The sequence below is a fragment of the Cajanus cajan genome, chromosome 9, assembly GCF_000230855.2.
Source record: "Cajanus cajan strain Asha chromosome 9, NIPB_CcT2T_4, whole genome shotgun sequence".
Taxonomy (NCBI): Eukaryota; Viridiplantae; Streptophyta; class Magnoliopsida; order Fabales; family Fabaceae; genus Cajanus; species Cajanus cajan.
In genome coordinates this window covers 16,221,575-16,293,663 of record NC_138525.1, presented here as the reverse complement: position 1 = coordinate 16,293,663, position 72,089 = coordinate 16,221,575, and the positions used below count along the sequence as shown (strand labels likewise).

Here is a 72,089-nt window from a genome sequence, read left to right as displayed (position 1 = left end):
GTTTTAATAGGTGAGACTGAGAGATATAAATACCATATGTGATGGAAAAGGTACAATTCTCTGTCGTACGTGGGTGTGTGTGTGAGAGAGATCTCAGCGTGTTATTGTTATGTTATAGTACATGATGAGCATTTATCTTGCTCAAATATGGGATAAAAATATTATGAAGGGACTTTTTATTATAATATTACAAAATAAATAAATAAATTTATCAAAATATAATACTTTGAAATATATTTATTAAAATGTTATATTTATTATTCTTATTAAAAAGTTAATTTCTCACCAATTAATTTTTCACATTAATTTTTTATTTTTTAATTTTTATTATTTTTACATTGAGAAATTGATTAGTTAATAACCAATTTCTCAATTACATTTTTTAAATAATTTCATTTTTCTGTAATATTTTTTTTAATAATATATATTTTTATTTAATTCATTAACTTAAAAATTAGTTAATATATAAATAAAATTATAATTTTATTCTATAGCTTAAAAATCTTACAATAAGAGATTACAAATAAATTTAAATATATAATTTTATTACGTAATATAAATTAAACAGCACACATATAATATCAAACGACGAATTCTAAAAGATAAGTTACATTTTATATATATATATATATATATAAAAAAAAAATATAATATAATATAATATAATATAATATAGATAAATAAGGTTCATACATATTTTTAGAATTGAATCTATACAATGCACCGCTCATAAGTTAAAATAAAAATATAAATAAATAATTTTTATATATATTTTCAAAATTAAATTTATAGACAATAATTAGTGATGTGATGTTTACTAGTACTACATGTGCTGGAATTTAATAAAAAAGATATGCATTTTCTAATATAAGAAACACTTAATTTAAGAGAAAAATAATCAATTAGATAATTTATGGTTAACCATATGAAATATGGTGTAATTATGTAAATTAAAAAATATATATATATATATATATATTTTTTCAACCCTAATTTTACTCACTATAATATATTAAAAATATTTGTGTTTATTTTTTATTTTCTTCTAATAAGTTATCACAAGATTTATTAATTATCATTAAAAGTACCACATTTATAATAGAAGCAAATATACTATTGAAAATAAAAAATTATTTATATTAACTAATTTTTAAGCTAATAAATTAAATAAAAATATATATTATATAAAATAATAATATTGTAAAATAATTAAATTACAAAAAAAAACTCCAATTGATAATCAGTTTTTAGTTAACCAATTTCTCAATATGAAAAACCTAAGTCAGGAATTGGTTGGCAGAGAATCAATTTCTCAATATGTTTAGTAAATTTAACATTTTTGTAAATATATTTCAAGGTATGGTATTTTGGGATTTTTTTTAATATAATAACAAGAGTTAATCACCTATACACTACTAGTGTAAAGTTTTTTTCACTGGCAACCAATTATATATTTTACCTACAACTATATTTAACTGTCACTATAAGAGCTACCTACAATTTACAATATGCGTGGGTAAAAGTCATTGACTTAAATTTACACTCCCTACTATAGGTAAACACCATTAAATTGTACTTACATGTATGACTGTAGGTAAAAGTCATTAACTTATTCTTGCATGCTCTGACTATAGGTAAAAGTATTTTTTATTTTATTTATATATAATAAATAAATATATATATATATATATATATATATATATATATATATATATATATATAATATCTCTTATAGAGAATATGTGTACTCTATATGAAGTGTAATTCAAATTTGATTATTATCTTGTATACAAAAAATGATATTAAAGTATAAAAAAAAGTCAAATTTCATTAACTGATATATTTAATTTAATATTTTTTCTTGCTAAATTTCATTAAATAATAAAAACTATATATACAAAACATAAAAAAAGGAAAAGATAAGTAGATGACTTATTCACATACTAGTCTAATATGGAGATTCTATATCAATGTCAACAACCAGTAATTGTTAGTACATAAGTACTGAACCCTGTAAAATAAAAATTATAATTGATTGATTTCCAGGCCCAACTAATGAATTTAGGAGCTTAATGACTAAAGGGGGGAAAACTATTCATAAACACACAATCAGGAAAATGTAAGATTTGTACTTTAACTTAAGACAATAAGCCAGCCATCTTCCAAAATGTGGGAACTGAAATTTAGATTAGTACATGAGTAATGAGGATTTCAATATGCACTCATCACTATATAATAACTAGAAAACAATGTGTAATTTGATCACAAACTTCTTTAAGTTTTAACTTAGTATTTAGTACTGCAGTAATAATCATGAGTCCAACATATCACTCAAAATGATAATATTAAAACACCAAATTCAGGTTTTGAAAAAGATTTAAAAATTAACCGTTTTCAAGAAGTTTAAAAAATTATAGAGATGCAAGAAATAAAAGAGATTAGACAACAAAATATTGCTCTAACATCTAACAATATAATAGGAAAGAAAACTATAGATAGGGAAGAATAAGGATTAACTAATTTTGGAAACAATTTTTTTAGCCATCATATAAATATATCATGCATCAGCCACTATCAAGATTGCATGCAACACCAGAGCTACGAATCAATGATGCAGTATTGAATTATTGTGCCTGGTGCTAAAGCTATACATAATTAGAAAAATTCAACTTAATCAATTATTCACTACATTAAAACGAAGGTATCATTACATGTAAGCACACTTTGATTCTCTTTTCTTATATGTAGAATAAAAAAAACCTCCTCTCATAATAGGTATGAGGTAAACTACCTGCAAATTTGCCTCCGTAAATAATTTCTCCACCTGTGCCTGTAAATCAGTCAAATATTGTTCCTCAGAAGTCTTTGTAAAGGATATAGGAGTCAAAGATTATATAAAGTAAGCAACAGAAACAAAAAAACATACTGTTACCCCTAGAAAAATCGCCACCCTGTTAGGACACAAAAACAAAAATTGGTGAATTATCATATATTGAATAAATGAACTTCCTTAGAAAATCTGAGAAATAAATGATGATTTCTTTTTTATCTTAGAATATTTTAGAGTGCCCTAGAAGATCATCTCTTAAGACTTATTCTTCTTTTATATTCTATGATCTGTTTCCTTATTTAATTTAAGTTAATTAGGATACTTATTTTGCATTATTAATCACTGTAGCTGCACAAGGCCTTATTTTGCATTAGTATTAATTTTGAAATTTTACTGTGTACATAAAACATATTATACCCCAAAATAGATCAACTGGTTATAAAGAACCCCATCACAACATGAAGATGAATAACAACTTTCAATATTTCAAGTCAACCATATAGTTATGCCATTAAAATAGAAGTGGATTAGTTAGGCATGCATTAAATAGGCAACTCTACAGAGTATGACAGTTCATCATCAGTAAGTTCAATAACTTGAGGAAATCTAAAACGGTTAAATCCCCTAAACAACTCTTTTCACAATATCAGTTTGAGTCAATGCTTTAAATGAAGGGTAGGCTAATTTACTGAAAACCCAGAACTTACTTTGTCCATTGTGTAAATATAATGCTCCCATAAATGGGTACAAAGCCAAGCTCCACCCATTGGCCATATAGCCCAAACGGGCTGATCTTGATATGGTGATGTTTTAGCCCATATGTCTGAAACATGATGTGTAACCCAGCCATTTGCTTCATAGTTCACCTGTACGCAAGATCAAATGAAAATCTAGATAGAACAATAAAATTCATGATATTCTCTCTAGAACTATATATAAGCAAAAAAATGCTTAAACTTTTGGGACTAAAATATACACAAACTTCAAACAAGTCAATTTTATTTAATATTTTTAATCCAAAAATATCTTGAAGACAATAATGAGAGTACTATCTAAGATAAATATGATTAAGATATTTTAGAAAATGTAGCGTATATTTTATATGAAATCGTAAAAATCAAATACATTTAACTTTCTTAATTTGTGTGTAATTGGTATTCTTTACTTACATATAAGTATAGAGGGAGTAGTATGCCAGACTATATTTTCTTTTGCGCTTTGCTATAGATATGCTGGTATGGGGGGCTCGCTACAAAGTTTCTTTTAGGCAATAGCTTACAAGCATAAAGGATCTCTTTCTTAAATAGAATGACAAGAAAAATATGAAAGAAAGAGGGAAAAGAACAAAATACCTTTGCGGTTTTATTTCCATTGACTGACAAAGAGGAGATGAAATCAAATAAGGGCTCTTGACACTCGTGTAGGTTGCAAGAAAGGGATGGCCAATAATTCATTTGAAGATTAATGTTCAAGTGAGAAGCAGCCCTGGATGACATAAAAAAAAATAGACAAATTACAATACATGATTTGCCATTATTTCACTTAAGATAAGCTAGGTGGGATCATCCGCTGATTTGCCATTATTTCATCTTGAACAGAGTCATCAAGCTGTTGCACATCATAGTTTCATAAGAACAATACATGATTACTTGGGTGGAAACTGTCTTATGTTTAAGCATCCAACAAAAGTAACAAAATTATTTACCTTCATGTGAGACAAAGAAGAATCAGAGGCATTGACTGCAGAGGAATTAAAGGAAACAAACACAACGCACCTTACAATTCTAAAATCCACTTCTTGGTGCTTTTTGTGAACATCAAGTTACGAAATAAATTACCTTTTTCTCGTTAGGGAAAACGTGCTTGATGGCCTTTCTGACCTCTTAAACAGAGGAAACATCTACGCCTCTCGGAACGTTGATTCCGTCTTTGTTCATCAATTCGGCGCCCTGGTTTCCATAATCAACGCTCGTCAATCAACTGAATCAAAAGATTTTCGACAAATAAACATCCACGGTTCCACAAAATATACATTCAAGGAAATCCAGATTTGTCATCCACAAAAATGATTTATTATTACTATTATTGAAAAGAAATACACCAACGGAAGAGCGAAATGAATCAACAGATTCCGTAGAAATTGGAATCGATTCGTAAATTGCAATGATAAGAACAAGAGCGGGGAACGCAGAGAGACCTGGTACTCATGGATGTTGAGGCGGCGGAGCTTCTTGTGCTGCCACTTTCCGGCACGGAGAGGGACGAGAGACGAGCTTGTTGAGCAATCCTCTCACCATAGTTGTTGGGGATTTGGAGATCGGAGAGTGACGCTATCTGAATGAATTTCGAATCGATTCTACGGTGCAAACCTCTCTCTGCCTTTAAACTCCTTCAATTCGACGTTCAAACACTACGCAGCCTAAGGCAGGAGCGAAGACCAGACCCTAGAAACACTCCTGCAATGGGAAGCGGTGCGGGCGTCGTCAGGGCTTAACTTTTCACCTCTCTTGAGGATCTTGACTTGGCCCATGACGAGGCTCGCGCCAGTGCCTGAGCGATCGTTATCATAGAGCTTCCGCCGACGAGCGTGAGAAGGATTGGGGCTAGGGTTAGGCTTTCTTTGTATGGAAGATGAATAGAGGGGCATTGTGACCTTGAAGACAATCGTGGGATTATTTTGTAGGGTCAAGATAACCCCTAGAATTACAACTTTTTTTGGCGGTTTATTAAAACCGCTAGAAACAAATCGCTACTAATTGACTAATTTTTCTTAGTAATAAGTCTTTGAAGTCTTTTACCTACATTGACAATCTATTGGTAAAAGAACTTTAAGTTGTATTGAGTTTTACCTACACCAAATAAAAGTAGGTATAGATTTTTGAGTTATACCTACATTAAAGATTTGTAGGTAAATTTTTTTTTATAGTTTTACCTACACTAATTCAGGTTTATAGGTAAAAGTGTCTGTAGGCATAGGTTATTTTTTTTGTAGTGTTATTCCTATACTAGTGCAAAATGTACTTAGTCTTTAGATTTGACAGCTTTTTATTACCAAAGTTAATACCACATATAAATGGCTCCATGATAAGGAATGTGATGAGGGATTTGTTGGTTGGACGTGGATCTGAAAGATGCAGTTACTGACAAATATACAATTCTTCTTATGGTGGGTCTACCATCTTGCATTACTAGTATATAATGTTATCGTGAATAGAGTGAGAAATACTTTTGTTTTTTGTCCATGTCGCCTATTAGTGCCAAAAACTTTATTGCATTATTTGTTTACATGCCTACACGTGAAAACCTTTTGGTCTATATGTGGCTATGCTTAGCTACAAGTCCTGATTGAGTCTGATTGGTCTTGCCTTACATGACTGCGAGAATTTATTAGTCTACATGGAAGCTTGATTCCCATAATCATGTGGTAGTGCACTCGGAATAGGCTAGTGCTCGAACGAAAGGAATGGTCATGCATGGAAGTGTATCACAAGGTAGTCTATTTAAGATATAACACAAAGCACGCTTTCAATTGGTGTCTCTCCTAGCCTACACACAACATTTTGGTGGCACGAACCTTTCCTCACTACTAGAAAGTTACTATTTAACGTCGTCAATTCTACATCGGTTCAGGTAAAATCAATGTAGAAATTAAATGCGGTCATATTTACATTGGTTATGACTGGAACCGATGTAAATATTGAGTGTACTACATCGTTTTTAGTAAAATCTATGTAGTATTGAATACGCGGTGACAATTTTGTAAATAATTATAATAAATCTACATCGGTTCACCTAGTAACTGATGTAATATTGAGAAGCTGACATACATGAACCCTCGTCTCCTCTTATCCAAACCCTAACCTCATTCTTCTTCCCCCTCGCTCTCACTACTACCGCAGGCCAAGTTCGCGGAGGAGGTCGACCAGGAAGCGGAGAGAGCTCTTGAAGAGCGCCTCATCGCCAATCCCGATGACGACAACAACCTGAAAATCGCTGAGGAGATGGGCACCGTGAAGCACCTGGGCGAGGGCGCGAACGACGGCTACAACTTGAAAATCGCGGCTTCGACGGTCCTAGACGGCGTGCACCTCGGCGACAGCATCGCCATTAACGGCACGTGTCTAACAGCGACGGAGTTCGACCTGAAAGTTTCGGACTCTTCGGTGGGGCTGGCGCCGGAGACGCTGCGGAAGACGTCGCTGTCAGAGCTGTCGGTGGGGTCGGCGGTGAACTTGGAGAGGGTAGTGACGCCAGCGAGCCGCATGGGGGAGCACTTCGTGCAGGGTCACGTGGACGGCACGAGGGTGATTGTGTCGATGGTGCCGAAAAAGGAGTCGCTTTGGGTGAAGGTTAGGGCTAAAAAGGGGATTTTGAAGTACGTTGTGCCTAAGGGGTTTATCGCTGTGGATGGGACTAGTTTGACTGTGGTGGATGTGTTTGATGACGAGGGGTGTTTCAATTTCATGTTGGTGGCTTACACTCAACAGCATGTGGTGATTCCTCTCAAGAAGGTTGGGGATAAGGTAAACCTTGAGATGGATATTCTCGGCAAGTATGTGGAGAGGCTTCTTGGTAGTGGTTTTGTTTCCTCTTATGCTTCGTGTGGAGGCCTTCCACGACCTCGTGATGGCGACTTCAAAGTCCAACATGAGCGTTGTCGAGGAGAGTGGAGGAGGTGCTTGAGGCGTGTAAGAAGCAAAATAGGGATTCCTAATCTACATCGGTTTTGAGAATCGATGTAGAAATCTATATATTTTTTACATTGCTCTATTCTACATCGGTTTTAGAACCGATGTAGATGGCTTCACGGGAACGATATAAAAAACGTATGTTGTAGTAGTGCCTCCTCAGGATTTTGTTGCACTCAATGTAGATGGCAACATACAAGGAGATACTAAAACGGTTGGGTTTTGAGGACTTGGTCGTGATTGATAAGGTAGATATCTATTTGGCTTTCATGAGAAAGCAATTTGGGTGAATATCCTATATGCAAAGATCATGCCTTTGTTGCAAGGATTATAGTTGTGTTGGAGCTTAGGATTCAAAAGGTTTATTACTTTTTACATTCATTGTGGGTAGTAAACATGGTAAAAGATGAGGTTGTGACCTATCATCGATTTGCAAATGAAATTGTCTTTATAAGCAACTGTTGGCTAAAGATTGGGTGTGCACTGTGAGACATGTGTTCTGTGTGAGACCCTACCCTTAGCTGACCACACTCCCCCTCCCAACTCTCACTCTAACTCTCCCTTTCACTCTCTTTTCTTCCTCCATTCTCATTTGGGCTGATTTCACTTTGGTTTCTTGGATTCAAGGTGGTAGTGTGGAGTGATTAAGGTTGCTAGCTGAACATTTGGGGGTTCCTCTTCTTCTCCGACTCTTCTCTCTTCTCCGTTCATCAATCGTCTCTTCCCGGAAGCTGGGATTTCTTTACCAAGGTAAGGGAAGTTAGTATTTTAGCTGCGTTTTTGGCTGGAAAATGGGTTTAAGAACTCAGCTGACTGCTGGTGTTTGATTGTGTTTGGCTGAGTTGCTGGAAAAATTGGGGTTTTGGGGTTTTATGGTTTTGAGTCAAAATTTGGGATTTTCTTTAATCTGTGGTTGCATGCGCATAAAGCTGGTACTTTCGAGCTCCTTGATGAAAATGTGGCACTTTGAACTGTTTGCATGTGAGTTTTCTGTGAAATTTTGCAGGTTTTTGGAAATTTTTCGAACTTGGGAGAGTTACTGATGAGTTCGCGCTGGGCGCTGTTCTTCGCGCCGGGCGCGCGACCACCAGAAGACTCTGTTTAGGCAAGCCCGCCGGGCGCAAGGCTGTGTGCGCTGGGCGAGCTTGCAAATGGGAGTCTCTGGTTGGCCCGCGTCGGGCGTGACTCGAGCTGCGCTAGGCGCGATATCAAGAGTAACATGTTTTCGGGATACTTGGACCGCGCTAGGCGCACTTTTGGACTCGCTGGGCGCGGAGGCTCCTTGGGAGTCTCTGCCAAGAGCACGCCGGGCGCAATTGCGAATTGCGCTAGGCGCGAGACCTTGGTAGGTCTCTGCCTTTCCCACGCTGGGCGCGGGTTAGGCCCCGCTGAGCGCACGAGACTCCTTGAGTCTCTGCCAGGCAGGCGCTGAGCGCAATTTGGAATTGCGCCAGGCGCGGGAGAGCCTTGGTGCTCTCGGGTTGAGTCTCGCTGGGCGCGAGTACTCCTGCGCTGGGCGCGCTGGTCCTGGTGCTCTCGGGTCAAGCCGCGCTGGGCGCGACCTCGAGTGCGCCGGGCGCGCAAGGAGATGACGATCTATATGATGTTGGCTGTTGAGTTGTGTTGAAATTGTTAATCAATGATGTTATATGCTGAACCAAGTTGAATTTGATGAATATGCTGTGATGACTAGGGGGGATAAAGCAGAGATAAATATGTTAGTTGTATTAGAGGTGTATTGTTGAGCTGGAATCAATGGATTAATAAGAGAAATTATATAGTATAGCGAAATTATAGACTGTTGGACTGAATTGTAGAAAATAATAATTTTGTTGAATTGCTGTGCTGTGTTATGCTGTGTTGTGTTGTGCTGTGCTGTGCTGAGCTATGCTGAGTTGGGTGATATTATAGCCGCTAAGTCGGTGCTGTTGTTAGCCACACATGTGGTGCTGATTCTAATCGCTAGGGCGGTGCTGTTGTTGCCGCTTTGCGGTGCCGTTATAGCCACTAGAGTGGTGCTGATGTTGCTGCTAAGCAGTGCTGATATTGTCGCATTGCGGTGCTGATATTGTTGAGTGGTATAAGTTGTACAAGTGTGCTGATAACTGTATCTGTTGTTATTTATATTGATATTTATATAATTGTATGTTGAATTTTAATTTCACTAGCTTACCCTTTTGTTGTTTTCCATGTTATTGGACTGCAATGATCATACTATGTATGGGAGTAGGGCAGGAATAGGTGGGCGTCTTGTCGTGAGTCTCCGGCGGACCTTGCAGCTGTTTTGCTTAGTGATGTTGTTTTGCTTGTGGCTACTTGGGATAGTAGCATTTGGTTGTAATTTTCTTTGGTACACTTTAACTCTAGTCAGACTGGAACCTTGTATATTTATATATTCTAGATCCTATATTTATATACTTGTTCTATCTGTCTGGTGTTTCTAGTGTGCTATGCCGAGTGTAGTGACCAGCCGGGTCGTTACACTTTAGTGGTATCAGAGCAGGTCGAGTCTAGTGGACACTCTTTGGGGGTGGTCCCTTTAGGCTTTTTGCTGTGTTAGCTCTGTGCTGTGATGTTTTGTTGTGATGTCTGCTGTGTTGAAATTGCTGTGATGATTTGCTGTGCTATTGATTTTTGTGTGGTTTAGTTGTTGTTTACTAAAGAAGCTGTTACTTTTGTAGACGATGACTCGGACCAACGAGCAGATAGCCCGTGCCATTGAGATGATGGCCATGGCTATGCAACAGCAAAATGCCTATTTTGCTAGGATGGAGGCAGAGAGAGCTGCAGCTGGTGCAGCAAGACCTGTAGGGTCACAAGAAAGTCGGGATCTTGCTGAGTTCCGGAAGTGTAATCCTCCACAGTTTGCAGGGGATGCAGATCCAGAGGTAGCTGATCGCTGGATCCGTGAGTTAGAGAAGATTTTTACTGTCCTGGGATGTCCTCCAGAGAGGAAGTTAGCATATGCTGTGTATATGCTTGTTGGGGAGGCTGAACATTGGTGGAGAGGCACCTATCAGATGCTTGCCGCTAGAGGAGTCACAGTTGATTGGGAGTGCTTACGGACAATGTTTATGGAGAAGTACTTTCTGGAAAGCGTGAGGCATGCCAAGGAGGCAGAGTTTATGCGAATGCACCAGGGAGGGATGACAGTTTCTGAGTATGCGATGAAATTCGAGCACCTGGCTCGTTTTTATTCGCAAGGTATAGCTGAGGCCTGGAAATGCAGAAAATTTGCTGATGGATTGAGATATGAGTTGAGGAGGGTGGTGGTGCCTATGGCCATCACTGAGTTCCCGGCCTTAGTGGAGAAGGCGAAGGTGGTGGAGCGGTTGGAAGGTGGTAACCGTGCCGTGAGGACTGCTGGGGGGCCATCTGGGTCCAAGAAGGGTGAGAGTCAGAGGAAGCCGTATGACAGGCCCCAGTCTCAGCAAGGGGGTTCTGTTGTTCGGCAATCTTCCAGTGCTGCTAGTGGAGGTAGACAGAGTGGAGGTGCCACTCTGAGATGTTTCAGGTGTGCTGGGCCCCACTTTGTCATGAACTGCCCGCACACGGAGAGCTGTTGCTTCAGATGTCATCAGATGGGCCACGAGTCAGCCAACTGCCCTGCTAGGGGCAGACCAGAGAGGAGTGCTCCGAGGGGTGATGTGCAGAGAGCTGATACTCAGAAGAGTAGTGCACAGAGAGCTGATACTCAGAGGGGTGACAGACCCACTACTGCTGGTAGAGTATTTGCCTTGACAGGTGCTGAGGCCTCGACTTTTTCTGATCTCGTGAAGGGGAAGGGCAAAGCTGCTGGTAAGGATGTGATGATTCTCTTTGACTCTGGTGCTTCCCATTCTTTTATATCCTATGCATGTGCTGCTGTGTTGGGTGTACCTGTGTGTGATTTGGGGTTGGGACTGCTAGTGTCTACGCCCGCTTCTGCTTCTGTGATTGCTTCTGAATTGTGTGTGGGTTGCCTGGTTGTGGTGAATGAGAAGAAGTACAAGGTGAACCTAATTTGTTTACCTTTGGTGGATATTGACATAATCTTGGGAATGAATTGGTTGTTTGCCAATCGCATTCTAATAGACTGTGCCAATAGGCGGTTGATCTTTCCTCAGGAGGAGGATGAGCTGTTGATCTCAGCTGGCCAGGCTGAGTCATTATTGAGAGATGGAGCAGAGTGCTGTCTTCTGCTTGCTGCTATGAGTGTGGAGACCGAGAGGGTCTTAGCTGATATCGATGTAGTGAAGGAGTATGCCGAGGTGTTCCCTGATGAGGTGCCTGGGTTGCCTCCTGTTAGGGAGATGGAGTTCAACATTGACTTGGTTCCAGGTGCGGGACCAGTGTCAGTAGCTCCCTATAGGATGGCTCCTGCTAAGCTGGTTGAGCTAAAGGGTCAATTGGAGGACTTGTTGGAAAAGCAGTTGGTGCGGCCGAGTGTTTCGCCGTGGGGTGCTCCTGTGTTGTTGGTAAAGAAGAAGGATGGGAGTAGTCGACTGTGTGTGGATTATCGGCAGCTGAACAAATTGACCATTAAGAACAAATATCCACTTCCCCGGATAGATGACTTAATGGATCAACTGAGGGGCATGTCGGTGTTTTCTAAGATTGACTTGAGGTCAGGATATCACCAAATTAGGGTGAAAGAGAGTGACATACCGAAGACCGCTTTCAGGACTAGGTATGGCCACTATGAATATGTTGTGATGTCGTTCGGTGTGACCAACGCCCCCGCAGTGTTCATGGACTACATGAACAGGACCTTCCGGCCGTTTTTGGATAAATTCGTGGTAGTGTTTATTGACGATATCTTGATCTATTCGAAAACCCCGGAGGAGCATGGAGAGCACTTGAGGACAGTGTTAGAGATCTTGAAAGCAAAGCAGCTGTATGCTAAGCTTTCAAAATGCGAGTTCTGGTTGGGGGAGGTGAAGTTCTTGGGCCACGTGATTTCAGCTGAGGGGATTGCTGTTGATCCGGCTAAGGTGGAGTTGGTGTTGCAGTGGGAGCGCCCGAGGACTGTCATGGATATACGGAGCTTTGTGGGCTTAGCGGGTTACTATCGGAGGTTCATTGAAGGGTTCTCTAAGATAGTAGCGCCTCTGACCCAGCTAACTAGGAAGGAGCAGCCATTCATTTGGACTGATGCATGTGAGCAAAGTTTTGTTGAGCTGAAAAGAAGGCTAACCACTTCTCCTGTGCTGGTGTTGCCGGATTCTGGTGAGCCTTTTGACGTGTACTGTGATGCTTCTCATCAGGGTCTGGGGTGTGTGTTGATGCAAAACGGGAGAGTGGTGGCATATGCTTCAAGGCAACTGAAGATTCATGAGAGGAACTATCCCACTCATGACTTAGAGTTAGTAGCTGTGGTGTTTGCCTTGAAGATCTGGAGGCATTACTTATATGGTGCTCGGTTCAGTGTCTTCAGTGATCACAAGAGTCTAAAGTACTTGTTTGATCAGAAGGAGCTGAACATGAGGCAGAGGCGGTGGATAGAGTTTCTGAAGGATTATGATTTTCAGTTGATGTATCATCCGGGCAAGGCCAATGTGGTGGCAGATGCACTAAGTAGGAAATCCATCCACATATCGGGTATGATGCTTAGAGAGCTGGAGCTGGTCGAGGAGTTCAGAGATTTGAATCTCTGTGTGGAGTTAGCTCAGGATCACATTAGTTGTGGGGCAGTTACCATAACTAATGAGTTCTTGAGGCAGGTTGGACTCAAACAGTTGCAGGATGAGGAGTTGGTGAGACTTCTTGGTTTGCTGGGTACCGAGAAAGCTGCTGGTTTTGAGCTGGGAGAAGATGGGATCTTGAGGTTCAGAGGCAGGATTTGCCTACCTCAGGATGCTGAGCTGAGGAGAGCTGTATTGGAAGAAGGCCACAAAAGTAGACTTAGTATACACCCGGGTATGACTAAGATGTACCAAGACCTCAGGAAGAATTTCTGGTGGTCTGGAATGAAGAGGGAGATCCCGGAGTATGTGGCGGCCTGTCTGACCTGTCAGAAGGCAAAGGTAGAACATCAGAAGCCGAGTGGGTTGATGCAACAGATAGAGATTCCGGAATGGAAGTGGGATAATATCACTATGGATTTTGTTGTTGGGTTGCCTAGGTCAGCTAGGAATAGTGATGCTATCTGGGTAATTGTTGATCGGTTGACCAAGTGTGCACATTTCTTGCCTATTAACATCAAGTGGTCCTTGGAGAAGCTGACTCAGTTGTATGTAAAGGAGCTAGTACGGTTGCACGGGGTACCTTCTAGTATTATCTCCGACCGAGATCCAAGGTTCACTTCCCGATTTTGGCAGAGTCTACATCGGGCCTTAGGCACGAAGCTGAAGCTGAGTTCTGCTTATCATCCGCAGACGGATGGTCAGTCAGAGAAGACAATCCAGTCCTTGGAGGATCTGCTGAGGGCCTGTGTGTTAGACCATTTGGGTAGCTGGGAGGAGGTCCTACCGCTGGTGGAGTTTACTTATAACAACAGCTTTCATGCTAGCATTGGGATGACACCATATGAAGCCTTGTACGGCAGAAGATGTAGGACTCCTCTGTGCTGGTATCAGGATGGTGAGTTTGTGGTTGTGGGACCGGAGCTGATCCTACAGACTACTGAAAAGGTGAAGATGATCCAGGAGAAAATGAAAACTGCTCAGAGTAGGCAGAAATCTTATGCTGACAGGAGGCGTAAGCCTTTGGAGTTTGCCGAAGGGGAACATGTATTTCTAAAGGTGACTCCGACCTCGGGTGTGGGAAGAGCGCTGAAGGCTCGGAAGTTAACACCGAGATTTGTGGGTCCCTATTAGATTATACAGCGTGTAGGTCCAGTTGCTTATCGGTTGGCCTTGCCACCTTCCCTTTCAAACCTACACGATGTGTTTCATGTATCCCAACTGAGGAAGTATGTGCATGATCCAAGTCATGTGGTGGAGCTGGATGATGTACAAGTGAAGCCGAACTTGACATTTGAGAAGTTGCCAGTAGCTGTGGTGGATCATAAGCTGAAGGAGCCGAGGGGCAAGTCCATTGTTCTGGTGAAAGTATTATGGGATGCAGTTACTGGTGAGGCTACTTGGGAGGTTGAGCAGCAGTGTCGGGAGCGTTACCCGTTTCTATTTCCAAGTAAGTCTGTTTTCAGGGACGAAAACTCTTGTTGTTGGGGAGATTGTGAGACCCTACCCTTAGCTGACCACACTCCCCCTCCCAACTCTCACTCTAACTCTCCCTTTCACTCTCTTTTCTTCCTCCATTCTCATTTGGGCTGATTTCACTTTGGTTTCTTGGATTCAAGGTGGTAGTGTGGAGTGATTAAGGTTGCTAGCTGAACATTTAGGGGTTCCTCTTCTTCTCCGACTCTTCTCTCTTCTCCGTTCATCAATCGTCTCTTCCCGGAAGCTGGGATTTCTTTACTGAGGTAAGGGAAGTTAGTATTTTAGCTGCGTTTTTGGCTGGAAAATGGGTTTAAGAACTCAGCTGACTGCTGGTGTTTGATTGTGTTTGGCTGAGTTGTTGGAAAAATTGGGGTTTTGGGGTTTTATGGTTTTGAGTCAAAATTTGGGATTTTCTTTGATCTGTGGTTGCATGCGCATAAAGCTGGTACTTTCGAGCTCCTTGATGAAAATGTGGTACTTTGAACCGTTTGCATGTGAGTTTTCTGTGAAATTTTGCAGGTTTTTGGAAATTTTTCGAACTTGGGAGAGTTACTGATGAGTTCGCGCTGGGCGCTATTCTTCGCGCCGGGCGCGCGACCACCAGGAGACTCTGTTTAGGCAAGCCGCCGGGCGCAAGGCTGTGTGCGCTGGGCGAGCTTGCAAATGGGAGTCTCTGGTTGGCCCGCGCCGGGCGTGACTCGAGCTGCGCTGGGCGCGATATCAAGAGTAACATGTTTTCGGGATACTTGGACCGCGCTAGGCGCACTTTTGGACTCGCTGGGCGCGGAGGCTCCTTGGGAGTCTCTGCCAAGAGCACGCCGGGCGCAATTGCGAATTGCGCTGGGCGCAAGACCTTGGTAGGTTTCTGCCTTCCCCACGCTGGGCACGGGTTAGGCCCCGCTGAGCGCACGAGACTCCTTGAGTCTCTGCCAGGCAGGCACTGGGCGCAATTTGGAATTGCGCCAGGCGCGGGAGAGCCTTGGTGCTCTCGGGTTGAGTCTCGCTGGGCGCGAGTACTCCTGCGCTGGGCGCGCTGGTCCTGGTGCTCTCGGGTCAAGCCGCGCTGGGCACGACCTCGAGTGCGCCGGGCGCGCAAGGAGATGATGATCTATATGATGTTGGCTGTTGAGTTGTGCCGAAATTGTTAATCAATGATGTTATATGCTGAACCAAGTTGAATTTGATGAATATGCTGTGATGACTAGGGGGGATAAAGCATAGATAAATATGTTAGTTGTATTAGAGGTGTATTGTTGAGCTGGAATCAATGGATTAATAAGAGAAATTATATAGTATAGCGAAATTATAGACTGTTGGGCTGAATTGTAGAAAATAATAATTTTGTTGAATTGCTGTGCTGTGTTATGCTGTGTTGTGCTGTGCTGTGCTGTGCTGTGATGAGCTATGCTGAGTTGGGTGATATTATAGCCGCTAAGTCGGTGCTGTTGTTAGCCACACATGTGGTGCTGATTCTAACCGCTAGGGCGGTGCTGTTGTTGCCACTTTGCGGTGCCGTTATAGCCACTAGAGTGGTGCTGATGTTGCTGCTAAGCAGTGCTGATATTGCCGCATTGCGGTGCTGATATTGTTGAGTGGTATAAGTTGTACAAGTGTGCTGATAACTGTATCTGTTGTTATTTATATTGATATTTATATAATTGTATGTTGAATTTTAATTTCACTAGCTTACCCTTTTGTTGTTTTCCATGTTATTGGATTGCAATGATCATACTATGTGTGGGAGCAGGGCAGGAATAGGTGGGCGTCTTGTGGTGAGTCTCCGGCGGACCTTGCAGCTGTTTTGCTTAGTGATGTTGTTTTGCTTGTGGCTACTTGGGATAATAGCATTTGGTTGTAATTTTCTTTGGTACACTTTAACTCTAGTCAGACTAGAACCTTGTATATTTATATATTCTAGATCCTATATTTATATACTTGTTCTATCTGTCTGGTATTTCTAGTGTGTTATGCTGGATGTAGTGACCAGCCGAGTCGTTACATTCTGCGAAGGGAACCAATGTGTAGAATTGTAAGTTAAGATTGCCTCTTCTTCGACCACTCAATTAGAAGTGTTATTTGAGATACCAAATTATCTTAGGAATAATTTAATAGCAAGTGTTAAGGGGCTACATTTCCTAGGAAAATATAGTTTTTGTTTGTTGGTTTTTATTGCTCTAGCTTTTTCTTTTCTCAAATGTAAAAAAGAAAAATATTTTTAGTGTTGATGTTTTAAAACTGAAATTAAGTTTACTTTAATATTTTATATCAATACTTAATATAATTATCAAAATTGGGTAATCGAAAGTATTTGTAATCTTTATTTATCTTTATAAAAAAATCAAAATTAGTTGATACAAGTCGCAAAAATTTGTATCTCTTAATCAAGTTTCACAAAAGTTCAATTTCTGATATTAGGTAAATATTTTGTTAGATTAACCCATTGAATTGAATTTTGTTTTCAAGCTAAAAAAATTTTAGATTATAGTAGAGTTTGACAAATCAAATAAATTAAATATCTTCAATACAAATTAAACTCATTATTTTTTTATCTTTTAAGTTATATATAAAATTATTAAAAAATAAAGTTGCTCAGCCTATTAAATTATATAATTATTTTTGAAATAATTTAATTTTCACAGTTATTTCAAACACATTTTAGACTATTAACTTTCCTTTTTTATTCTTATCCTCACTAATTTATTTAAAGTTTCATTTTTCTTCAAATAACTAAATATACTATTTTATATTTAGGAATTAATTTATTATATTATTTTATATTTATCAACTAATTTATTAAAAAATCTTATCGCACATTTTTAAATCAATCACTACTTACAACTGTTTAAAACACATTTTAAGCTATTATTTTTTTTATTCTTATCTTCACTAATTTGTTTAAAATTTTATTTTTCTTTAAATAACTATATATATCCTTTTATGTTATGTTATATTTATCAATTAATTTATTATATTATTTTATATTTGTCAACTAATTTATTAAAAAATCTTACACCACACATTTTTAAATCAATCGCTACTTAAAAACATAGTTAATCAACTTTTCAACTTTAGAAATTTTCGCCATTAAAAGACGAAAAATTATAGACTCATAAGACCACTTCCATTCTTGCTAGGGACGAAAAATTATAGACTCATACCCGTCCCCGTCCCTGCGAGTCAAATCCATCCCCGTCCCCGTCCCCGTACCCGCTGGGTATGTGGTTTTCATCCCCATTCCTGTCCCCGTCGGGTATCGGGTATACCCGTACCCGTACCTGTACCCGTACCCGTCAATTTTTTTATTTTTTGTAAAAAAAATAATATTTTTAAATTATTTTTTTATTATATTATAATTATAATTAAATTATTTTTCTATCTCATATTATAATAAATAATCACACATAAAAAATATTAATTTTTTTTAATATAATTAAATTAAAAGTGAGTATTAAATTAAAAATAGAAACGGGGACGGGTACGGGTACGGGTACGGGTACGGGGCGGGTAAGTACATACCGTACCCGTTCCCGTACCCGATTTAATATATCGGGTTTTACCCGTACCGTACCCGGTCAAACCAGGTATTCCCCGTCAAAATCGGGACGGGTTCGGGTATTACCCGCGGGTACGAGTATATTTGCCATCCCTAATTCTTACATCATCGTTTCACATTTTATATAGGTCCCATCTTAATACATCACTTATTTTTACATTTGATAATTTAACTCTCTTTGTCTATTCAACATTTATCTTTGTTGCATTTTTACTATTACATATTATTTATTTTCTTATCTCATAAATACATTTATTTATTATAAATATTATACTATATTGTTAAAATATGTTTATTGAGCCCCACTAACATGTTAAAACCAAGACTTGATAAGATTGTCTTAAAAAAATTGTCTCTAACGATTATAACCTATCAAGAACAAATTTTACTTAGATCTTTCTTTTAAGATCTTAACCTTGCAGAAGCTTTAAGTATATAAAAAATAATATAAAGTTATAAAAGTAATATGAAAAAACTTATTTCATTAATCTCTGATCCTTGAAAAAAATTATCAGTTAGGTTGAAATAAAAAAGAAAACTCAAATAAGGATTTAAATAACCTTTTATTAATTTCCCAGAAATCTTAACAACTAATTACAATTTCAGGTCAAAATAAGTAATTTTTATTCTTGGGTATAAAACAAGCAAGGAATTATAAGTGACATCATGTTCTTAATTATAATACAAGTTCAACAAGAGTAAACTGTAAAAAAAAAACAGTAAACTTAACAACTACCCCGTAATATTAAAAAAAAAGCAACTCAGAATTAACCACACGCGTTCGGAATAGATAAAGAGCGTGATTTCGAACTTTACTTTTATTAAAGTCTGATATAATTTTTTAAAAATACTATAGACGCATAAAGTAATAATAAATAAAAATTTCCGGAAAACATAAAAAAAATATTAAAACTCAACCACTCCACCAAATATTTTTTCTTCTTCTTCTTCTCTTCTGTGTCTTCCTATTCCTTTCACTGTCAGTGTTTCTTCTTCCCCATTTCAGAGAGAGAGAGAAGCAGAAAGCTGAAACCGTTTGCGACGACGTCGTTCCACGAATTGAAACCTCTTTGAATCATTCTACGCTCTCTCTCCAGAAACCGAGGTTCCGTTTTCTCTTCTATCGTTGAACATTGTTCTCCACTTTAAATCGAAACCACTCTTACAGTTAGAGGCGAGAGGTTAGGTCGTTCTCTCTTCAAAGCGTTTCCGAAATGCATCGGAGCGAACCGTTTCTTCTGTGCGCTCCGAAGCCGATCGAGGAGTCGCCGACGCCGGCGGCGGCGGCTTGATGGAATCGGCGCCGACCGTGTTTCAGTGTTCGCCATTCCATGGAGTTCATGGTTCGGTGTTGTAGTTCGTGCGCGCTGTCCAGATTCCGTTGCAACTATCGATTCGCCGTCGTTGTTTTCGAGGTGAACTCTGCTACTTCGCGAGTTTCTGATTATTTTTTATCCGTTTAATTTGTTTTTCGTTGATTTCTTTTAGTTCAATGTTGTTCTAGCGTTTAGGGCTTAGGCTTTTGTAAGTGACCTGCTGAACTATGCTGAGGATCTAGTTTGGAGCTGGAGAATGTGAGGGGAATTTCACAAGATAATTGATGTTTGAACATTATATTTTCGGACGTGAAATATGCTTTTTATGCAATAATTAATGATATATACGTTTTTTTACGTTTTTGAAGATTTTGTTATCTGTAAGAATATTTTCATGATTTGGACGAGCGTTAATGAGGTAAAAAAAAGGAGAGAAAGAAAAAACAGATGAAGATTTAAGGCGTGTTTGATTTCTATTTTTAAAAACTCGTTAGTTTTCAAAATGTAATAAACAAGGTTGTTCAAACGGGTGGAGGGTGGTGCAAGACACAAATTAGAGCGTGGAATTGAAGGAGAGGCTGAGGAGGATGAAAAATAAAAGAATAATTTGTTAAAACATCTTTCAATTGTTTTTGTATTTTAGTTTTTTAAGAACTTGTTTTGGAAACAAATTTAATTAACTTAATAAATGATGGATGAGAAATTGATTGCTAAGTAGTATTGAATTGTTTTGGAAACAGTTTTTAAAACAAAAAAAAAGTGAGAAGAGAACCGACTATGTCCTTGGTAGCTTCATAGTAAGTTTTGTTGAGCTTATGGGTTCAAATTTGGAAGATTCTACATTGATAAACTCTTCGTTTCATAATGTATGTTCAATATAATGCATTTAAGAGTGTATACAGTATAGTTGCTCAAGTTGAAAATCCTTCCTTCAGATTGTATTGATATTGGCATGGTTGGAAATCAATAACGCAAAGCCCCAAGAACATCAATTTCAACGGGGAGGCTTGGAAGGGAGGATTGAGAACATTGCTTCACACTCCTGTATACATGACCAGATACTTGAACAGAGAAAGCAACCTGGTCGCAAGGTGTATTCAGTTACCCCGCAGGTTTACAAGCCTGGTCTCTTGAAACCCCTCCAGCATAAAGGCAGGGCTTTACTTGGTGTATCAACGTCATCGGAGCCTCAAGGGAACAAAAAGCAACCTATTAGGATATATCTAAATTATGATGCTGTTGGTCACTCCCCTGACAGGGATTGTCAAAAAATTGGTGATATTGTCAAGGTCAGTGTTTAAAATGAATGAAAATAAAAAAGGATTTAGTGTTAACATTGTTTCTCATTCACATATACTCGGTACAGTTAATCATTAATTTTCTATGAGCAGCTAGGGGAGCCACCCATTACTTCTCTTCCTGGTTTGCCTTCTTGTAATCCTCTTGCTGATCCTCCTGTCTTTGGTGATTGTTGGTATAACTGCACTTCTGAAGATATCTCAGGAGAGGACAAAAAACATCGCCTTCGTAAGGTTTGTTGAGATTGCACTTTTCTCTCCTTTTAATTATATGATTTGTTTCACTAGGTTGATAGTTAATGAAGGTGCTACTTGGTGCCATAAAGAATTAAAGATCTGTCTATGTATGGAGTTCAGAGAAGGGCCAAATCCACTCTGTGGGTCTATACCCTATAGTAGGCAGCCTACCTTGCATTTGGAAGAGGATGGTTCCATGGCTTGCACCTTGATTTCCGGTTCACAGCATCAACTCCAAATGTTACCACGAGGCTTCCCTTTATTAAGCCTATGATGTTATGTGATTCTGTCTTTTTTGGAAGCTTTCTATTTATTGTTGGGCATGGTGTTAGCACTATAATATTAGTTATAGTATTACTATTTACATGAAGCTTACGCCAAGGCACCCCTTTATTAGTTAGGCCTATGATCTTATGTGATTGTGTCTCTTTTGGCAGCTTTCTTTTTATTGTTGGGCATGGTGTTAGCACTATAATAATAGTTACAGTATTACTATTTGCATAAAGATTGGATAGAGATATTTATCATTGGTAGAAACTTATTTTAGGCATTAGGTCAGACAGCTGACTGGTTTTGGAGAGCCTTGTCTGTTGAGCCTGTCAAGGGGAACTTGCGATTAAGTGGATACTCTGCATGTGGACAAGATGGAGGTGTGCCACTTCCTCATGAATATGTTGAAGGTATGATTCATTTGTTGAAAATGTAGTTCTTATGCATTAACTGTACATATGAATTTATGATGATCTCTTTGTTCACCTTTCCCAGAGGGAGTCTCTGATGCTGACTTAGTTCTCTTGGTGACTACAAGACCTACAACTGGGAATACACTTGCTTGGGCTGTGGCATGTGAACGGGACCAATGGGGCCGTGCTATAGCTGGTAGACTATCCTATAAATGTGTTGGTTTAAATGGTGGTCTCTTTCTTGCATTTGGGGTGCTTTGGAACTGAAAAAGTGCCCTTTTGTGTGCGTGTGTGCAGGACATGTTAATGTTGCTCCTCGTCATTTGACAGCTGAGGCCGAAACTTTGCTTTCAGCTACTCTAATACATGAGGTTAATTTGGTTTTTCTATATAGAAGAGATGAGATTGGAAACATGGTTGGCAATTTTGTGGTTCTTATGATTATATTTGATACTTTTCAGGTTATGCATGTTCTTGGCTTTGATCCTCATGCCTTTGCTCATTTTAGAGATGAAAGGAAAAGACGCCGTAGTAAGGTATTTGTTGTTTTTGTGTTGTAAGATTGTTTTTTGTTACAATGGAACAGTGTTTTCCAGATATATAAACCATTGCTTTTTGAGCATACTTTCCTCCATGTTTGTTGATTTGATTTTTACAAGGAGTAACTTAATCATGACAACTTTTCCCTTCTTTAGATAGATACTTGTTTATGCTCTCTTTATTATAATTTTATAATAGTTTACTTTGTTAGACATGAAATTTGGAAGACGTGATTGTTTCAGTATGTATTGGTAGGGACAAATTTTCACAGTTCTGGTGTTTTATACGTTATACAATATTTTTATGTCTTTAAAATAAGTTGAGGAACTTCAATGAATGCAGGACTGTTTAGCAGAACTTTGCAAATATTTGTGGCATTTAACTTTAGTTTTAGAACCATTCTCTATTTTTCTTTTTGATATATATGTTAAAAAACCTTTTTCTTTTTAAGCACTCTTTTCCATTTCAGGCATTTACTTGGTCACATTTAGGAAGCTCACATTCACTACTTGTCTTTGCAGGTTACTGAACAAGTTATGGATGAAAAGATTGGGCGGATGGTAACACGTGTGGTGCTTCCACGTGTAGTCATGCATTCTCGGCACCATTACGCGGTAATTACTAGGGAACATATTCTCTATAATTTTAATGTCATTTTTTCTGTTTTTATTTTCAATGTGATCTTCAGTAGAAGATTCAACGAATGACTGATGAGCGGTTTATTGGCAGTCGTTCTCAGGAAATTTTACTGGTTTAGAGCTGGAAGATGGTGGTGGGCGTGGCACATCAGGTTTTTAATTTCTTCATTTTTTCTTTCTTGATATAAATGTCTTCCTTCTTGTTTATGTTTTTCCCACTGGAATCTATTACCTTGGTAAACTGTTTTTGCAATTCCTGAAGCAGGCCAAACTTGAATTTCATTTAGAACATTTTTTTTGTTTATTTAAATTTCCAATCCATCATCCCTCCTAGCCGCCCTTTTGTTTGTAAGAATAAATTAATCCTGTTACAGTGCTCAAGTCCACCTAATATTAGTAGTAAGACTTGCAAGTCCTGAAATTGCAGTATCAATTTATAAAAATGCTCTCAAATGATACGAGTTTTATGGTTTAAAATTTATATATTATATGCAAAATGAAATATTGAAATATTTTCACCCTCTTGGTAAGATTATAAATACAAATAAAGCATTAGCTTTCAATTCTGTTTCTTTATAATTTATCCCAAAAGTCACTTGAAATAATCAAACAAAAACTTTTCCTTAGAAACTACCATGCATGATGTTTAAGTGCTTATGCTATCAACCAACAAATCAGCCAATCCAAGTTTGGTGATTTTCTTACAGGGTCTCACTGGGAGAAGAGACTTCTGATGAATGAGATCATGACTGGTTCTGTGGATACAAGATCTGTAGTTTCAAAAATGACTCTAGCTCTCTTAGAAGATAGCGGATGGTACAAAGCCAATTATAGCATGGCAGACCAACTTGATTGGGGTCGCAACCAGGGTACTGAGTTTGTTACCTCCCCTTGCAATCTCTGGAAGGGAGCCTATCATTGCAACTCAACACAGTTTTCAGGCTGTACATATAACAGAGAGGCAGAGGGTTACTGCCCAATTCTAACCTACAGTGGAGACCTTCCTCAGTGGGCCCAGTATTTTCCTCAAGCTAATAAAGGTATGTATTTTCATGTATTCTTTTCTACCATTTAAGGCAATGCTAATTGTTGGATATCTTATATTGACTAATGATATGACTTTAATAGTGTATATAAGTGGGCAACAATGCTCACTTTATAAGCCAGTTTTATAGGGTTAAGTTAGACTTAAATTCAACATTCTAAGACTAATCAAATGCCTTTCATCTGACAATGCTTGGGCCAGATTATTTCTTTATTAATGCTAGACTGTGCTAGACTTCCAATTAGAAACATTTATAATAGGACAAATAATGGGAAGTTCAGAGTGGGTAAAAGGTCTAATGGGCAGTTGATGATGTTACAGAGTTAGAAGTTACTGATGTAAAACAATTAGTTCATATAAATAGGAATGGGGAGTTGTAGAGGCAGGAGGGAATTTAGTTAGAAGTGGAATTGAAAGGAGAGCCAAGGACTCTCAAATGTCCTCTTGGAGTGCTCGAGGGAAAGAACTCTTGGATTACATATCTTGTTTACACCACTTGAATATTAAGATGGTTTTGGAAAAGTGTTTTTCACACTTTCTTCATTACTTGATTGAGTATATAAAAACATACAATATAGGCTGAAAAGGCTAAGAGCCTAGGACTGCTCATCAGACATACAAAAAGAAGATAATATAAAATACAAAAGCTTCCCTAATAAGCTATTCTAACACTCCCCCTCAAGCTGAAGCATACAGATTGTATGCACCAAGCTTGGAACATAAGAACTGAATGCGAGGCCCCCTCAATGATTTAGTCATAACATCTGCAAGTTGTTCATTGGATGTGACAAATTTGGTAACAATTTCCTTAGATAGCAACTTCTCTCTAACAAAATGACAGTCAACTTCTATATGTTTAGTTCTCTCATGAAATACTGGATTGGAGGCAATGTGGAGTGCAGCTTGATTATCACAATACAACTTCATTGGATGACCTTCACAAAACTTTAACTCTTGAAGAAGTTGCTTAATCCACATAAGTTCACAAGTAATTAAGGCCATAGCACGGTATTCAGCCTCAGCACTGGATCGAGCAACAACATTTTGCTTCTTACTCTTCCAAGATATGAGATTTCCACCTAGGAACACACAGTAGCCAGTAGTAGAGCGTCGGTCTATAGGACAACCAGCCCAATCAGCATCACAATAGCCAGAAATTTGGCTGTCTCCTTTGTCCTCATACAATAATCCTTGTCCTGGTGCCTTTTTGATATATCTAAGGATACGTAAAATAGCATTCCAATGATCAATATGAGGGGCCTGCATGAATTGACTAACAATCCCTACTGGAAAAGAAAGATCAGGTCTTGTGATTGTGAGATAAATAAGCTTCCCAACCAATCTTCTATATCTCTCTGGGTCTGTGAACAGTTCACCTTGATCAGCCATCAACTTTTGGTTAGGATCCATAGGACTATCAATGGGCTTGCAATCCAACATGCCAGTTTCCTTCAAGATATCAATAGCATATTTTCTTTGTGAAATCACAATGCCTTCCTTTGATTGAGCAACCTCAATACCCAAAAAATATCTCAGATGCCCAAGGTCTTTGGTCTGGAACTGACTAAACAAATGTTTCTTCAATTGAGAGATTGTAGTTGCATCATTCCCTGTAATCACTATGTCATCAACATAAACAATCAAATAAACACATCTCCCAGGTGAAGTGTGACAATAGAACACTGAATGATCTGCTTCACTCCTTTTCAACCCAAAATTCTGCACCACATGACTAAATTTTCCGAACCAAGCCCGAGGAGATTGTTTGAGACCATAAAGGGATCTTCGCAATCTGCAAACTAAACCAGACTCCCCCTGAGCAACAAACCCAGGAGGTTGCTCCATGTAAATTTCCTCCTCCAACTCCCCATGAAGAAACGCATTTTTAATATCTAATTGGTGGAGAGGCCAATGCCGAATAGCTGCCATAGCAAGGAAGAGACGAACTGTAGGGATTTTGGCCACAGGAGAAAAGGTATCACCATAATCTAGGCCATAAATTTGAGTATATCCCTTGGCCACCAATCGGGCTTTGAGTCGATCAACTGTACCATCAGGCCCAACTTTAATGGCATAGACCCATCTACAACCAACTGGTTGTTTACCAGGAGGAAGTGGAACTAACTCCCAGGTGCCACTATGTTCAAGAGCTTGCATTTCAGCAATCATAGCTTGTCGCCATCCAGGATGATCAAGTGCCTCATGGACATTTTTAGGAATGGTTAAAGGAGATATAGAGGAGATAAAAGAACAATATAAAGGAGATAATCGATGATAACTCAAAAAATTGTATATAGGATGAGGGTTCCGAGTCGAACGAATACCTTTGCGAAGGGCAATTGGCCAGCTTGAACTATCATCATTCGGACCCGTAGTAGGGGAACTTGATGGTGAAGGAGATGAAATTGGTGGTTCTTCAGGTATTGTCAAATCAATTTGTCGAGTTCGACGCTGATAGGTGAGAAGAGGAATGAAGTAACGGGAATGGGTCTATTTGTGGACAAGGTGGGTTGAGTGACCTCTTGATTAGGGGCTAAAGGTTGAAGTGGTATGGATAGATGGGAAGATACAGGTAGAACCTGTTGGATTGACACAGAATCATTTGTAGAGGATAGGAAGAAAGGAGTGTGTTCAAAAAAGGTAACATCAGCAGACATGTAAAATTTTTTGGTCTTTGGAGAATAACACTTGTACCCTTTCTGGAGACGAGAATAGCCTAGGAAAACACATTTGATAGCCCTAGCCGATAGCTTATCCAAACCAGGAGAGACATCATGGACAAAGCATGTACACCCAAAGACTCGAGGTGAGACATGAAACAAGGGTTCCTTTGGAAAGATAATCGAGTAAGGAATTTTATTCTCAAGAGAAGACGATGGCATTCTGTTTATTAAAAAACAGGCTGTAAGAATTGCATCACCCCAATGATGTACAGGAACATTTGCATTGAGCATCAGGGTGCGTGCAGTCTCTACAAGGTGTCTATTTTTCCTTTCTGCTATTCCATTTTGTTGGGGTGTGTGTGGACATGTAGACTGATGTAAAACACCTTGTGAAGATAAAAAAGAAGACAATTCAAGGGAGAAATATTCTTTGGCATTATCACTTCTAAAAATTTTGATTGTTTTTTCAAATTGGTTCTGAATTTCATTAAAGAAGGAAACAAATATAGACAAAAGTTCAGAACGATCTTTCATTAAGTATACCCAAGTACAACGAGAAAATTCATCAATAAAGGTTACAAAATATCTGAAACCAAAAGATGTTACACGGCTTGGACCCCATATGTCAGAGTGAATGGTGGTAAAAACTGAGTTACACCTTTTTTCAGTTTGTTTGGGAAAGGATGATCTAACATGTTTGCCCAGTTGACATGACTCACAACCTAACTCTTCCAATGTTTTGAGACTAGGAACTAAGAGTTTCAACTTGGACAAACTTGGATGACCCAAACGATCATGCAAAAGCTTGGGTGGCAAAACAGCAACACAAGATACTGATGGTTGCATTCCAAAATAGTAAAGACCACCAAATTCATGTCCTACACCAATCATCTTGCCCGTACCACGTTCCTGAATGACACAAGATTCAGCATTAAAAGTTACTGAACAGTTTAAGGATTTAGTTAATTGACTTAAAGAGATCAAATTGAAAGGACATTTAGGGACAAATAAAACAGATTTTAAATTTAACATGGGAGAAAGTGAAACTTGACCAATTCCTTTGGGGGCAATTTTGGATCCATCTGCTAAGGTGATAAGATGGGGTGATTTAAGAGAGGACATGGACAAGAATAGAGAATCATTACCAGCTATGTGATCAGAGGCACCTGAATCAATGATCCATGGACTTTGACTTGCAGTTAATTGAGAAATACAGGCTGTAGAAATAGTAGGAGTAGAGGAAGATTGAGCTTGACTCATAGCTTTCCATTGAAGATATTCTTGGTAATCATTTTCAGGAATCTTCCTATCAACCTTTTCTGATTGATCAGACTTGGACAGATTTGCTATCTTTTCTGGAAAACCATTGAGAGAGTAACAATTCTCTTGAGTGTGACCCATCCTTTTGCAGTAGGAACATTGAGGACGGCCACTTCTACCCCCTCTTCCTCGGTTTCCACGACCACCCCTTCCCTTGGAAGAGACCATAGCAGAAGCTTCAACAATGGCGGTAGAATTTTCACTCTTGGATTCAGTTGGAACTCGAAGTAGTCTAGTAACTAAGTTGTCCATTGAGGGGATTTCATGACCGGTCAGGAGTTGATCACGAACATGATTAAAGTCTGAATGCAATGTTCTTAAAATCATCACCATATATAGCCTATCAAGTTTCTTCTTCATTCCTTCCAATGACTCATCATCAAGAAATAATTTTAGTTCTTCCACGGCAGCTTGAGCTTCAGCCACATGAGAAACCATATCATGACTAGTTTGTCTCAAAGAGGCTAGTTTTTGTGCAGCATCATACAGCCTTTGAATGTCATTAGCATAGATACTTTGAGCCTTCTTCCAAAAAGAGCAACAAGTTTTAAAGGCTCTAAGTGTTCCAAGTATATTGGGTTCCACAGATTGCCACAAAACAGCACATAACTGAAAATCAACTTTCTTCCACTGAGCTTTATTCTCTATTGACCCCTCAATGTCTTCCTTTTCTAGGTGGTCATGGTGTCCTTGACCAAGGAACCAAAGTTCCACAGATGCAGCCCATGAAAGATAGTTCTTCCCATTTAACTTTTCTGCAGTAATGGTAGGTGTACCAGCAATAGCAAGAGCAGGACCTGAAGAAGCCATGGGAGAAGAAGAAAATTGGAAATAAATACGAAGAGGAGGAGATGAACAGTGACCGCGACCCAAAAGACCAACTGGAACAATAAACTGAGGTCTGAAACGGACCCAGACAGCTCAGGCGAACACAACGGTGGCGGCGTGGCGGACTTCCGGTGACCAGAAGGCGGCGCGTGAGACGCACGCGCTTTGACGGACAGACACTTGGAGCGGCGCGTGGGAGCGCGTGGATACTTGGATGCGCTCAAAAACAGCAGGGTTGGGTCGCGCTCAACGAGGCGCACCAAACCCTACGTTCTTCGAAAAATTTGGTCGCCGGCCGGCGGCGGCAGACGGTGGCCGGAGGCGGCGGACGACGGCGAGCGACAGAGCGGGATCGGACCCGCTCTGATACCAACTTGAATATTAAGATGGTTTTGGAAAAGTGTTTTTCACACTTTCTTCATTACTTGATTGAGTATATAAAAACATACAATATAGGCTGAAAAGGCTAAGAGCCTAGGACTGCTCATCAGACATACAAAAAGAAGATAATATAAAATACAAAAGCTTCCCTAATAAGCTATTCTAACAACACCCTATTCATATTTATCTTCTCTGGACAGACTGGAGCAGGAAAAACAGTTTTGTGATTTTTACCTTCTCTTTATATTCATTTCTTCTTATCTCTGGTCCTGTACCTGTCGACTGTCAAGCAATTGTTGTAATAGGCTGTTACATTCTGATTAATTTGTAGCTGCTTCTTTTATTGTCTTATTACACATTGATTCTTTTGTCATTGGTGGTTGTTGTAAATGATTTTGAATACTAAATGATGAGTTGGTCATAGTGAAACTGAAATATCGTTATTCACTGATTGTTGCAGGTGGACAATCCTCATTGGCTGATTATTGCACTTATTTTGTTGCATACTCTGATGGATCTTGTACAGACACTAGCAGTGCACGGGCACCAGATAGAATGCTAGGTGAAGTTCGGGGAAGTAACTCTAGGTCAGTTTTTTTCTTCAAACTTATAATGTAGTCTGTTTTTTTCATGAAATTTAATATAAAACAAGGTTTATGATTACTAATTGTTGTTCCCTTTCAATGCAGGTGTATGGCCTCATCATTAGTGCGCACAGGATTTGTGCGAGGTTCTCTGACCCAGGGAAATGGTTGTTATCAGCATAGGTGTATCAACAATTCTTTAGAGGTATAGTTTAGAGTGTTAATAATTAGGGAAATACTCTCATCTTCGGCTCCTAAATGTTTCATGTGATATATATTTTTTCATCTTTTACTGAAGGTTAATTTTGAAAGGCAATGCTTTCTTTTGGTTGACATGGAGACGACATGATGCAATACTATTATATCCTCACTGTGTCATTCAATGACAGTCTGACAAGAGTACTTAGTTGCATCAAATTTGAAAATGTGTAGCCTATTATTGCAACTGAAACTAGGAATTCAAAATTGAACTACAATGGAACTAAACAAATTATTAGTCTGAACAACCTGTCCTTCTCCCTGTCCATTTCAGGGGTTGATTGTTTGAAAAATGTATGATACAGTGATTGAATTTTTCCTGTTCTTGTTAAGTTGATGATTTCAACTTCTTGTTCTTTCCTTGTGGTTTATTTTATTATTAGATAATTTAGATTATGAAAAGTGATTATTTCTATGATTGACAAGCATATTTGAGTAGAGCACTCTTTCTTCATTATTTTGGGAAGGTTGCAACTATTGTTTGTATTTTTTCTGGCCTCTATTTGAATTGATTCATACACCTCCCTTCTTTCTCCTTTATTGTGAAACCACTGAATGAGGCTCCATATTACATACAGGTTGCTGTGGATGGTAGCTGGAAAGTGTGTCCTCGGGCTGGTGGACCCATTCAGTTCCCTGGCTTTAATGGTCAATATTTACTATTATTTTATTTGTTTACTCATTAATCTTAGATTCCCAGTAAGTTGAAGGTTTTCTTTTGATTATCAATAGGTGAATTAATCTGTCCTGCATATCATGAGCTCTGTAACACAGATCCAGTTATCGTGTCTGGGAAATGTCCCAGTGCATGTAATTTCAATGGAGATTGTGTTGATGGAAGGTGCCACTGTTTTCTTGGATTTCATGGTCGTGATTGCAGTAGACGTGAGCTCTCATTTCCCACACCATGTCTTCACTCTTAACCTTAATATTATTTATTTATTTATTTATTTTTGCTTTAACTGCTAAAAAAATCTTATGTTTAGCAGCACATTATATTTTTTACTTTTCCTTTTATTAATTCTTGTTCTCTTCACTTAATCCAGGTTCTTGCCCCAGCAATTGTACTGGCAATGGCATATGCCTCTCTGGTGGAATATGTGAATGTAAAACTGGCTATACTGGCATTGACTGTTCCACTGGTAAGCTCCAAGTTCTATTAGTTTCTCGTCTTTTTTATAAGCTAAAACATAACTTATAGTTTCTTGCTTAAAATGTAATAGTAAATAAATGACACCAACATGAGATTTTGAATAATATTATCTTGTTAGCTAATACGAAGGAAATTAGAGTACTTGAACATATGAACTGTATTATGGTTCCTTTAGGATAATTAACCTCAGTTTTTATGTAATTTGTGAAGGCTCCTAGTTTTGTCTACTCCCTCCCTCTTAAAAAAAGAAGATATATTTGAATTACATATCAATTAAAACAGATTTAGTGAGTTCACTTAAACAATATTTCATGTAGGAAAACGTTTGTTTAATTATTGTGGAACGGTAATTAATTTGTTGCCTTGTCCTTGATAATACATGCAGCTGTTTGTGATGAGCAATGCAGCCTTCACGGCGGGGTTTGTGATAATGGAGTTTGTGAATTCCGCTGTTCTGACTATGCTGGATACATTTGCCAGAACAGCTCCATTCTCCTCTCCAGTCTTTCGGTTTGCAGAAATGTGCTGGGAAATGATATTTCTGGGCAGCATTGTGCACCCAGTGAACCTAGCATACTACAGCAGCTAGAAGAAGTGGTTGTCATGCCCAATTACCATCGATTATTTCCTGGTGGTGCTAGGAAATTATTTAATATATTTGGCAGCACCTACTGTGATGAGGCAGCTAAAAGGCTTGCCTGCTGGGTAAATTCTATCTTTTCATGCCAATGTTATTCTTTAGATTCTTGTTTTTCTTGTTGTAATATATTTTATTCTTAGTCACGCCCAATTTGAAACTTTGTTTCAGTGTGTTTATTTTAATATTTATTTCACACATTATGTGTATGGCATGTAACTTTCCATTCTGATAAAAACAATAGCACAAACCAAATTTAGTTGGTTTTAAAATAATATATAGACGTGGTTATTCCCTTAGGCATAAGGTAATTCTGATTCCTGACTAACCAAGATGCTGATTCTAACATTGTGCCTTTTGAGAAAGTTGGAAACATAAAACTATAATTCTTTTGTGAATCGTATAATGCTTGGTAACGCTGTTTCTAAATTTGAGCATTAGTTGGAATGTTACTTGTTTGTCTAAAAATGTTGATACATAATTTGCAGATCTCAATCCAGAAGTGTGATAGGGATGGAGACAACAGGCTAAGAGTATGTCATTCTGCATGTGAGGCTTATAATCTGGCATGCGGAGCTTCACTGGACTGCGGTGACCAAACCCTTTTCAGCAGCGAGGGGGATGGGGAGGCTCAGTGCACCGGCTCTGGTGAGATTAAAATGTCGTGGTTTAATCGACTAAGAAGTAGTTTTTCTTTGAGAAATAGTTCCTCCAAAGGAATATCTGTAAGATATAGGCAGCTTTAGCTTCAATTGTTTTCTCTCTTCTGGGGAAGAGGGGCTTGGATTGTAACTTTTAAAGGGTTATTGTAGGAGAAATTGGTGGAATGTAACGTCTTAGATTTAGGGCCTTACTCATCCATAATTGTCTAGAAAAATGGGATGAGGAGGTTACAGGTTTGGCTTTCGAAGAGAGCCTCTTGTAGAGAAAATTGAAAGTCTTTGGAATTGGATAGGTAATGAGGGAAAAAAAGAAAGAAAGAAAGAAAGCTAACGTGGTTATCTGAGTTTAGGCCGAAGGCCTTCAAAGGGGGAAAAAATGCTTCATTTCTTTTTCTGTATATATTTCTGTCTTATTGCTCTTTGATTTACCCATTTAAATAGCCTTTTATTTATATTTGTATTTGTATGTGCTTCATTTTTTGGTATGTTTGTTTTTACGCCATGTTCAATGTTATCCGAAAATATCGACGGTCAGAAAATTCGAGGAATAACTAGTTGCGCGGGAAATAGGACTGGAGTGAAAGTAGTAGAGGTAGATTTTAAATGAGTATTTTAACCATTACTATTTCATCAGATAATCAAACATATCTTAATTTCCTAAAAATCAGGATTTAAAACAAATTAGGACCCGCTATTTATTGCAATATTTTTTAAGCAATAATTGGACTATTCATCTTTATCTCACTAATATTGATCACGTTCAAAAGCAATAAACATAGTATCGATTAGCGGATACTCGTGATAAAAGTAAAACCTGATCAACTAAATTAATAGGTATAACATTTAAAAGAAATGTTAGATGGATGGTTGGGCTAATTCCTTTTTGGTTGATATATTGTTGGGCTATTTCTTTACCCTATTGATAATAGACAGCAAAAGCAAATTTATAAACAGATGTACCTAAGCTGTCGGCCTATATCTTTACAACAATGACAATATTTATCTCTTAATGAAAGAATTTTAGAGTGCAAAAGAAGACAGGATGTGAAAATTGCCTTTATCTTTAAGCTCTGTTTGGAAGGAACGGGTGTACAAAAGCGAGAGGGGAACGAAGTGGCAACAACAATGATAATGGTGTCTGTTTGGTGGTTACAATTGAGGGAGAAGAGAATTTATAAATTAAAGGGTCGAGTTTTTATTTATTTATTTATAATTATTTTTCTTTTTTGCTGATAAGCATGTCGAGTGTAATGAAAGCTGCATGTCAATGTTTGTTGACAAAAGCTACTCCCTCTCACTCCACCTTCTTTGTTCCACTTTGCGTGAATTGTTGGGAGCGGTTGAGTCGTTTTCTTCCTTCAATATTACTTTCTTCGTTCCATAGTGTGGGCTGCTAGGAGCTGTTAAGTCGTCTCTTTGTTCCACTCCGCTTTTTCATTGGTAGTAAGAAATTCATGTCAGTTTATTTACTTGTTTATGGTTATTGTTCTCTCTGAGAATTTGGAAAATGCTTGCACGCGTGTTTATATTAGATCCATATTGATTTTACTGCGTTCATTGCGGATCTGTATTTGTAATGGGGTGCTCTATTTTTTCCAAAAGTTTTAAATATTTTTTAAGAAAGTTTTGTTTATGGTGGATTTGTAACATTTTAATCAATTAAATCGATTAGATTAATACTGTTAATTGATCAATAGCGTGACTATGGTTTATTTGCAATTGATTACACTATTTTTTAATCATTTGGAAAGGATTACATTACAATAGCAAGTTTCATTTTAATCGATTACCTTTTTTTTTAATCGATCAATTTTTTTTTAATTGATTAGGAAGAGTTATGTTTTAGGGTAAAATTAGAATATATTTGTTTACTTTATTTCTCTTCCCTCCTTCCATCATAACCACATAACTTCACAACATTGTTTCTCTTTCTCCTTTCTATTTCTTTTAAATCAAATAACTCAAAATTTTACTTTATTTTTCTTCCATATTTCTCACTCATTCCTTTCTTTTAATGTTCTATTTCTTTCCTTTTTAACAAGCATAGCGTGAATATTGACTGTTGCGTCTCTTTCTTCTAATGTTTCTCTACATTCTTTCTTGTCACACCATAAGAAAGGAAAGTCGCCTTCTTTATCTTTTAATCACGTGCATTAAGAGAAAAAGATTAATAATAATAATAATAAGTAGCAGGTTTTCTTTTATGATTTGTCTTGTTTGTACAATGATAACTGTAATCTAGTATCTACACCTCTTCAAGTTTTATTTAATTCTCCACATTAAACTAAAAGTAGGAAATTAGCTCATTAACTAAACTAAAATGAAGGAGGCCAAATTAGACGAATTCGTAATACAAGTATGAGATCATCACAGAATTTGTAAATGTACTTGATAGCAAATATTTATTCACTAAAACTAAGAACAATATCCATATATATATTGATAAAGTGTATAACATGCATGTGAAACTATCCACTTATTGGAGAACTCTATGCTTATGCGATACTAAAATACTAGTGACTAGTACAAGGAGATGGGGCAAAAGGTGATGATGTAATCAGATCGAAGACAGGCGCCAAGGTCGAAACCATCCTCATCGAAAGCGTAACTATAAGCCAAGGGACAAGCGCTTTTGAAAAAATCCGAGTAACGCGTCGGCGGACACGTGCCCGGCGACGAGTAATCGCCGGTGCAGCAATACTCGGCCGTGTTGAACGCCGTGCACGCGCTCTTGCACGCCACCACCGCGCCGCCGCCGTCCCTCACCTGCAGCTCCGCCGGACACGCGGCGTTCAGGTCCGCCGCGCACCCCGTGGCCCCGCACCCTTCGGTAGCCTGCACACTCATCCCCACGTTGTAACCGTCCACTAGACTCACGTCGTAAAGGTCAAAACCGTCGTTTCCGATGGTAAACTCCGCCAGCGTCGCCGGCGGGACGCCTGACCCGGTGCATTTTAGTCCTCCGGCGCAGTCTCCCGTGACGCATTTCCCGTTGCCGGAGCCGTCGAAGCTGCACCCGGTCCGGGCCCAGATGCGGCCTGACCAGCCCGACGGTGCGGTGAGGTTAACCGCCGAACCGGGCTGCAGGGTGAAACCGCCGCCGCCGAGAGTGGCGGCGCCGTTGCCGGATATCCCCGGCCAAACTGTTTGAGTGCAATGGTTTTCGAGGATAAACACTGCGGCAGATGCTACGTTACCTCCTGCAAATATTTTCATGCATGTATTCAAAGAATGCAAATATATTCAATAATTAAAAGTAAAGGTTAAATTTAAATAATTTTTTTAAAAGTTTATCTATAATCTATTTTATAACATATATAAATTGAAGGTAATAGTTTGATTATAATAACTTTTATATTACTTGTTTTCATTATTTCTTCTTATATTATTTTATTTATATTTTTTTTTTCTACTTTCTATAAAATTTTAACTAGTTAATAATTACATATTCTTTATTTTTTAAATAATAGAAGTACCTAGTGTTTTATTCTCACTAATGTAAAATAAGATGTTTTTGATTTTTTTATTTTTGTTCTTGTAAAAAATTGTTTCATTTTTGTCATTTCTGTTGACCATTAAATCTAATTAAAAAATTCAAAAATTATATACATCAAAATAGAAAAATAAAAAAATTATAGAAACTATAAGTAGGAAATGCCAAAATAAAAACAACCAAAATTTATGAGGATCAAAAAGTAATAACATAAATTTAAGATGATCAAAATAAAAATAATTTTAAAAAATTAAAACAAAATCGACCTTATTTTATAAAAACTAAATATTTATTTGAATCAAATTTATAAAGTTTGAATCTTTAAATACATTAATACATAAAAAAACAAAATAATTATAACAAATACATGAGTGACTAAAAAAATTATAAAAAATAAACGTACAACATCGTAAAATAATCTAATAACGCAATCACCTTTATAAATGTACAAATGATAATTACAACCAAATAAGTAAAAAAAACATAAATAAAATAAAGATAAAAAAATTGATCATAACATATGAACATACAATAATAATAAAAAAAAAGGCGAATATTGAATAAAACTACATCGTAACACAATATTCTAAAACTTTAATATTGCCGTCACAATTACACTCACAAATAGTAATTTAAAACCTTAGCACATATCTATCGTAATACGATACTCTAAAACTTTAATATTACCGTCACACTTACAATCACACGTAGTAATTTAAAACCTTAGCACATATCTATGTACATATATATGATGTTAAGTAGTAATTGACATGCGTGTGTGTTTTGGGGAGAGTCGATCCTTGTTTACCTAATATAAAGAGGAGCATGTGGAAGAGTATAGAGGTTTTTGAGTTTGGGTTTAGGGCCATGATTTTGATAGTAGAGATGAAAGAACGACAGTGTGAAACTTAGAGCCTTAGAGGGTGTAATGCAACACAGAGTTGAGTGAGAATGTTAAATGAGGCTGTATTATATGTAGTGAATTTATATTCATGTAATTATTATTTAAGAATTGGGCACCTATCTTTGTGTGAGAAATTTAATATTGTGGGGTCATCTTGTGATGATAGTAAATACTCTATTAAATACTTATTAAGGTAATGGGTAATCTTTGTTCAAGGGGCAATGGGTAAAATATAAAAAGAAATTGCTCTTCATGAAACAACCAATCAAGTTGCTTTGTACTACAAAAGAAAATGAGAGTTGCAACTTTGGAGGGTGAAAAAAGAAAAAATATTAGGTGGAATGGAATGCATGATTTCTAATTAATTTTTATATAACAAGTAATTACATGTTATTAATTGGTTGAGAGAAATATTTGGTGTTCTTAGACTACTTAATACACTAAGAAGTGGAAATAAATATAACTGGGGGAGGACCGGAGGAGAGGATTTGGAGATGTACTCGAAGAGAGCACAATGGAACCTAATTGTGTGAGAGATTTGTTCCATAGATTTATGACGTGTATCCATAGATTGTTGGAGTTGTGATTGCATATCACTCACCCAGTGATGGCTTGAAAAGTCCACCTCTTTAGAGCTTTGTTTAGGAGGCATTGAGAGGGAGAACAAAAGCACAAAAAAGAAAAGAAAAGAAGCATTAGGTTGTTGCTATTAGCTAGGGTTAAGGTTCAAGGTAAGAGAATAAACACTAAAAAATTTAACAACCAAGATCCATGAAAAATAATTTGCAGATAAAGATTAAATTGATTTTAAAAAATAGATCCAATTAATTTAATCACTTTTATTCACTTAATTCGTCATTCATTCAGTTTGGTTTAAAATTAAATTTTGATCCAATCTAATTTAAAACAATTTAGACGGATCAATTTTAAATATTTGTCTTATTTTATTAAAAAATATTAAATAAATAATAAGATATATAGTGAATAAAATAAAAAAGAGTGAATATCTGTAGATATCAAAATAATAATAAAAAAAGTTAAAATCTATTGACACAAACTTTTATGTGCAGATACTTTTAATAACTTTTTTTAAATACAAATTTAATTAATTCAATACTTGGATTATGTGATATTATACTAAATATTATGTTTATCAAATTTTACAAATAATTTATGCAGCTTTCTTATCTCTTGGTCAGCATAATTAAAAAAAAAATAGTTTATTTTAATTGTTGACTATATCAATAATAAGAGTGATAAAATGAGTCAACTTACTTAAAGTTGAGGAGGGCAAATTGATCTACCAAAGAAATAAGATGGGATGGGTTAACCTACTAAAGAAAATAGGTTAAAAGATGTAACACACCCTATTTAACAGTGAGTTGACAAATTGATCCTCTTTAATGAGTTGAAAAGTTAAAAATTAAAAATAAATTTACAGAACTTGATAATTATATTTATATATCTTTATTCAAATATTTCTAAAAGATATATTTAATTAAAATTATTTTTAATCAACAAGAATAAGTTATGTGATAATACTAGAAATGTATAAAAAAATATATAAATAAATCATATCATAATTTCATTAATTTAAAATAACAACACATACTTAGATAAAAATTCAGTTTAGATTCAACAAAAATAAATCCAAAATCCAATATAATCTAGTATAATTTTTTTTATTTTCATTTTATTCAAAATGTCATTTATTCAACTTTTTTTGGGAATTTTATCGGACATCTAGTTCTAGATTTTTCATTACCCATTGTGTGTTTTGGTCTTTATTTTGGGCTTGTAGTAGTGTGTGGCTGAACTTCGGCCCGCTACCACAGTAACTGATGGTGGCCTCTCCCTTATTTAACGAAGCTCATCATGCAATTTTTTTAGAGTTAATCATCCATACATTATCAGTGTAAAATTTTTTACATTGACAACTAATATATCTTTTAAATTATTTTATTTTATTTTTGTTTCATTAAATAAACAACTGACATGATACTATTAAAACATATGATTAGTTGTCAGTATAGTATAGGTGATTAACTAGTTAGGCCATTAAATTTTTTACATGTCATTTTTAATAATAAAAATATATCATTTTTAATCAATAATTAATCAGAAAATCAATGAATCATATCTTTGAAAATATCTTTAAAAAATCCACAACCTTGAATTAAATATTTGAAATATTAAAAATTGAGTGAAAATTTGGAGTTTAAAAAAGTTTGAAGTTAATAGTGTAAAAAAATAAGTTTTAAAAAATTATATAAATGAACTAGTGACTGTCTTGATTCTTGATTGCTAGAAATAAAATAATTAAGAAAAAAAGAGAGTAATGTATAAAAATAGTTAGAGAAAGATATAATATAACACAAGAAAAAGAGTGGAAGATGAGGATGCGGATAATTTAAATAATTTTAAAAATAAAATTTATTTTAAAAATAAATAATTAAAATAAGATTTAAAGAAATTTTTGAAAAAAAAAATAAACAAGAAAAACATATCTATTAAAAATGAGAGGTGTATATAACATTTTTCTTTAATTATTGTTGGCTAAGTTCTTCGGTTTGTTATGTCAAAAGGGAAAAGTTCATCGGTCTGTTTCCAAATTATTGGGCCACAAAATTTGTTATAATTAGATTTTAGTATAATTTTTCACAATTAAATATTAATAACTTGATTAATATTAACAAAACTACAAAATCTTTAACAAAGTACGAATTTATAACTTAATTTAAAAAAAAACTTTATAATTAAGATTTTGTAATATAAATTTTAATGAATTTATGTTATAAAAATTTATCAGATTTTAAAAATATTTTATAAGATTTCAGAAAAGATAATAAAATTATTAAAAAACAATACAATTAATAATAAATAACATAAATAATAAAATTTGAATACTGAAAATTAAAATCAATCTTTTACTTCGTGCCTTCTATGCATTATTATTATTATTATAATGCATTGAGAGTTGAGACCACTAGCTAGAAATAACCCACTAATAAATGCCATTATTATTTTGTAGTGTGAGACCATAATTTATTTTAAGGGCCAATAATCGGATGTGTCATCTAGTTTGATGCAAAGATTAAAATCAGCAATAAAAGAAAAGGGGAAAAATACACAACATATTCTAACATCTTAAACAAAACCATAGAAATTTTCATATTATTATTTTAATCGATGTATCCTTTCATTGAGAGTAAAAGAATTGGAAATACACAATATACATAATTTGTGTAGAGTCCAGACCAACATCTAAAAAAAAAGGAGAGAAAAATATGTGTATGAGATTCATGAGGTGGGGCAGAAGGTGATGGTGTAATCAGATCCAGAACAAGTGCAAGTGCTGGAAGCATCATCGTAAGCATAACTATACGCTGCCGGACACGCATTCTTGAATATCTCCGAAAAATGCGTCGGAGAACATGTCTGCGGCGTCGAGTGCTCGCCGGTGCAGCAAAACTCCGGCGTGTTGAAAGCAATGCACGCGCTCTTGCACGCCACCACCGCGCCGCCGTTCCTCACCTGCAGCTCCGCCGGGCACCCGCGGTTGAGGTCCGACACGCACCCCGCGAACTGGCAATCACCGGTTCCCCCGGTAGCCCGCACTCCCATGCCCACGTTGTAACCGTCCACCAGACTCACGTCGTAGAAGTCCTTGTTGCCGTTACTGGCGCTTCCGATCGTAAACTCCGCCAGCGTCACCGGCGGGACGCCTCCGCCGCTGCATCTCAGTCCTCCGCTGCAGTCTCCGGTGGCGCATTTTCCGGCGCCAGACCCGTCGAAGCTGCACCCGGTCCGGGCCCAGAAGCGGCCCGACCAGCCCGATGGTGCGGTTAGTTGAACCGCCGCTCCCGGCGGCAGGGGGAAACCTCCGTCGCCGAGAATGGCGGCGCCGTTGCCGGAAAGTGTCCCTGGCCAAACTGTTTCTCTGCAGTGGTTTTCCAGTCTAAACACTGTGGCAGATGCTACATTGCCTGCTTTGACAATTAGAACATGCGTAATAAAACTAATTATAATTAAGAGTACAAATTAATCATAATTCTCTATATTAATTATCAGAAAATTTAGATAAATGCAGCTTATATGCAGTCTTACCTAAACTTTGAGGGACCAGATTGGCACACCATTTTTTAAAACCTTGATTTCAGTATTTAGATAATCTAAAATGAGAATTTTTTTTTTCTTCAAAAGTTGCAGGCAAATGTAGTACATAACATAACACAATCCTAATTAATCCAAAAATATGTGATAATGCAGTTTGTCAAAAATTGCTGGCAAATGTGGTAGATGCAATCATAACACAATCCAAAAACTTTGATAATGCAGCCAGAATTGTGGTTCTTGTCTTTCAAAAATGAAAACCTTACAATTACAGACAATATGACAGCTACAATTGGAATTAGGAATAGTATTTAAAAGTTAGCAAGGGATGGTTGTTTACCTAAGAAAAAGAGGAAGAGGTGGAAGAGTGGAGAGGATTTTAGGGCCATGATTTAAAATTGATAGAGGGTGGAAGGAAGAGTTGAAGTGAGAATGGAAAATGATGGGTTGGGGGGCGTACATGTACTTATAACTGAGGAACCGTTTTGTTTTGAAATTGTGATTTAAGAATTGGGCCCTATCTTTCCGTGAGAAATTGAAGATTGTGGGTCATCTTTTGATGGGACGTGTTAACTCACTCAGACTCTTGCTTCTCCCCCATTTACCACTATTTCCCACGCATAAATAACTATCATAATCATAATTATTATTCATTTACGCTCACGCACTCATTTTTATTCTTTTTCATATTTTTTGTTTTACTAGGCTGGATTATCTGATGCAATGCACAGGTTAAATAGAAAATTAGGTTATATATTAAATTTAAAAATGATTAAATTATGACTAATATTTAAGTTAGTTTAATTATTTCAATTATATGAAAAAAAATTATTTTATTAGATAAAAAAACTCCAGTAAATTATTATTGAGATGAGAAAAAAATTTAAAAAAATATATCATATTATAATAATAAATTAGATAAAAATAGTAATAAAGTATATGTTTTGTCGTAATTCGGGTATTAATAATGTAAACTTTCACGTCATATTTATCTATAATTTAACTACCAGTCAATAAAAAATATATTAATGCAGAAAAGAAAATTCTTAATTATTGTTAAAAAAATAAAAATAAAAATATAGTAATTTGGCTAAAAATATTGTCCCACGGTATTAAAAATATATTGTCTCAAGAGTAATCATAATTTTTTTGGATAATGATGATTATTGGAAAGCAACGATTAATTTTTAGGTATAAAAATATAAGATATGTATTTTTTTTAATATAGTTTATTATCCTAAATATTTTGATTAAATGATATAAGGGGTTATTACTTATATAAAAATATTTATATATATATATATATATATTTTATAATTTAGTAGTATCTATTATTTCTCTTTATAACATTCTTTCTATTACATTATATAAACTATTTTGCACTTAAATAATATTGGGTCTAGTTATATAAACTTTTGTTTCTCCATAAACACTTCATTTTAATAAAATAAGTTTCTTTTATGTGTTTATCTTTTTCTTTTTTTTAAATTAAGTAATTTTCTGCATTTTTTAAGAAATAACTTCTGTCTACTTTTTTTTTATTAAAATTATTATTTAAAAACACTTGTTTTTAATTTTAAAAACACTCACAAGTATGAAGCAAAACAAGGATCCGACAAAACAAAAATATGCATCAGACGACACAAGACGACAAACAAAAACGTCACATAGACAAGTCAAGAAGCATCAAACAGAAGTCAACAAGACTTAGACGAAAGTTGGTCAATACTCAGAAGAAAGTCAAGACTTGAGATGCATAAGGACTACCAGACGCAAACGAAGATTGCCATGAAAGCATATGAAGAATCAAGTTGTTAAGACAAAAGAAGCAATTTCTAGGAAGGTTTTGAGTATGACAAATATAATACATGTTATTATCTCTAACAAGCGTGTTAGTGTTTTAGAAGAACATCAGTACAGAAAAAATGAAGAACAAACATATGCATCAAATGATACAAGACGATAGGGCATCAAGCACAATCTAAGGCAAAACATAAAAACTCAGACGCAAGATGGTCAACGACAAAAAAGAAACTCCAGAAGAAATAGAAAGTCTGACCATATATATAAGTTGACCAGATGAAAGGAAAAGTCAATATGTTAATGACAAATGCTCATACAAAGGTTGAAGTTTGAGCTATATATAGACTACCAGACGTAGACGAAAATTATCACACTATCACCTGAGGAATCAAGCCTCAAAGGACAATTTGAATATTGTCCACACTCACAGGAGAACACGCGAAGTCATCTGAGTTGTAAGAAGAAAAGAGGAAAGGAGAAAATCAAGCGTAGAACCAGAAGCATGCATGTGTCAGAGAAAGTACATTACTTTTTCAGACAAGGACAAAACTTCACAGCTATTAGACCAGAAAAGGACAAAAAGGTTCCTAGGTCTTTGCTAAACTTAGACACTACTGCTACCAAGACAAAGAACACTTCACACAAGGTCTATCACAAGAAGCAAAATTTAATGCAAGAATCTGAGCATTAAATGACAAGATCAAAAGGGTCGTGAACGCTTATATCTGCTTCAACGGACACTTGCAACGGGCAGATTTTACAAGACTATATATAGGTCTCAACATCAAACCTTAAGAGGTTGGCTGTTTGACCCAAATGGTGCAAGCATGAAAAAGAGTTATATGCAGCCCATGAAGTAACGAAAACAAAGATAAAGCATGTAGAGTCAAATGTACCTTAGTGTAATTCTCTCTGTAAATTAAGGATTCTAAATGTATACATCTTAGAAGCAAAACCTTAGTGAGTGTAGATCATATATGTATCCTCTCTATGAGAGTAACCCAAAATACTCAAACCTGACCATACATCTATCAGTAGTAAAGCATGAAGAGGCTAGGCAAAGAATACTTGTAAAGCCCGGAGAGGCTTGTTGTTAAGTCTCAATTTTACCTCTTTTTGGATGAGACTTATTGAACAAATTCCACTCATCCTTTGAACCATTGCAATATAATTGTTCTCTTTTTGGTTCATTTTGTGTGCAGATATAACTAACCCAAATTCATCTAACAATACCTTAATCCACCTCATTTTTTGTGCAGGTATTGAGGAAGAGTGGAAAGTTGAAGACTCTTAGGATTGGAAACCTAAGAAGCTAAGGAGCAGAGAAGAGGTTCTGCGCCGGGCTCAATATAACCTGTGCTGGGCGTGACAAAAACAAAGTATTTCATCTCTGCCAGTTATATTGCGCCGGGCGCAAAAGGAATTAAGCCGGGCGCAAAAGGAATTGCGCCGGGCTTGTGTTGAGACAGAGAGTGCTTGACTTCTCTGGAAGAACTTGCGCCGGGCGCGAAGAATTGTGCGCCGGGCGCGGAACCCTAATCTGATCTCCCAGGCTCGTATTTGAAGCCATTTTCGGGGATCTTTCTCTCCATTCTCACATTGGGCGCCTCCAGGAGCTGCGGAAGGGATTCCCAGGGCTTGGGATCGTCCGTGTGCGGATCTTTCCTTCGGTTCTTCATCCTCCTTTCATCTCTATTTTGTATTTGCCCTCTTTGTTGAGAGGTTTCACCCATTTTGTGGGGTTAGATGTAACCAACGTACTCTATTGTAATCTTTACGATTTTAATGATATATATACATGTTGTTTTATTCTTTGTTGTGTTTGTTTATATTCTTAATGCTTGCTTTGGATTGATCACCCTTTGCATGATTTAAGGTTCCATGGGTATTGGAAAATAACCTGTGAAACTAGTTCTGAAACATATGCCTAGTGGTGATTGTATCTAGGGATAGAGCTTGACCCATCAGTAGTCTTAAACCCTAGCCCGTAATGCGGGTGTAGATATTGGGTACTCAAGGGATTGATATTCAATATCCGCACCTAGGCTCTTTCTCTAAGGGATTAGGTTTGAGTAAACTTATGGGTTGACTAAGCAATGAATTCAACAAGAGATTAAGGATACATTAGTGTTACGTTTGGTGAAATCTGACCCCCACAACCTCACAATACCACAATACCATTCCTTACCTTTTCCACTCACAAAACAATATTTATTTACAGCTTTCATTCCAATAGTCACAACCTTGCATTCACTGCACAAACTATGAAATTGGAATTATTCTTTAGTCACGAATAGTTAATAAATGCTTATATTACCTTCTAATCCCTGTGGATACAATATTTTTACTACTTGAACGGCCGGTATACTTGCCGTGTTTGAGACCGTTGATAGAATTAAACGAATTTACAAATATTAACAAAAGTGCTTCAACGGAAATCTCAACACTTGTCAAAGAATACTAACTGCTAGCTAGAAGTGGCTGATAAGAGAATACTAGCGTTGGTGAGTGAAGCCAACGGGCCAGGAGTGGTCAAAAATACTTGGAGAACCAGAAATGGTTTAAGAATACTAGCGTTGGTGAGTGAAGTCAACGGGCCAGGAGTGGTCAAGAATACTTGGGGAACCAGAAGTGGTTTAAGAATACTAGCGCTGGTGAGTGAAGCTGGCAGGCCAAGAGTGGTTGAGAATAGTTGGACCAGGAGTGGTTCTAACCTAGGTGGTTCATAATACTCACTCCTAGCCTGAAGAGGCTGAGAAGAAGATACTAGCGTTGATGAATGAAGTCAACGGGCTAGAAGTGGTCAATAATACCTATGTACTTCATTTTGATATCTAGTGAAACCCTTCAATTGAAGGAGACTGGACGTAGCTCAGTTGAGCGAACTAGTATAAAATGATTGCATTACTTTTCTTGTTTAACTAGAAACAAATCATTTTTACTAAGTAAATATTTGTGAAAGACTTCATCCAATATTTACATATCGTTAAAACCATTTTTCAGACGAAGACGCAATTTCATTTAACAAATATATTACAATAAAAAGCTTTATCTACCGCTTGTTTTTAAACAAAACTATCTTGAAAAGGAAAGTGTAACAACTTCAATAATTATTATTATAAACCATTTTCCTCAGTAGTTGATAAACCTGTTAGACGCAATGACCTTATGTTAATCAAATTCTGGCTAACCGTTTGATATTCATAAGTGCATTGGATGAAGTATATTACTCTTGCAAAAAATATTTTCAAAATTCCTTCGTACATACACACACATATTCAACCCCCCTTCTATGTGTTTTTCTGCTAACTTCACAAGTCTTAAAGGACAAATCAAGGCATCGTCTACAACCACACAAAAACAAGGACTCTAAATTGAATGCGCGAAAATAGAGAAATGAGAAAATCAAGCGTAGAAGTAAAAACATGTTTGTGTCAGAAAAAGTACATCACTTTTTCAGTTAGGGACAACATTCTACAAGCTACGTGACTAGGAAAGGACAAAAAGGTTCCTAGGTCTCTGCTATATTCAGACACAACTGCTAACAAGACAAAGAAGACTTCATGCAGGGTCTATCACAGGAAGCAACATTTAATGCAAGAACTCAAGCATTAAATAAGCAAAATGAATTGATCATGCACGACTATAACTGCCTCAACAAACACCTGAAAAAGGAAGCTTTGGTTCAACGGATATATTCAAAGATCAACCAACGATCAGATTCTACAAGACTATATATATCACTGCCTCAAACCTTGAAGGGTTGGCTTTTCGCATCGACAAAAAAAGTAATATCAAGCCCAAGCAAAAATCAAACCAGAGAAACATCTTATAGAGTCAAATGTAAATTAATGTATTTGTCTCTGTAAACTACGAAGTTTTCAAATATGTACATCTTAGGATCAAACCGTAGTGAGTGTGCCAATTTATGTATCCTCTCTATGAGAGTAAACCATACACTCAAACCAAACCTGTCTAGCTATCATGTGTAAAAGCCTGAAGAGGTTAGGGAAAAAATACTTGTAAAGCCCGGAGGGGCTTGTCAAAGAATACTCACTGAGAGCCTAAAGTGGCTGAACAAAGAATACTAGTACTGGTGAATGAAGCTGGCGGGCCACGAGTGGTCAAGAATACTTAGAGAACCAGAAGTGGTTAAAGAATACTAGCATCGACAAGTGAGGTTGACGGGTCAGGAGTGGTCGAGAATACTTGGACCAGGATTGGTTTTGACCTGGACGGTCCATAATACTCAATGCTAGCCTGAAGAGGCTGATAAGAAGATACTAGCGTTGATGAGTGAAGTCAACGGGCCAGAAGTGGTTGATAATACTTTTGTACTTGATTGCATATTTAGTGGAACCCTTCAGTTGAAAGAGACTGGACGTAGCTCGGTCTGAGTGAACTAGTATAAAATAACGTGCACTACTAATTCCAATTTCTCAGATGCATATCCTCATTTCTAATTAAATATTTGTGAAAAACTTCGTCCACCCAGAATCTCTTAGTGAAATCAATTTTCAGGCGTAGACGCAAACTTTGTTCAATATTTAATTCACTGAAAAGTTTTATCTCCTGCTTATCTTTAAATGAAACTATCTTGAAAAGGAAAATGCAAGAACCTTAATCATTATTGTTATATGAAACATTTTCCTTTAGCAGTCAATAAATCGTTCAGATGCAGTGACCCTGAGTTTAGCAAATTATGCATAACCGTCTAGTATTTAAAAGTACATTGGACGAAAAACATTACTCTTGCGAAAAGTTTCTAAAAATTCTCTTTGTTCACACACACACATATTCAACCCTCCCTTCTATGTGTTTTTCATCTAACCTCAAAGTAAATAACCTAAGGAAAATTTAGATTATATTAATAGGGGTTGTATAACCTCCAACACATTGATGGGGTTATAACCCTCGTTAATCTGTAGGAGTTATAAACACATGTTATTTAACGAAGTTATAAATACACATTACTTAACGAGGGATTACGTAACCCTGGTTAATCACTAGGGGTTAAAAATCGCAATTACATATTTGGGGTTAGAAACCCTTTTTAATTATTGGGGTTTAGAAACCACAACTACATAGTTAGGGTTAGAAACTTTGTTAATTACTCGGGGTTAAAAACCTCAACTACTTAGTTGGGTTTAAAACTGCTAGGAAATTTGCAATTTTTAGGGGTTGCTAAAAACCCCGCTAACACGTTCCCTACGGATGATTTATCGAGCGTTTGTGCAACCCCCTGGAAATGCATTTAGTAGGGGTTATAACCCTGGTTAAATTCAAAATTAACCCCCGTTAAATCCTATTTTTTTGTAGCGAGAGATTTATTCAACTTGATTGAATAATCTTCTTTAGAAATTGCATCGTTAGACAAATTAAATTCTTCTAGGAGTTTCATATAAATGTCATCATCAAGAGAGCCATACAAATTCATGTTTTTTTTTTGTCAAATTCATAAAATCTTTTAAAATTTTATAACATAAATCTACTAAAATATGAATTACAAAGTTTTGATTAAAGTACAATTTTTTAAAAGATGAATTTGGTCTTAGATTAATCTGTTTCAATAAAAAAAGGCAAAAATAAATGGAGCTAAAGTCCAAACAAGCTAAAGTCCACCAGAAAAGCTTGTGGAAACATGTCAGTCCAAAAAGGAAAATACAAAATAGAAAGGATAAATCATACACCCTACTATCAACAAATGAAGAGATGTTATTCTTGGCTAAGCAATATGCTATTTATTAGATTCACAAAGAATATGAAAAAATGAGATCTCTTCAAATTTGAAACTACGAAGATTAATCTGACAAATCAAATATGCAAGAGTAAGAGGACAGCCATGAGAGCAGTTGAATAACAAGTTGAGAATCAATTTTTCTGACTTTTGTAATATGCTAAATTTTGTTTCATTCTACTGATGCATCAGATAGTTGGGTTTGGAGTGTATAGCTACAGTTGGATATACCATTAAAGTAGCATAGATATGTTTGTTGTTCCAATTGATCTTGTCTTCAAATTTATTTGGGAAGTTAAAGGACTGTTTGAGATTGCGTTCAAATTTATTTGGGAAGTTAAAGGGTTGTTTAAGATTTGCATTCGTATGGAGGTTCTTCTATAATAGAAATCAAAAGTTGGAAAATTTAAGCAAAAGAAATGTGTGAAGCCTTGATGGAGATAATTTGATGGAATCATGCCTAGGAAGGCAAGAGGTGACACATTAAAGGAGCCAAGATGAATGTGCTAGACAGGAAGGTTTGAGCCAGTCAAGGCCCAATGGGCACGATGGGCTTTGAAGGCCCAATATGAGTTTCACATGGGCCTTATTGATGTATTCATTGTTTTTATATTAGTATAAGTTTCATATAATTTGGTCTTGTATTTTGGACCCATAAAGTAGTATTTTAGGCTATAGGCTTATTAGGCATAGTTTTGGGCTTCATGGGCCTTTGGGCTTTTGGTACCCAATATTGGGCTCATTTTCATTCTTATAATTTTTCCTTTCCATTGTATTTATTTGGCCATTGTATTTAGGCCATTAGAATAGGAAAATATAAGGAATACTTAAGTGAACGGATTAGGTTAAATTAGGGTTAATTTGGAAGTCATTTAAGTTGCATTTGAGTCACATGTTCCTCGCCACTAGTGGCTGAACATGTGCTTACTCAAATCAACCCTAAATGCTATCTAAATTAAATCTAAATGCATGGAACACCTAAACTCACGGCCAAGCACATGTGCACCTAAATTTGAATTCAAATTTCAAATTTGAATTCAAACTTTAGGCGCCAATTTGTGTAGCCTTGTTTTAGGCGCCAATGCTACTCAAATCTGTGGCTACTTAAGTGAATTCTTCCCATTGTAAAGAAACTTTTTGAATGAATAGAATTTTCTGAAATTAAACTTCAGCCAATTCTCCCAAAGAGTCACCGAGAGAGAGCCTTCATCTTTTAGGATCCCTACCTAGGTTTTCCTTCTTTTTGAAGTGAGCTTTCCTTTGTTCCTTAAGCTTGGATGCTTCCATCCATAGTTTAGGTAACCTTTGTCTGAAAACTTCCTTCCATCAAGTGACTTTCAATCCGGTTCTACATCTCCAAAGAAGAGGTCCAAGCATAGGCGAATCCAACGAGTAGTACATCCACCACTTCTCCTAGTTTCTCCATCATAATTTCTTTTTATGGGATATCATCATGTAGAGAATGTGTTTCATCTCGTAGCTTTGCATATTCTATGTAGCAAAAATGTATAAAATGGATTGAAATTCAACAACCATTCTCAAGTAGTTGTGTTGTCCGCTTGAAAATTTTTAGGCTGTTTTGTTGACAACAAAATGCAACATTTATGGACCTCAGTATGTATGTCTTTTATGTGATCTATTTGGTTGATTAAGAATGATATTATCTTCAAGCAATTTATCTCTTATCAAAATAATGTGTTTAATGTAACTATCTATGTGACATCCTTATTACCCCAACACATATATATTGTAATAATGTAAATAAACTAAGGAAATAAACTTTTCAACATCGGTAAAAAGGTTCACATAAAAACCTTTAGGAAAATTCTTCAATATCCAAAATATTTTGAAAATGAAACTTGTAGAATAAAACATAATAGGTTACAAAATGTTTTCAAAATAATAAGTACAACTCCATATACAAATAAAATTCATGTCCTAGAAATCCTCTGTCTCGATATCACAATATTAGAGCGTACCCATAATTCAACTGTTGGCATTCTAGATGCCACTCATAGTCGGATCTTCCTCACCTAAAAACATTCACAAATTGTACGTTGAGAAAAGAAAAATATCTATATATAAAGAACACAAGGAAAAACACAACATAATCTTATCATAACTCATCAATTAATGAAGTCTTTACAAGCAGATCCATACATTCTAATTCTATCAATCATGCATCATACTCACATTAAAATTTCACAATCACACCAATCTATCACAAATATTGCAATTACCACTATGTTAATGGTCACGCCATCTTAAGGTCGTCCACTCTAGACATAAGTGATATGTATTAATTGCCTCACTCATCCCACACTATGTCAGGGGCATGTCATCCCTGTAGCATCACTTACCTAGGGTCGTCTCATCCCTGGTCATATGTGTGAGGAACCACAATAACACTACAATCACGATCATCATAAATCTTACAATTAACACTATGTCAAGGTCACGTTACCCTTGTAGCAGCCTAGGGTCGTGCTCACCCCTGACATAACACTGCGCCAAGGTCACGCTACCCTTTTAGCAGCCTACGACCCTTGACATAACATTGTGTCAAGGTCACGCTACCCTTTTAGTAGCCTAGGGTCGTGCTCACCCCTGGTCATCATTATGAGGATCCACAATCACATCTCATTCACATTCCACACATCTCATTTCATGTCAACATACTCACATCATGTTATCAATTCAATAATAAGACAATAGATATAATATATATACGAAGGCATCACACCACATTCAATATCTAGATCATCAATTTTACCAAATAATATAACAATCACATTTATAAATTAATATAAAACTCGATGAAATCATCAATTTAGTAGAATTTTAACTAAAATAGTAAAACCTCCAATTTTTCCAAAACCTAACTCACAAACACTTTTCTACAATCTCGTTCTCTTTCTCAGATCATCATTTTTACAAATTATTGGCATATTCCTAATTCTCAATACATGTAAAGTCTAATGGGATCATCAATTTCTCAAACATAAATAATTATAAAATTACCCATAATCCTACGGGATTCCTTCTCTACCCAATTCCCTCGTGTAGCCATACATATAAGTAATTCCCTTTTTCCCCCCGTACCTCGATAAGCAATAACTGAAACTAGAGCAGGATCTAGTTGATCTCCTCCTCTAGGTTCCCCTCGGTCTTTAGATAATGTAGAAGGAAAAGAAGTCAGAACTGAAAGATGTGCTTTTTGGGAGTGCTAGAGCGCTCTATTTATAGGCATCAGGCGTCGCCGGAATGACCCGTTTTAAATCTGGAACGGCCAGTTCTGTACTCTAACGGCATGTGTAAAATTTCACATCCAGAATGACCCGTTCTCAAACCAGAATGACTGGTTTTTGGGTTGCATTTTAACCTATAACGACCATGTTTGGAACGACCTGTTCCCAACTAGGGTTATAGGCCATTTTGGTGGTTTGGAACGGGTTGTTCTGGGCTATAAAAAATAGGTCTTTTTAGTAGTTTGGAACGGCCCGTTCCAGTTTAAGAACGGCCCGTTCTAGGCTACTAAATCACCCATGTTGGGCTTTTGGGCCTTCGCACAATCTGTGAAAATCGGGCTGTTACAATTCTCCCCTCCTTTTAGAAATTTCGTCCCCAAAATTCACCTAAAAACAGAAATAGGTAGGCTCCTTGTATCTTGCTTGTTAATTCGTAAGTCATAGTCTCTCCAGTCCCCTTTCAGAAACTCTACTAGTAGGAAAAATCATATAACCTTACTACCTCACTGATGTACATCTCTATCAACCTCTCTAAAGAATATCTAATATCAATAAGGGTAAGGTGAGCCACCTTGGTGAGTTTATCCACTCTAACCCAAAAAGAATTAAATTTCTTAAGCATCTTAAGACAAAACTACAACTAAGTTCATCGATACAGAGTTTCACTTCCAAAATGGGACGTCTAAAGACTGCAAAATTCCTAAAGACTTCTGGCATACTAAACACGAATACACAAATTCCTCTACTCCTCTCTTAACCTTAGACCTCCACGCTTCTGCTGCGCCACTCGGATACATCTTAGTAGCTCCTAAATGAATGCTAATAGTATTCTTATGTCTTTCCTCTAAGATCATTTTCCTTAATTCAGGATTACTAGGCACACAAATTCTATCCTTGAACCCCAAAATACCATCAACTTCCACTCGTAAGGTTATCTATACCTTTACCAATCCTTTCCACTTGGTTCACTAAGAAAGGATCTAACTCCTGGACTTCTCTAATCTCATCATTTAATCTATTAGTCCTTTCCAACATACTCAATCCAATGCTCTTAAGGGTGAGCTCACACATCACGCTTAAGTCTCTAACCTCCTCAATTAAATCCAACCCTTAAATCATCAAAGATGATAGGTGAATGGTCATCCTAATCAATGCATCTACCACAATATTAGTTTTACTTTTATGACTCTCTCCAAAGATCAAGCGCTTAAGCATAAGTTCACTAGTTACACATACTTGGTCTCAAAGTCTTACCACTCCATCTATACTTAATGCAACCTCTTATCCATTACCATGTTCTATAGCCTCATATCTTGTCACTAAAATGAATAAACTAATTATGCCTCTCAAATTTCTTTCAACAATCCACTTGTTACTTGAGTCATATCTAGTCTCACACTACTAAGGGTAACCTTATAAGCCAAACTTAAATCTCTAATTTGAGCCAAAAAGATTCATCTCTCTAATCATAAGGGAAGATAATTATAGAGGTTTCTTACTCAAAGCATCAACCACCATATTGTCTTTACCCAGATAACCACTAAGATTAAAATCCTAATCCTTAAGAAATTTCAACTATATCTTTTGTCTCATATTCAACTCCTTTGGTCAAAAGATATTTAAGGCTCTTATGATCACTAAAATACCTCAAGCTTAAAATCATACAAGTAGTGTCTCCAAATCTTAGTATAAATATTACAACCGCTAACTTAAGGTCATGGGTAGGTAATTCCTCTCATGAATTTTCAGTTGCCTAGAATCATAAGCTACTACCTTTCCTTCTTGCATCAACACTCCACCCAAACCTATCTTAGAAACATCAACATATACCACACAAGACTTACTAAGATCGGCCAATGCTAACACTGGTGCACTAGTCGATCTTTCCTTAAGAATTTGGGAACTACTCTCACACTTACTATCTCACGCAAAGATAACACTCTTCTTAGTCAATCTGCTCAAAGGTAATGCTATCTTAGAAATTTACTCAATAAATCTCCAATAACAAAGAACTAACCCAAGAAACTCCTAACCTCACTAATTGACTTAAGTATCTCCCACTTAAGCACAACTTCTACCATAGATAGATCTACATTATACCTCTGCTAGAATTTACAGGGCCTAGAAAACTCACTTCATATAGCTAGACCTCTAATCACTAAAGCAATTATAACTGAAGTTCTAGACCTCCGTTTTATCTTATTCTAGTTCCATTGGAAAGATAACATCTAAGGCTACAAATTTCATGAAGACAACAAAATCTAATTCTGTCAATACGATACTCATACTGGCACAACAAAACTGCAGCGAAAATATCCCTTACACCATACAACAATAGTGTACTAACATCCCACAAAATACCTCAACCATTCCAAACTCACTCCGTTCCACCTCAAACTCATATCCAAGCTTCCTACTACAATACTAAACCAAAACAACTCACATATTCAGTACAAAAGATTCAGAAAAATAAAACTCACATGCTACCTAAACCATAAAAGGTCAACATGCAAGCATAAAACTCCAGAAATTATCAACACTTCAATCTCTTCTTAAGAATACCAAAACTCCAATTCTCAACATACAACCTACTTGGATTCAATCGCTACAACTATAGATTTCAAAAACTCAACCAATCGTAAGCTCTTAATAAACTCGACAAATCAATGTCTCACCCACATCCAAGGTTCTAATAGTTCTAGTTGGTTAGCACACGACTTCGTCCACTACTACTAGCACATATGCTTGCAACACAAGAGATATCACTCATCTACTACTTCTTACGTAAGCAAGAAGTATCAAACAAATAAGCACTCATAAGAATGAAGAAGAGCAGTCATAATAATATTAGCTAACACTATCTATCATTCCTCTAATTACAATATAATCTAACAGTATCAAACTCAACAATATCAACACAAGGAGAACATCATCTTTATCATCATCATTATCAAATCAAAGTATCATCAAAGTACACAACAAACAAAACACTTTCAGAGTACACAACAGAATCATGATAAGTACATAACTCACGGCCGATTGGATCGACCTGCTCTGATACCACTAAATGTGACACCCTTACTACCCCAACACATATATATTGTAATAATGTAAATAAACTAAGGAAATAAATTTTTCAACATCGGTAAAAGGGTTCACATAAAAACCTTTAGGAACATTCTTCAATATCCAAAATATTTTGAAAATGAAACTTGGAGAATAAAACATAAGAGGTTACAAAATATTTTCAAAATAATAAGTACAACTCCATATACAAATAAAATCCATGTCCTAGAAATTCTCTGCCCCGATGTCACAATATTAGAGCGTACCAATAATTCAACTATTAGCATTCTAGATGCCACTCATAGTCGGATCTTCCTCACCTAAAAACATCCACAAATTGTACGGTGAGAAAAGAAAAACATCTATATATAAAGAACCCAAGGAAAAACACAACATAATCTTATCATAACTCATCAATTAATGAAGTCTTTACAAGCGTATCCATACATTCTAATTCTATCAATCATGTATCATATTCACATCACAATTTCACAATCACACCAATCTATCACAAATCTTGCAATTAACACTATGTCAATGGTCACACCATCTCAAGGTCATGCCACTCTAGACATAAGTGATACGTATTAATTGCTTCACTCATCCCACACTATGCCATGGGCACTCCATCCCTGTAGCATCACTTACCCAGGGTCGTCTCATCCCTGGTCATATGTGTGAGGAACCACAATCACATCACAATCACGATCATCACAAATCTTATAATTAACACTATGTCAAGGTCACGCTACCCTTGTAGAAGCCTAGGGTCGTGCTCACCCCTGACATAACATTGTGCCAAGGTCACGCTACCCTTTTAGCAGCCTAGGGTCGTGCTCACCCCTGACATAACACTGTGCCAAGGTCACGCTACCCTTTTAGCAACCTAGGGTCGTGCTCACCCCTGGTCATCAGTATGAGGATCCACAATCACATCTCATTCATATTCCACACATCTCATTTCATGTCAACATACTCACATCATGTTATCAATTCAATAATAAGACAGTAGATATAATGTATGTACGAAGGCATCACACCACATTCCATATCTAGATCATCAATTTTACCAAATAATATAACAATCACATTTATAAATTAATATAAAACTCGATGAAATCATCAATTTAGCAGAATTTTAACCCAAATAGTAAAACCCCCAATTTTTCCAAAACCTAACTCACAGGCACTTTTCTACAATCTCGTTCTCTTTCTCATATCAACATTTTTACAAATTATTGGCATATTCCTAATTCTCAATATATGTAAAGTCTAACGGGATCATCAATTTCTCAAACAGAAATAATTATAAAATTATCCATAATCTTACGGGATTCCTCCTCTACCCAATTCTCTCATGTAACCGTACATATAAGTAATTCCCTTTATCCCCCGTACCTCGATAAACAGTAGCTGAAACTATAGCAGGATCTGGGTGATCTCCTCCTTTAGGTTCCCCTCGGTCTTTGGAGAATGTAGAAGGAAAAGAAGTCAGAACTGAAAGAAGTCAGAACTGAAAAGTGTGCTTTTTGGGAGTGCTAGAGCGCTCTATTTATAGGCATCAGGCGTCGCCAAAACAGCCCCTTTCAAATCCGGAACGGACCGTTCTGGACTCTGACAGCATGTGTAAAATTTTACATCCAGAACGACCCGTTCTCAAACTAGAACGACTCGTTCTGGGGTTGCATTTTAACCCATAACGGCCATATTTGGAATGGCCCGTTCCCAACTAGGGTTATAGGCCATTTTGGTAGTTTGGAATGGCCCGTTCCAATTTGGGAACGGCCCGTTCTGGGCTACCAAAAATAGGTCTTTTTAGTAGTTTGAAATGACCCATTCCAGTTTGGGAACGACCCGTTTTGGGCTACTAAATCACCCATATTGAGCTTTTGGGCCTTCGCACAATTTGTGAAAATCAGGCTGTTACAATCTACAAGTGATGGTATTGGATTCGTGCTAAATACTCTACCGTTACTTTTTTCTCCATACCATGAGCAGGTTCAACTTTATTTGTGATAGCAACATGTATATCTTAATTGTATATTGTTGTTAGTTATTTTTATGAAGGAAGATGAATCTACTTTAGAATCTTATTGATTTTGTTTTATTATTGAGACATTGCTGGTTTATATTATTTTAGTATTTTCATTATTTTTATTTTGGACTTAGATTGTTATTGTTGAAGTTAGACTTGAATTATCATATATATTGATAGACCAATTTCTATAATTACTATTACTATATTTTTAATTTTGGTATAATTCACCTTATGACTGTATTCAACTTTTTTTTTTTCTCATTAATAATATTTGATTTAGTCTTAAAAAAACAAGTCGAGAATTAGACTCCTAATATACATTAGAAAATTTCCAAAATAAACATGTTTACAAGGAAAGAGAGACTCTAAAGCTTAGATTCTTAGAAGAAAACGCACAAATAAAAATTGCATTACGATTCTTCAATACTCTGACATAGTCAGCTTTATTGTCTATTGGAGAAAACGCATCATCTACATTAACTTTGATCTTGTTCAAGTCTCTGTTAGTAGATGGATGAATTGTAGACTTGATATGAGAAACAAGGTAAATATGTTTGTTGATTCTGTCAACATCATCCAAAACACTGGCAAGAGAGTTATTGAAAACTTTATCATTTCTTTTCTTCTAAATGCAATCTAAGGTGCAGACAAACATTAAACTCCAATCAGCCAAAGCAGTAGAGTTGCAAACGATATTATTCAAAATCCAAGGAATGATTTGACCACCAAAGAAAAGAGAATAGCTCTAATTCTTAGTAACCATATTCCAAATTCACAGTCCCTAAAAACATGAAGAACATCTTTTGCAACTTGATTACAAATGAGACAATTTACACCTCGGGTAAAACCTCCCCTGTGACATTCAACATTAGTCATGAGAGTTGAATGCGTTATTTTCCATAGAGTGATTTTCATTTTTTTAGGCTTAATCCAATTCCAATCTTCAACACATCCCAATCACCATCTTCACATAGAAAACTTTTAAACACAAGTAACAATGTGAGCATAAATATGCTAGCAAAGGACACGGATCAAACTTTCCAATTGCAAAGACGTTGATTAGTCTTATAAAGGATTTCTTGGAAAAACTGCTTTTTAACTTTTTTGGTAAATTAGAAAAACCTCGAGGTACTTCACCCAACTCCTTAGTCCGTCTGAAACTCAAAATACTGCTGATATGATGTCTAATCTCCTAATGAACGCTCTTAGAGAAAAAGACTCAAACCTTAAGGTTTACATTTATTTATTTGGGATGATATGAATAGCAGATCTGATGGACAGTCAAAAAATTAATTGCTTAGTAGGTAGAGATATGAAGGCATCTCCAATAGAAGCAACTCATTTGAGTTGTTTCATGCATTGAAAAATTAAAAAAAGTGATCTCGAGTGTACATATTAGTATTAAGTAATTCAAACACAAATTTATTCCGATGACAAGAAATTTTAAGAAATTCAACTTTTAGAATTTTTTTTTCTAATCAATTATGAACTAATTTTAAATTTTTATTAAAAATGGTAATTGTACTATAATGAGAAAATAAATTACGAGAAAAAATACACAATAAGTAGATATTAAAAATAAAATAAAATAATAATAAATACATGAACATTAAACGAAATTAATTTTTATCATTATTATTTTCGAAATATTCCCAAATATGTTCAATAAGATTTGTTTGAAATCTGGTAAGGAACGGTTGCTTGAGGAAGCAACTCATGTTGCCACGTCAGAGTCTTCCAATAATAAAAAATTAGGACTTGAGTTGCTTCATGGGACAAGCAACTCCCATTAAAATTGCTCGAAATTATTTGTAAAATTTGATAAACATTTCAATAATAACATATTCAATAGCTTGCCTTATTCTATCTTTTGGTCCACGCATTCAATAAATAGCATTAACCCATCAAAATTTGTCCTCTTCCACCATGTGGGGGTTGGATCTGGAGCTGAAAACAAAACATGATACTTGACAGGATCAAGCAAGTTGTAGCTCTGCAACAATTAAGCTGGAAATGGAAAATATATGGCATGAGTTAATTAAGAAAATTAATAACAAACGTTGATACAGTGTCTGACATACAAAATATTTATATATGTAAAAAAACAAAAGACATCAACGTATCATTACTTGCTGGAGAATTGAAGTCGGCATAAAGAGAACAAATCATGGCAATGCAAAAAGGTTGGTATGGTGGTCTTTGTTCCAAATTAAACACTTTGCTTTTAAAATTTATAATGAAAGTTCTATAAAGATCTTAATGCATTAATTTTGATTATTAATTGTACGATATAAACTTTTATATATTAAACTAAGAAAAAATACGCTATGTATCCATATGTAATTATATCATACTATTAATTCATATGCTTGTTTGTTTGTTATGTTCTTTTTTCTACCTTTCTAGTTAAATATATTTTATTTTATGTTAAATGATTGAACCTAATGTTATGATTTATATGTAATCGTTAAGATTTTACCTATTGACTCTTTATTAATTAATATTTTTTAATATTTTTTTTATCAAATTTAATTTTTTAAAATGAGAGAATTATACTTCACTTTAAAGAATAAAATGTTATAATAATTATAAATTAACGATTTGATATTATAATAAATTATATTTTATTCTATAAGAATATAATTTTATTATAATTATTAATAGTTGATTTTATTTATAATAATTATAAATATATTTTATTTTTTAAAATACATTTTCCATTTTAAAAGAGTTAAAATATTTTTTTATTATATTTCACTTTATTTTACTACTTGTATTGCTCGTTCCAAATTAAAAGTGTTGAACTCTTTAAATTTGTATAGGACTATTAGAGATATAAATTTATTGAAATGGAAAATCATTAATTTTGTTACATATATATAAAAAGTTTGATATAATTTTTTTTTTATACACTTTTCATTCTTAAAATATTGCATATACTAATTTTTTTCCTTTCAATTTTCTGTTCTCTAAAATCATATCATGTAATATAACCGCTGCAAAGCATTAAATGTGAATTAAATGCTGACGGCATGACAAGTCACATTAAATTTTTATTCATTTTTTTTTACTTGGCTTGTACATTATTTTTTTTAGTATGAATATTAGTAAAAATAAACAAATAAAAATTGATTTATACTAACTAAAAAAGATAATTTCTATAATTTGATTTTGTTAATCTCATCTAAAACATAATTTATTTTCCTGATAGCTTCTTTAAAACTTGATGTTGAAAAATAGAAAAAAAAATTATTAAAATATAATTTGAATTAAATGAAATGATATTTAAAAAATAATATTTAATACAGTAAAATTAGTTAATATTTGTTTATATTTGAAACTAAAAAAGAAGATTAAAAATACAACCATGAATTTTTTTTTTACTTATATTCAAAATTGAAAAAAAAAGTATGACACACTAGTCATCTAAAAATCTTAGCTTTGAAAAGTCCTGCAAAATCTCGGTTGTAAAATGTTACTTTTGATTTCCTGGTGACCAAAACTGTGAAAGAAAAAACCCAACAAATAATTTGCACTTCAATTTGAAGTTCAAGACCAAGATCATACATTGACAAAATTGAGAGCACTATACACTCTTTTGTGTCTTCTTGTTATGGAGTGCATGAACATAGTTAGATAAAGGCATCAATTGAAAATTGAAGCACGTTGCAACAGCAAGATATGCACAAGATAGACCTACATACAGTTTAAACCAAAAGAGAGAGAAAAATGTAAAATAAATAAACATGACAGTAACCGAAACTACCAAGGTAACAGTAAGTAAGCTCTTAAATGTAGAAATCTCATTCTCATTTAGTTGGTTAGGGAAATGGCCTTGAATCTTAAAATCTGAAAGCAGTTGGTCCTTGATCTGGAATGTATTCATTAACCAAGAACCAGCGTTGGTTTCAGAGGTCGGAATCTTCTCCACAGGAATACGCCGAACATGCATGTGCACTTCTGAAGGGTCAATACCAAAAACATTGTCCAGAAAGGAAGGACACTGATTCTTGTATGCAATTGTCACATCGTACACTGTATGTATGAGCAGATTTGAAAATTATTAGTAAATTAAGAATCATTTGGTGTTCATAGTTTCAATGGATTTTTACATTATGACATATTCAAGTTTTTTAATTTTAAAAAAATAAACAATACTTAAATACATGTTATATAGTAAATTATTAAGAATTATATAATTTAAAATCACCTAATAATTTTGGATAAACTAATATTATATATATTAGTGTGAAAAAAGACAAAGTTTAAAAAGAGAAAAAATAATAAATTTGTTTAATAATTTGTATGATTATTAAAGGTTATATATAATTATTAAAAATAAAATAAAAAAGATAATAGTGAACACTAAAAGAGTGAATCCCTTTTATTATTAGTATAGATTCATGTACAAAGATGCACACATAAAATGCTGCAGTGATAGAAAAATTATAATTTTCAAAAACACAGTCAGTTTGTATTTTATAACACAGATTACATAATTTCATAAATAGGCACAATAAAGTCACTATGAAATGATCTTAGTATCTTAAAAAAAAAAGAGTTGAAATAATAAAAGGAAATAATAAAAGAAACCTGCATCCAATGAGTCTCGTAGAGCTTTCAAGCAAGCATGAAACCCCTTTGTTTTTGGAAGTAATACATTTGTGAGTACAGGGAGTCCAGCTTCAGCAGCAAATTTTTGACTATTTTTACTCTTCTTATCACTACATAATAAAAAACAAACCTGTCAAATGTGTATCTTAATATTTTTTGTATGGTATAATATGATTCCCAAATTTTAGCATGCTAGACAAAATAAAATATCAAATTCATAAAGATAAAAAACCAAATAAAGTAATTTGTGAAATTGAAATTAGTTAATAACTTAATATTATTATCAAATGATGATAAAAGGACTTGAAAATTAAAAGACAGGATCCAAGATAAGAGGGATATCAGGTAGTACGTATAATCGGTTCCTTCAGGAAAAATAGCTAGCCATAAGGGATCTTGAGGATCCTTTAAGGTTGAAAGCTTTTGGTGCAATATTTGCTCATCTATCTCCCACTTCCTCTCCACTGCAATGAACTCCAGAATGTGAAATCCCCAACCAAAAATAGGTAGTTTCATCAGACTGCTCTTAAGGATGTATTTTATGCATCCCAGTCTTCCCTTTCTAAGTGCAAGATCCCACAAGTACATCCAATCAACCTCAGTTCTGTGATTTGCAATTAGTAAAACACGTTCCTTCATTGGAATACTGTCTCCAGAAAAGACAACTTTAGTTTTGTTTATCTTTTCGAATAGAAAAGGCCAAAGAGATAGCCAAAGTCCAAAGATGAATGACACTGTCTTCCTGCTACAACGTATGCTGAAAAGCCGCAATCCTACAACTGCCACCGGCGTAAAATAGACTAAACACATAAAAGCTGTAGACAGAAACACCACTAAACATATCAGACCCCTTAACAACCTAATAGGGGTCAGAGGGCGGTGCTTTAAACTACTTTCAGATTTGATTGACCCGCAAACCTCCATCTTCTTCAAGAAACTGTTGAAAAACTTCCCTTCTGCAATAATGTACCGTAATGTTATTTTGATAATCCCCAGTTCCGACAAGTATTAATAACAATAACATAAATTCATATTAAAAGTATAAATTATTTATCAACACTGAAAGTATTTATTATATCAAAATACAAAAATCATTTAATGCTTATGTTAAGTACTAACTAAAAGTTCTGTATTTCATAGGGTATATTAAATGTTTTCTAACCACCTGCTAAATGAGAAGTATCTTATATTAAAAAATCCAGAAAACAGAAATATAAGATCAGTCACTCAGTTATAAATTATCCTCTATATAAGTTGGGTAATCCTATATTAACTGAAATAGTAAAAAGACAGAAAAAAAAAAGAAAATTCAATTTTAAAACTCAGTAAACCCAGTAAGCTGGATCCTATTTTTAAAGTGACCTGTTAAATTGCTAACATGACCTTCCAGCTTTAGTGACTCACAAACTTGTTGGATACTGCAGTTATATATATAGTAATATGATGAATTACAATAATTGTATAATAATAATTACAAATGAGTGGAAAAAGATGCTTTTCCAAAGAAGTAAAATTCAGTATTCCTTTCCACAGAGACATCCCCAAGTGGCAGAGGAACCAGACCGAGATTAAGTACCGAATCCTTTTAATTGCAGAATGATGGATGGTACAGTAGTCTAAAAACTTGGAAGCAGTAAATTCGAATTTATTAGCCTAACACCTTGCCAAAGAATATGAAATGCCAAATCATATCATCATCCATGGACCCAGTAAAATTTCAAACCACACCATAATGCATCAATTCACTATGTTGCACATACGATTCAGAAACAAAAGCATATTTCTGCCAAATTGAGAGGACAAATTTTGTTTTCATTTCTCTTTTTAATTAAAAAAAAATACTACCTTATTTATATTTATATTATTTTCCGTATCTAAAACACTTTTTTATTGTTTTCTGTTTTATTTTATATTTTCATGAAAACAAAAAATGAAATGAAAATAAGGTAGAATTTTGCAATTAAAAGTAAAAAATATAAAATAAATGGCTTTACTAGCTGAGAACAGAAACGACAAAAAAATAAAAATAAAAAAATACAGAACTGGCTGGGGTAAGAGGATAAAGAGCTCTGAAATAGCAGGGAATTCCTGAAACTTTCAACTCTTTGTGCTTAATAGCAACAAAAATGCCTCTAAATACTGTGCACTCTAACTCCTACCATCCAAATAAACTCCCAAAACCATTTCTCAATGGTGTCTCGCATCCGGTTTTCAAGGAAAGATGGTAAATTAAAAAATTAAAAACTATCTTATTATGATCACCCAGATTTCTCTGGATTAATACCCCAACCCTATTATTTCCTAGGAAAGAATAACTTCCCAAATGTATCAAGTTATTGGAGAATGAATAAGTACGTTTGGAATCTACCTAAAACCTTGTTTGGCAGAGCATATAATCATGATAAATGACATAAAGAAAACACATTAAAAAATTGTATTGAATAGGCGTACAGCAGAGCAGAAAGCAGAACAATTGAAAATTCTCAAGGAAAGAAAGACGAAATTGAGATTCGATTAAGAGGAGAAAAGTAAGACGCAAGAAATTGGAACCTAAAAGAGAAAAAGTGGAACAAGAAATTATGAAGAGTAAGAGTAGTTGACTTAAAACTCACCTTGCGTGAGAGATTCTCAGGGTTTGGGAGAGTTGATTTTGGTTTTCTGTTTTTGTTGTTGTTGTTGTGTTGTGAGTGGGTTCCAATTGGAATCGAAAGGTTTGTATGAATGAATGAATGAATGGAACAGGAATCTGGGAATCTGAAATTGGGATACCGTTTGGGGAAGAAATCAGCAGCGGCGAGGCACAGCGGTGTATCTGTGAACAGTGAAGAGTTTTGTATCATTTGTTTTATAGGAAGAAAAGAGCCAACCAATTTGCCATTTGGGTCCACTTTCAGATCCCATCGCTTTCTATCAGACCAAAACTTGCTTCTTTGCCTTGTTATTACTTTTTTATTATTATTATTATTATTATTATTATTATTATTATTATTATTATTATTATTTTTATTTTTACCTTATCTACTCATTCATTTATGATTTATCAATTTGCACACTCAATTCCTTCTAATTAGTCATTTTCATTTTTCAATTTCGTTATAATTTAAAAATAATTAACTTCCTTAAACATTAAAATTAAAGTAAATCACTTGATTTGCCTCCATTTATTACAAGTTGGACAATAAATCAATCAATTAAATCTAATTAATTTAAATTAAAAAATAAAGCAAAAATAAGAAAAAAATTGAACTTTGTAAAAAAACCTCTATAATTATATATCTTAAATTACAACCATGTTAATTGTTATAGAAAAAAAATAAGCATCAACTACATATAATTGGTCTAAGTGGTAGTGAATTTGATTTTTTAGGTAAGATATTAAATTTAAGTCTTGTATATAAAAAAATGTGATTAAAAAAAAAGATAACTCTAAAATAATCAATCAGATTCTCTAACATTAATAATAATTAATCATAAGAAAATTGATTATGATAATCATATTATTAATAAAGAGATTTATTGATAACTAATCCTTATCAAATTACTTTACCAATCAAATTTAGTATGATTTTATTTTTTAATAATTATTTTTTCATCCACAATATCAAAACTTAAGATTTTCTACTCAAACAACATTAGTATATTGATGTGATAGTTTACTGCATTATCATATCATCGCTTATGTTAAATATTTCATGTGAAGATACCAAATACATTAAATAGTTGATGATCAAATTTGAAAAACAAAAAAAAATAAAGAATCAAGTTCATAGAAAAATAACTATACTAAATAAATGAAATGCACAATTAAGCATTTTTAAATTTAATTGAAATAAATTGATAGTATGAACGTTTTATATTATATTTTAATTATTAGTTATCTTGTAATTAAAAATTATTTAAATTTTATAATGACTTGAAAAACTATATGGCATCATTTGTTATTTTCAAATTTTTTTATATCTACTTCTCTAAAATATACTATAAAATCTGTGGTTATTTTAAATATTTTTTTAACAGAATTTTAAATATTTGTTGAATCTTATCTCTTAAGGAATTAAAGAGTAAAATTAATTAAATACATCATATAATATTTACAGATTAAAATTATTTATTTATTACATTTAATTAATTAAAATATTTATTTATTTAGGTAAAGTGTAGCACACAATACTTGACAAGTCATCCTTTGATCTACCAACCGAATTGCTTTTGCTTCTAGAAAATAGAAAAATGCTTATCATTATTGTGGTGGAATGTTGCTGTTGTGGGCGAATCGTTCGAGGAACTTCTCCCGAAAGCCCAAAAACAACGCATGACATCGGTAATAAACACTCATCATTGACATTGTATTGTACATTAGTTCTGATGTTTCCCATGGCGTTAAGAACAATCTATTGAAATAAAAGCACATGGTTATATTAAAATTTTAAGTTCTATGTTTTTTTTTCCTGGTATCGATAATAGTAATTAATCTCCTCATTACGTTAAAGACACTTTAAAAATGAAATAACTGATTCCAAGATTTAACGCGACTGCATACACAAGACAGAATTCTTACGTGCTATGCAGAAAATAAGAGAAAGGAAAAGAAAGAAAGTGTAATGAAGTGTAACAAGACAATTTTTTCTTAATAATATTTATATATTAAAAATGTTTAGATTTTTATTAGACTAAAATTTATGTACATTTCAATGAGTGATTTTTTTTTTATTTGATACTCTTAATTCAAAAAAATATTCTTATAATAATAAATAATAACACAATAAAATGCATATTTAATGTGAAATAGAAAAATTAAATATATTTAATAATTTTTTTAATATGTGTGGAATTGATTCTTTTACTTAGATATAGGTCTAGACATTAACATAGGTAGGAATTTGTGTCAGTGAGGACAATTTGTTTAAAAAATAATTATTATTATTATTATATGTTTGAAAATAAAATCATAAATATTATATGAAAAAGAGAGAAACTCTTGTTAAGAATGATTAAGAATGAAAAGTAATTAAAAAAAATCAAAATATAAACAAAAGTAATAAAAAAAATTAACAACAATTAAAAAATTTAGAACACTGAATTCAAATTATAAAATTAAAGGGAGGGTAAAAAAAACATAATATAAGACACATTCTTGTATTATTTTAAAACTAGTAAGAGGGTGTGGGTTCAAATCTCCCCAAAAACAACTAACAAACTAACCATTAACATTTGTCGTTCAAAAAAAAAAAAATGTGCATATGAACAAGAGTTTTATTTTATTAATTACTTGTGAAATAAATATTGGTTAAATATTTTTATGTCAAATGAGAATAAAACAATAAAATAAAAATATGTACAAAGGAATAAATATAATGTAAAATTTTATATTAGACAAATAAAATCATATTTATAAATTATTGTAATGTTACAAAAAAAAAATGGTTATTCTACTTCTAGTCAAAAGAATTTAATTGAAGAATACATAATATCATACAAAAATAAAAACATCTTATTATATGTAGCTAGACAAATGAGTTATAAAAATTCCATAATAATTAAAATTATGTGAATGATACTATTATATTCTTCAATTAACTATTTTGAATATTAAATTATAACACTTAGACTTATTTCACTTCATAACTTATGTTCTACATCAAATTTTAATGATTTAATTGTTAAATTAAAATTTTTTAATGCATATATCAAGTATGTTAAAAATTTTGAAAATTATTTTATACTCTATTTCATTAATTCAAATTGATGAATAATTATAAAAATATTTTAAACATTGATTTGAATTAATGAAACGATGTATAAAAAAAGTTTGATATAAAACATGAGTTATTGAAAATAGTAAGATTAGGTAAACATGTGTAACACCATATTTTTAAAAAAAATAATAATATTATTAGTATTATTGTATTATAGTAAAAAATATTGTTTATTTTTACAAGAGGGGAATTATTATATAATATTTATTTATTTAATTTAACGAGAGAAGGGAAATGGGTTGGATTTTGATCTGTTTTAGTGAGCTTTTAAGAGAGTTGACACATCTGCTTCATTTTGCGCTCTGAAGGATTAAGAGAGAAAAGGGAAGAGAAGGAAGGAGCTCTGAGGAGAAGTGCTCAGAGTCATCTCAAACGACATCAGACTAATCTCATCGACACGATAAGGTATGGGGAGGGAAATGAGTGATTCATGTGTGAGATTGCAAAAGAGAATGAGTAGTGGAAGAAATCCTTAAATTCATAAGATTTCCCCAAATTCTATTATGATGTTGGAATTGACAATTTAATTAGGTTCTGTATTAATTTATGATCGTGTTTCTTGTATTATTCGTTAAAAATTGGGGTTTTGATCGATAATTGAGTTTAAGTCTCTTGTAATGTCTCTTTGGGTTAAGTTTTCATTAGGGATTAGGTATTGTTAAATAAGATGTGAGCTCATGAAATTGATGATGTATGTTGTGTTTCTGTGTGAAAATACGTGTTTTTGATTGATTAAATTAGTGAAAGAATGATTACATGATTGATCTTAAATTTATGGGATGTTCCGTTCATATTGCATTTTCTGGAAAATGTGTTGGCGTCGAGCTTTAGTTCTTGGTGTTGGGCTTGCATTCATACTGATGAATGCGAAGCCCAAACAAAATCACGTCGGGTGTGATAACATGGGGAGCTTTTTCTAGCTCCTTAGTGTCGGGCGTGGGTTCTTGGTGCCGGGCAAAATTATAATTTTGTCGGGCATAAAAAACTAATTATGTACTCTCTATAGTGGCTTAAGCCAGGCGCAACTTGGTGAAGCTTGACGCAATCTATGTATGTGTTATATGTATTGATGTATTTTGATGATAATTATGGGTTGTATGGTGTAACTAGATGGCTATTGTTTGATTAAGCATGAATGATGTGTAATTGAATGAGTTGATGTGCGAAATGTGATTGGGTGGAAAATGGTTGTAATATGTGGATCTATATTAATTGTGCATTGGCATGAATAGAAAGGATGAAAGTATAAGGTGGCGTGGCAAGAGCATTGGTGCATGTTGCATACACATTTATCCTGCCATAAGTGGTGATAACAGGAGATGTATCTTTATACACTGGCCTAAGTGGTGATTAATAGTTTGACACCAGTCATAAATGATGTAAACGATGTGGGATGTATTATTTATACATTGGTGTAAGTGGTGATTAACAGTATGACACCGGTCATAAGTGATGTAAACGGTGTGGCCATGTGTAGCGGTGCTTGAGGAGGTTGATGAAGTTTGCTCATTGTACAACATTCTGAGTTGATACTTCTTAGGAGGTTGCATTGCATATGCATTGATGTGAGCATGAACATGACACGTGAATTGTATTGTGATGTGATTGTGGTGATATTAACTAATTGATTCATGAATTAATAATATTATTGTGATTGATTAATATTGTGAATTGTATGTGGATTGACTAGATGTTGGGTGGAATTCTTTTCTTGTATTTCGCATATGAATGTTTATTTTCCTCACCCATCTTCATTGTGGTATGATTTAGGTAATGACTTAAGTGATGAGGTTGACATTCAAGGTGCCGAGAACTGAAGTGATGGGTTCGCTCCGATAACGTGACATCGGGACAACAAGATTAGAATAGTAATTTATGACTTATTTTGAACTAGCATTTCTTTTTTGTTAGATACAACGACAAATTGTACGTTTTATAATTTGTTTATTAATTTGACTGGATGTAAAGATAGTTTTTATGTGAACTTATTTCATTTTTTTTATTTGATTTTTTTAATACCTCTAATATAAGAATTTTTTTTAATCTTTTAAATTTAAAATTAATTGTTTTAGTTTTTATAATTAAAAATTATTATTTTAGTCCTATACTTAAAAAGTATAAATAAGTTGATTAATTAATTAAAAATAATCATATATTAAAACAAGCGTCATGGAATATTAGTACCTTTTTTTTACACATAATTGGCTCTCAAAGTCAAATTTTAATTTCAAATATCATTTTTATATTTTAAGGAATTTTCTGATATTTAAGCAAAAACATCGGTGACATATTTTAAAAAATATTTTTGCCGTCCCATTGTAATCTGATCGGGACAAGTATTCTTGTTTGTGTATTTAGTAACTAGTGTTTGATTAGAAGGTATTATGTAAAATAAAACCATACCAATAGCCTATAATGATATTTTCACTTTTGAATAATGTGGAGTGACATATAAATGTATGAATAATGTTTGCAACGCATTTTCTTTTAAACTCACTTTTTTTTTCGTCAGTTAAAATTTATTGAAATATATTAAATTTAATAAATTTCATTTTTTATTTAATAATTTTTTTCTCTTAATTTTATTATTTTCAATAGATTTTAATTAAGAAAATATATTAAAAAAATGTGTTGCTAGCCTTATGATAAATATATAAGTTAAATAAAACAGAAGGCAGACAAAAAGAAAAGTGACAATTTTGGACGAGTAACAAAGCCTTCCCTTCTGGAAGATCAATAAACTCACAGAAGATTTGTCAATATTCCAATGGTATGGCTATGAAAAGAATGAATTTATACAAATATAAATCATCACGTGACAGTTCACTACAGTCCACATACACAATAGTACTACAAAAAGCCCAACCAAAAAAAGAAAATAGTAATACGAAAATATAATTGAAATATAAAAACAGATACTTTAAGATTTTAATTTAAAAAACATGTTAAAAATGGTTCGATTAATATATTATATTAATAAATTAATATTTGTCTTATTATAATTTCAAGACCGGTCCAAGATATAATGATAAAAATATTGAACTTGATAAAAAAAATGATAAAAATGTTGGTTATTAGTTTATACAAAGTACAAAAAAAAAAAGATATATTGTTAAAAATGTTTTTTTATGTTCACAAAAATTATTCTCATATGATTACAAAAATGCTCAATATATATATTTATTTTTAATATAAAAAATTTCATTGAAACTTGCTTTTCACCTTACACATTGTTGGGCCGGTCGTGCATAATTTGTTATTATTTGTCTATTTGGTATATAAGATTTGTGTAATAAAATGAAAAAAGATACATGATTATATGAGTAGAGTGAACATAGGACACATAATAATTTTTAACACATCATATCAACAGAGATTTTCGATCTTTTATAACTTTCCCCTAAATTTTAGATTTTCATTTCTTTAATTTATCCCCATATATAATGTAATAAAATAAAAGATTTACCATTAGTGAAAATTTATCATTCTTTTCAATTTATTTTCATTAATATATGAAATAACTTAATTTTGTCTGAGAAAATATCAAAATTTTAAACGTACAAAATAAAAGTTGTAAATAAAAAAAAGAGAATTTTTTAAAAAAAAAAAAGGAAAAAGGAAAAGAAGAAGAGGTAAAGAAAAAATTGGTACCGAAGTTTACGAAGAGCCAAAAAGAAAAAAGAAGCAAAATCAAAAGGAAAAATTCAGATCATTCTATTTATAGAACGCTCTCGAGCTTTGTTTCTCCGTTTCTTGCACCAATTCACTTTTTTTTTAGTTGTCAAAACGGTCAATGTAGTTCATGTGAGTCAGTTTACTTTAATTCATTTTAAAAATAAACTAATCTAACTTGGTCTACTTTTAATTTTCTCATAATTTTTCTGGTCCGGTCCGACCTATCACAAGTTGGTGGGTCATACGGCCAGCCCACCAACCCACCAACAAATTAAAAAAAAATTATTAATAAAATTCAAATTTTCAGTTTAACTGTAAATTAACATGATAGTCATAAAATTAACATCATTAATAGTCATAAGTCATAACTCATCATATAAAATTAAATACAAACTATGATAAAAGTCCAAAATAAAAAATTTTAATGTCCCATCATACAAAATTAATTATAAAACATAATCAAATTTCCATTAAAAAATGGATGACCTGGTGGGCTGCCCGGCCCACTATGAGTTCAACTTGGGTGAGCCAGGTTTAGATATATTCACTTACTATAAAATTTTCATTTATTTTAGTCCAATTCGATCCCTTTTCAAGGTGGGTCCAATTAACATATGGATCATTGTCCATTTTAACTATTTTTTTTTTTTAATCCCAAACATGTCAGTCTTATTTCCACCTTTGCACTGCACAACTCTGCACCATTTGGAGTTTGTTGGCCTCGGTCCTCATCACAAAGTAAGCTTATTCATTTATTAAAAAAAAGCTTATATTTTTATTTTTAATACTTATAGATAAAAGAAAATCAATACCATAACATATTTAATAATGGAAATGTATTTTTTCTTCTAGTATACAATAGTTTCACTAACCCTAATTGACAAGGAATCTCAAGCTTGAAAGAAGTTTAATAATCACACATTGTTAGTTTATCTTCATGTTGGGTCATATTATGGTTGGAACTTGATGTACAAAATCAGCACAAATCGGAAGCTAGTTGTCTAGTTATCAACCAATCAAATCCGTAATAACATATTCAATCATATGTCTCTTGTGGTTAGAGGCCTCCAGATTTAAACTTGGAAAATGTTGTGGAGTTATCTAAATACAATGTGACATTTTCATATATACATAAATGTAAATCTTATGTAATAAAATAATTATAATAAATGATGTTTTAAAAATA

At 34.7% G+C, this 72,089-nt stretch overlaps 5 protein-coding genes across 7 annotated transcripts; 1 reads left to right on the top strand and 4 right to left on the bottom strand.

Moving 5' to 3' along the window:
• Positions 1–19,129: 19,129 nt before the first annotated feature.
• On the top strand, positions 19,130–32,916 carry LOC109805793 (uncharacterized). Of its 2 annotated transcripts, none has more exons than XM_083064011.1 (17): positions 19,130–19,628; positions 20,465–20,818; positions 20,921–21,061; positions 21,612–21,744; positions 21,830–21,943; positions 22,045–22,118; positions 22,209–22,283; positions 22,809–22,901; positions 23,017–23,077; positions 23,633–23,965; positions 29,623–29,749; positions 29,852–29,951; positions 30,583–30,652; positions 30,737–30,913; positions 31,051–31,146; positions 31,543–31,862; positions 32,283–32,916. In XM_083064011.1, the coding sequence occupies exons 1-17, from the start codon at positions 19,545–19,547 to the stop codon at positions 32,538–32,540; spliced, it is 2,610 nt and encodes an 869-aa protein (XP_082920137.1). In that variant the 5' UTR covers positions 19,130–19,544; the 3' UTR covers positions 32,541–32,916. The 2 variants fall into 2 exon arrangements, with proteins under 2 accessions (XP_082920137.1, XP_082920138.1); XM_083064012.1 differs by having other exon boundaries at positions 19,132–19,628; positions 30,737–30,889.
• LOC145951681 (uncharacterized) lies at positions 27,505–28,906 on the bottom strand. Its single transcript, XM_083063515.1, has 2 exons — positions 27,779–28,906; positions 27,505–27,542 (listed from the first exon to the last, which is right to left on the bottom strand). Exons 1-2 carry the CDS (start codon positions 28,761–28,763, stop codon positions 27,505–27,507), a joined length of 1,023 nt encoding a protein of 340 aa, XP_082919641.1. The 5' UTR covers positions 28,764–28,906.
• Positions 32,917–34,872: 1,956 nt separating the features above from the next.
• Positions 34,873–36,918, bottom strand: LOC109815200 (pathogenesis-related thaumatin-like protein 3.5). Its single transcript, XM_020379846.3, has 2 exons — positions 36,758–36,918; positions 34,873–35,656 (listed from the first exon to the last, which is right to left on the bottom strand). Exons 1-2 carry the CDS (start codon positions 36,816–36,818, stop codon positions 34,977–34,979), a joined length of 741 nt encoding a protein of 246 aa, XP_020235435.2. The 5' UTR covers positions 36,819–36,918; the 3' UTR covers positions 34,873–34,976.
• A 3,082-nt stretch (positions 36,919–40,000) lies between these two features.
• Positions 40,001–41,456, bottom strand: LOC109815208 (pathogenesis-related thaumatin-like protein 3.5). Its single transcript, XM_020379857.3, has 2 exons — positions 41,307–41,456; positions 40,001–40,839 (listed from the first exon to the last, which is right to left on the bottom strand). The coding sequence occupies exons 1-2, from the start codon at positions 41,353–41,355 to the stop codon at positions 40,154–40,156; spliced, it is 735 nt and encodes a 244-aa protein (XP_020235446.2). The 5' UTR covers positions 41,356–41,456; the 3' UTR covers positions 40,001–40,153.
• An 18,907-nt stretch (positions 41,457–60,363) lies between these two features.
• LPAT4 (lysophosphatidyl acyltransferase 4) lies at positions 60,364–64,324 on the bottom strand. Of its 2 annotated transcripts, none has more exons than XM_020379844.3 (4): positions 64,085–64,324; positions 61,825–62,428; positions 61,452–61,582; positions 60,364–60,893 (listed from the first exon to the last, which is right to left on the bottom strand). In XM_020379844.3, exons 2-4 carry the CDS (start codon positions 62,394–62,396, stop codon positions 60,445–60,447), a joined length of 1,152 nt encoding a protein of 383 aa, XP_020235433.1. In that variant the 5' UTR covers positions 62,397–62,428; positions 64,085–64,324; the 3' UTR covers positions 60,364–60,444. The 2 variants fall into 2 exon arrangements, with proteins under 2 accessions (XP_020235433.1, XP_029130572.1); XM_029274739.2 differs by lacking the exon at positions 64,085–64,324 and adding an exon at positions 62,835–63,419.
• Between the last annotated feature and the right edge of the window lie 7,765 nt (positions 64,325–72,089).

What these genes read in the sequence shown, in the direction of transcription:
- LOC109805793 (XM_083064011.1), top strand. Translation starts at nt 19,545, where the DNA reads ATGGAGTTCATGGTTCGGTGTTGTAGTTCGTGCGCGCTGTCCAGATTC. An exon ending in TCGCCGTCGTTGTTTTCGAG is followed by an intron (nt 19,629 to 20,464) that starts GTGAACTCTGCT and finishes TCCTTCCTTCAG; the next exon opens with ATTGTATTGATATTGGCATG. An exon ending in TCAGTTCCCTGGCTTTAATG is followed by an intron (nt 30,653 to 30,736) that starts GTCAATATTTAC and finishes GATTATCAATAG; the next exon opens with GTGAATTAATCTGTCCTGCA.
- LOC145951681 (XM_083063515.1), bottom strand. Translation starts at nt 28,763, where the DNA reads ATGGCTTCTTCAGGTCCTGCTCTTGCTATTGCTGGTACACCTACCATT. An exon ending in TGCCTCTGATCACATAGCTG is followed by an intron (nt 27,543 to 27,778) that starts GTAATGATTCTC and finishes TGTGTCATTCAG; the next exon opens with GAACGTGGTACGGGCAAGAT.
- LOC109815200 (XM_020379846.3), bottom strand. Translation starts at nt 36,818, where the DNA reads ATGGCCCTAAACCCAAACTCAAAAACCTCTATACTCTTCCACATGCTC. An exon ending in CATGCTCCTCTTTATATTAG is followed by an intron (nt 35,657 to 36,757) that starts GTAAACAAGGAT and finishes AAATATTTGCAG; the next exon opens with GAGGTAACGTAGCATCTGCC.
- LOC109815208 (XM_020379857.3), bottom strand. Translation starts at nt 41,355, where the DNA reads ATGGCCCTAAAATCCTCTCCACTCTTCCACCTCTTCCTCTTTTTCTTA. An exon ending in CCTCTTCCTCTTTTTCTTAG is followed by an intron (nt 40,840 to 41,306) that starts GTAAACAACCAT and finishes TTGTCAAAGCAG; the next exon opens with GCAATGTAGCATCTGCCACA.
- LPAT4 (XM_020379844.3), bottom strand. Translation starts at nt 62,396, where the DNA reads ATGGAGGTTTGCGGGTCAATCAAATCTGAAAGTAGTTTAAAGCACCGC. An exon ending in CCTGAAGGAACCGATTATAC is followed by an intron (nt 61,583 to 61,824) that starts GTACTACCTGAT and finishes TTTATTATGTAG; the next exon opens with TGATAAGAAGAGTAAAAATA. An exon ending in ACGAGACTCATTGGATGCAG is followed by an intron (nt 60,894 to 61,451) that starts GTTTCTTTTATT and finishes TCATACATACAG; the next exon opens with TGTACGATGTGACAATTGCA.